Source organism: Podarcis filfolensis (genome assembly GCF_964270895.1).
Source record: "Podarcis filfolensis genome assembly, chromosome: 2".
Classification (NCBI taxonomy): Eukaryota; Metazoa; Chordata; class Lepidosauria; order Squamata; family Lacertidae; genus Podarcis; species Podarcis filfolensis.
Genome location: NC_139605.1, coordinates 109876587 through 109947686, shown reverse-complemented (window position 1 = coordinate 109947686; position 71100 = coordinate 109876587). Strand labels below are relative to the sequence as shown.

Below are 71100 nucleotides of genomic sequence, written 5' to 3'. Positions count from 1 at the left end.
CGAAAAACCTTTCAGGGGATCCTTTGCAACAGCTTGGCACCATTTTTGAGTGAAGTGCAGAACGTCAGATTTTTGCTGAAATTGTGACCGCGCGGCTTAGGGATTTTTTCAAAAAAAGTTGTTCAGATGTCGAGGGCTAATTCTCTTTCTGATGATAAAAACCCATCTGTTTCCACCGAAAAACCTTTCAGGGGATCGTTTGCAACAGCTTGGCACCATTTTTGAGTGAAGTGCAGAACGTCAGATTTTTCCTGAAATTGTGACCGCGCGGCTTAGGGATTTTTTCAAAAAAAGTTGTTCAGACGTCGCGGGCTAATTCTGTTTCCGATGATAAAAACCCATCTGTTTCCACCGAAAAACCTTTCAGGGGATCGTTTGCAACAGCTTGGCACCATTTTTGAGTGAAGTGCAGAACGTCAGATTTTTGCTGAAATTGTGACCGCGCGGCTTTGGGATTTTTTAAAAAAAAGTTGTTCAGACGTCGAGGGCTAATTCTGTTTCCGATGATAAAAACCCATCTGTTTCCACCGAAAAACCTTTCAGGGGATCGTTTGCAACAGCTTGGCACCATTTTTGAGTGAAGTGCAGAACGTCAGATTTTTCCTGAAATTGTGACCGCGTGGCTTAGGGATTTTTTCAAAAAAAGTTGTTCAGACGTCGAGGGCTAATTATGTTTCCGATGATAAAAACCCATCTGTTTCCTCCGAAAAACCTTTCAGGGGATCGTTTGCAACAGCTTGGCACCATTTTTGAGTGAAGTGCAGAACATCAGATTTTTAGGGTTAAGGTTAGGGTTAGGGCTAATTCTGTTTCCGATGATAAAAACCCATCTGTTTCCACCGAAAAACCTTTCAGGGGATCGTTTGCAACAGCTTGGCACCATTTTTGAGTGAAGTGCAGAACGTCAGATTTTTCCTGAAATTGTGACCGCGTGGCTTAGGGATTTTTTCAAAAAAAGTTGTTCACACGTCGAGGGCTAATTCTGTTTCCGATGATAAAAACCCATCTGTTTCCACCGAAAAACCTTTCAGGGGATTGTTTGCAACAGCTTGGCACCATTTTTGAGTAAAGTGCAGAACGTCAGATTTTTGCTGAAATTGTGACCGCGCGGCTTTGGGATTTTTTCAAAAAAAGGTGTGCAGACGTCGAGGGCTAATTATGTTTCCGATGATAAAAACCCATCTGCTTCCACCGAAAAACCTTTCAGGGGATATTTTGCAACAGCTTGGCACCATTTTTGAGTGAAGTGCAGAACGTCAGATTTTTGCTGAAATTGTGACCGCGCGGCTTAGGGATTTTTTCAAAAAAAGTTGTTCAGATGTCGAGGGCTAATTCTCTTTCTGATGATAAAAACCCATCTGTTTCCACCGAAAAACCTTTCAGGGGATCGTTTGCAACAGCTTGGCACCATTTTTGAGTGAAGTGCAGAACTTCAGATTTTTCCTGAAATTGTGACCGCGCGGCTTCGTGATTTTTTCAAAAAAAGTTTTGCAGACGTCGAGGGCTAATTCTGTTTCCGATGATAAAAACCCATCTGTTTCCTCCGAAAAACCTTTCAGGGGATCGTTTGCAACAGCTTGGCACCATTTTTGAGTGAAGTGCAGAACGTCAGATTTTTCCTGAAATTGTGACCGCGTGGCTTAGGGATTTTTTCAAAAAAAGTTGTTCAGACGTCGAGGGCTAATTATGTTTCCGATGATAAAAACCCATCTGTTTCCTCCGAAAAACCTTTCAGGGGATCGTTTGCAACAGCTTGGCACCATTTTTGAGTGAAGTGCAGAACATCAGATTTTTAGGGTTAGGGTTAGGGTTAGGGCTAATTCTGTTTCCGATGATAAAAACCCATCTGTTTCCACCGAAAAACCTTTCAGGGGATCGTTTGCAACAGCTTGGCACCATTTTTCAGTGAAGTGCAGAACGTCAGATTTTTCCTGAAATTGTGACCGCGTGGCTTAGGGATTTTTTCAAAAAAAGTTGTTCACACGTCGAGGGCTAATTCTGTTTCCGATGATAAAAACCCATCTGTTTCCACCGAAAAACCTTTCAGGGGATCCTTTGCAACAGCTTGGCACCATTTTTGAGTGAAGTGCATAACGTCAGATTTTTTTCTGAAATTGTGACCGCGCAGCTTAGGGATTTTTTCAAAAAAAGTTGTTCAGACATCGAGGGCTAATTCTGTTTCCGATGATAAAAACCCATCTGTTTCCACCGAAAAACCTTTCAGGGGATTGTTTGCAACAGCTTGGCACCATTTTTGAGTAAAGTGCAGAACGTCAGATTTTTGCTGAAATTGTGACCGCGCGGCTTTGGGATTTTTTCAAAAAAAGTTGTTCAGACGTCGCGGGCTAATTCTGTTTCCGATGATAAAAACCCATCTGTTTCCACCGAAAAACCTTTCAGGGGATCGTTTGCAACAGCTTGGCACCATTTTTGAGTGAAGTGCAGAACGTCAGATTTTTCCTGAAATTGTGACCGCGTGGCTTAGGGATTTTTTCAAAAAAAGTTGTGCAGACGTCGAGGGCTAATTATGTTTCCGATGATAAAAACCCATCTGCTTCCACCGAAAAACCTTTCAGGGGATATTTTGCAACAGCTTGGCACCATTTTTGAGTGAAGTGCAGAACGTCAGATTTTTGCTGAAATTGTGACCGCGCGGCTTAGGGATTTTTTCAAAAAAAGTTGTTCAGATATCGAGCGCTAATTCTGTTTCCGATGATAAAAACCCATCTGTTTCCACCAAAAAACCTTTCAGGGGATCGTTTGCAACAGCTTGGCACCATTTTTGAGTAAAGTGCAGAACGTCAGATTTTTGCTGAAATTGTGACCGCGCGGCTTATGGATTTTTTCAGAAAAAGTTTTTCAGACGTCGAGGGCTAATTCTGTTTCCGATGATGAAAACCCATCTGTTTCCACCGAAAAACCTTTCAGGGGATCGTTTGCAACAGCTTGGCACCATTTTTGAGTGAAGTGCAGAACGTCAGATTTTTGCTGAAATTGTGACCGCGCGGCTTAGGGATTTTTTCAAAAAAAGTTGTTCAGACATCGAGGGCTAATTCTGTTTATGATGATAAAAACCCATCTGTTTCCACCGAAAAACCTTTCAGGGGATTGTTTGCAACAGCTTGGCACCATTTTTGAGTGAAGTGCAGAACGTCAGATTTTTGCTGAAATTGTGACCGCGCGGCTTTGGGATTTTTTCAAAAAAAGTTGTTCAGACGTCGAGGGCTAATTCTGTTTCCGATGATAAAAACCCATCTGTTTCCACCGAAAAACCTTTCAGGGGATCGTTTGCAACAGCTTGGCACCATTTTTGAGTGAAGTGCAGAACGTCAGATTTTTCCTGAAATTGTGACCGCGTGGCTTAGGGATTTTTTCAAAAAAAGTTGTTCAGACGTCGAGGGCTAATTATGTTTCCGATGATAAAAACCCATCTGTTTCCTCCGAAAAACCTTTCAGGGGATCGTTTGCAACAGCTTGGCACCATTTTTGAGTGAAGTGCAGAACATCAGATTTTTAGGGTTAGGGTTAGGGTTAGGGCTAATTCTGTTTCCGATGATAAAAACCCATCTGTTTCCACCGAAAAACCTTTCAGGGGATCGTTTGCAACAGCTTGGCACCATTTTTGAGTGAAGTGCAGAACGTCAGATTTTTCCTGAAATTGTGACCGCGTGGCTTAGGGATTTTTTCAAAAAAAGTTGTTCACACGTCGAGGGCTAATTCTGTTTCCGATGATAAAAACCCATCTGTTTCCACCGAAAAACCTTTCAGGGGATTGTTTGCAACAGCTTGGCACCATTTTTGAGTAAAGTGCAGAACGTCAGATTTTTGCTGAAATTGTGACCGCGCGGCTTTGGGATTTTTTCAAAAAAAGTTGTGCAGACGTCGAGGGCTAATTATGTTTCCGATGATAAAAACCCATCTGCTTCCACCGAAAAACCTTTCAGGGGATATTTTGCAACAGCTTGGCACCATTTTTGAGTGAAGTGCAGAACGTCAGATTTTTGCTGAAATTGTGACCGCGCGGCTTAGGGATTTTTTCAAAAAAAGTTGTTCAGATGTCGAGGGCTAATTCTCTTTCTGATGATAAAAACCCATCTGTTTCCACCGAAAAACCTTTCAGGGGATCGTTTGCAACAGCTTGGCACCATTTTTGAGTGAAGTGCAGAACTTCAGATTTTTCCTGAAATTGTGACCGCGCGGCTTCGGGATTTTTTCAAAAAAAGTTGTGCAGACGTCGAGGGCTAATTCTGTTTCCGATGATAAAAACCCATCTGTTTCCTCCGAAAAACCTTTCAGGGGATCGTTTGCAACAGCTTGGCACCATTTTTGAGTGAAGTGCAGAACGTCAGATTTTTCCTGAAATTGTGACCGCGTGGCTTAGGGATTTTTTCAAAAAAAGTTGTTCAGACGTCGAGGGCTAATTCTGTTTCCGATGATAAAAACCCATCTGTTTCCTCCGAAAAACCTTTCAGGGGATCGTTTGCAACAGCTTGGCACCATTTTTGAGTGAAGTGCAGAACATCAGATTTTTAGGGTTAGGGTTAGGGTTAGGGTTAGGGTTAGGGTTAGGGTTAGGGTTAGGGCTAATTCTGTTTCCGATGATAAAAACCCATCTGTTTCCACCGAAAAACCTTTCAGGGAATCGTTTGCAACAGCTTGGCACCATTTTTGAGTAAAGTGCAGAACGTCAGATTTTTCCTGAAATTGTGACCGCGTGGCTTAGGGATTTTTTCAAAAAAAGTTATTCAGACGTCGAGGGCTAATTCTGTTTCCGATGATAAAAACCCATCTGTTTCCACCGAAAAACCTTTCAGGGGATCGTTTGCAACAGCTTGGCACCATTTTTGAGTGAAGTGCAGAACGTCAGATTTTTGCTGAAATTGTGACCGCGCGGCTTAGGGATTTTTTCAAAAAAAGTTGTTCAGACATCGAGCGCTAATTCTGTTTCCGATGATAAAAACCCATCTGTTTCCACCGAAAAACCTTTCAGGGGATCGTTTGCAACAGCTTGGCACCATTTTTGAGTGAAGTGCAGAACGTCAGATTTTTCCTGAAATTGTGACCGCGTGGCTTAGGGATTTTTTCAAAAAAAGTTGTTCAGACGTCGAGGGCTAATTATGTTTCCGATGATAAAAACCCATCTGTTTCCACCGAAAAACCTTTCAGGGGATCGTTTGCAACAGCTTGGCACCATTTTTGAGTGAATTGCAGAACGTCAGATTTTTGCTGAAATTGTGACCGCGCAGCTTAGGGATTTTTTCAAAAAAAGTTATTCAGACGTCGAGGGCTAATTCTGTTTCCGATGATAAAAACCCATCTGTTTCCACCGAAAAACCTTTCAGGGGATCGTTTGCAACAGCTTATCCCCATTTTTGAGTGAAGTGCAGAACGTCAGATTTTTGCTGAAATTGTGACCGCGCGGCTTAGGGATTTTTTCAAAAAAAGTTGTTCAGACATCGAGGGCTAATTCTGTTTCCGATGATAAAAACCCATCTGTTTCCACCGAAAAACCTTTCAGGGGATTGTGTGCAACAGCTTGGCACCATTTTTGAGTAAAGTGCAGAACGTCAGATTTTGGCTGAAATTGTGACCGCGCGGCTTCGGGATTTTTTCAAAAAAAGTTGTGCAGACGTCGAGGGCTAATTCTGTTTCCGATGATAAAAACCCATCTGTTTCCTCCGAAAAACCTTTCAGGGGATCGTTTGCAACAGCTTGGCACCATTTTTGAGTGAAGTGCAGAACATCAGATTTTTAGGGTTAGGGTTAGGGTTAGGGCTAATTCTGTTTCCGATGATAAAAACCCATCTGTTTCCTCCGAAAAACCTTTCAGGGGATCGTTTGCAACAGCTTGGCACCATTTTTGAGTGAATTGCAGAACGTCAGATTTTTGCTGAAATTGTGACCGCGCGGCTTAGGGATTTTTTCAAAAAAAGTTGTTCAGACGTCGAGGGCTAATTCTGTTTCCGATGATAAAAACCCATATGTTTCCACCGAAAAACCTTTCAGGGGATCGTTTGCAACAGCTTGGCACCATTTTTGAGTGAAGTGCAGAACGTCAGATTTTTGCTGAAATTGTGACCGCGCGGCTTAGGGATTTTTTCAAAAAAAGTTGTTCAGACATCGAGGGCTAATTCTGTTTCCGATGATAAAAACCCATCTGTTTCCACCGAAAAACCTTTCAGGGGATTGTTTGCAACAGCTTGGCACCATTTTTGAGTAAAGTGCAGAACGTCAGATTTTTGCTGAAATTGTGACCGCGCGGCTTTGGGATTTTTTCAAAAAAAGGTGTTCAGACGTCGAGGGCTAATTCTGTTTCCGATGATAAAAACCCATCTGTTTCCAACAAAAAACCTTTCAGGGGATCGTTTGCAACAGCTTGGCACCATTTTTGAGTGAATTGCAGAACGTCAGATTTTTAGGGTTAGCGTTAGGGTTAGGGTTAGGGTTAGGGCTAATTCTCTTTCTGATGATAAAAACCCATCTGTTTCCACCGAAAAACCTTTCAGGGGATCGTTTGCAACAGCTTGGCACCATTTTTGAGTGAAGTGCAGAACGTCAGATTTTTGCTGAAATTGTGACCGCGCGGCTTAGGGATTTTTTCAAAAAAAGTTGTTCAGATGTCGAGGGCTAATTCTCTTGTTGATGATAAAAACCCATCTGTTTCCACCGAAAAACCTTTCAGGGGATCGTTTGCAACAGCTTGGCACCATTTTTGAGTGAAGTGCAGAACGTCAGATTTTTGCTGAAATTGTGACCGCGCGGCTTTGGGATTTTTTCAAAAAAAGTTGTTCAGACGTCGAGGGCTAATTCTGTTTCCGATGATAAAAACCCATCTGTTTCCACCGAAAAACCTTTCAGGGGATCGTTTGCAACAGCTTGGCACCATTTTTGAGTGAATTGCAGAACGTCAGATTTTTCCTGAAATTGTGACCGCGCGGCTTATGGATTTTTTCAAAAAAAGTTGTTCAGACGTCGAGAGCTAATTGTTTTCCGATGATAAAAACCCATCGGTTTCCACCGAAAAACCTTTCAGGGGATTGTTTGCAACAGCTTGGCACCATTTTTGAGTGAAGTGCAGAACGTCAGATTTTTGCTGAAATTGTGACCGCGCGGCTTTGGGATTTTTTCAAAAAAAGTTGTTCAGACGTCGAGGGCTAATTCTGTTTCCGATGATAAAAACCCATCTGTTTCCACCGAAAAACCTTTCAGGGGATCGTTTGCAACAGCTTGGCACCATTTTTGAGTGAAGTGCAGAACATCAGATTTTTAGGGTTAGGGTTAGGGTTAGGGTTAGGGTTAGGGTTAGGGTTAGGGTTAGGGCTAATTCTGTTTCCGATGATAAAAACCCATCTGTTTCCACCGAAAAACCTTTCAGGGAATCGTTTGCAACAGCTTGGCACCATTTTTGAGTAAAGTGCAGAACGTCAGATTTTTCCTGAAATTGTGACCGCGTGGCTTAGGGATTTTTTCAAAAAAAGTTATTCAGACGTCGAGGGCTAATTCTGTTTCCGATGATAAAAACCCATCTGTTTCCACCGAAAAACCTTTCAGGGGATCGTTTGCAACAGCTTGGCACCATTTTTGAGTGAAGTGCAGAACGTCAGATTTTTGCTGAAATTGTGACCGCGCGGCTTAGGGATTTTTTCAAAAAAAGTTGTTCAGACATCGAGCGCTAATTCTGTTTCCGATGATAAAAACCCATCTGTTTCCACCGAAAAACCTTTCAGGGGATATTTTGCAACAGCTTGGCACCATTTTTGAGTGAAGTGCAGAACGTCAGATTTTTGCTGAAATTGTGACCGCGCGGCTTAGGGATTTTTTCAAAAAAAGTTGTTCAGATATCGAGCGCTAATTCTGTTTCCGATGATAAAAACCCATCTGTTTCCACCGAAAAACCTTTCAGGGGATCGTTTGCAACAGCTTGGCACCATTTTTGAGTGAATTGCAGAACGTCAGATTTTTGCTGAAATTGTGACCGCGCAGCTTAGGGATTTTTTCAAAAAAAGTTATTCAGACGTCGAGGGCTAATTCTGTTTCCGATGATAAAAACCCATCTGTTTCCACCGAAAAACCTTTCAGGCGATCGTTTGCAACAGCTTATCCCCATTTTTGAGTGAAGTGCAGAACGTCAGATTTTTGCTGAAATTGTGACCGCGCGGCTTAGGGATTTTTTCAAAAAAAGTTGTTCAGACATCGAGGGCTAATTCTGTTTCCGATGATAAAAACCCATCTGTTTCCACCGAAAAACCTTTCAGGGGATTGGGTGCAACAGCTTGGCACCATTTTTGAGTAAAGTTCAGAACGTCAGATTTTTGCTGAAATTGTGACCGCGCGGCTTCGGGATTTTTTCAAAAAAAGTTGTGCAGACGTCGAGGGCTAATTCTGTTTCCGATGATAAAAACCCATCTGTTTCCTCCGAAAAACCTTTCAGGGGATCGTTTGCAACAGCTTGGCACCATTTTTGAGTGAAGTGCAGAACATCAGATTTTTAGGGTTAGGGTTAGGGTTATGGCTAATTCTGTTTCCGATGATAAAAACCCATCTGTTTCCTCCGAAAAACCTTTCAGGGGATCGTTTGCAACAGCTTGGCACCATTTTTGAGTGAATTGCAGAACGTCAGATTTTTGCTGAAATTGTGACCGCGCGGCTTAGGGATTTTTTCAAAAAAAGTTGTTCAGACGTCGAGGGCTAATTCTGTTTCCGATGATAAAAACCCATATGTTTCCACCGAAAAACCTTTCAGGGGATCGTTTGCAACAGCTTGGCACCATTTTTGAGTGAAGTGCAGAACGTCAGATTTTTGCTGAAATTGTGACCGCGCGGCTTAGGGATTTCTTCAAAAAAAGTTGTTCAGACATCGAGGGCTAATTCTGTTTCCGATGATAAAAACCCATCTGTTTCCACCGAAAAACCTTTCAGGGGATTGTTTGCAACAGCTTGGCACCATTTTTGAGTAAAGTGCAGAACGTCAGATTTTTGCTGAAATTGTGACCGCGCGGCTTTGGGATTTTTTCAAAAAAAGGTGTTCAGACGTCGAGGGCTAATTCTGTTTCCGATGATAAAAACCCATCTGTTTCCACCGAAAAACCTTTCAGGGGATCGTTTGCAACAGCTTGGCACCATTTTTGAGTGAAGTGCAGAACGTCAGATTTTTCCTGAAATTGTGACCGCGTGGCTTAGGGATTTTTTCAAAAAAAGTTGTTCACACGTCGAGGGCTAATTCTGTTTCCGATGATAAAAACCCATCTGCTTCCACCGAAAAACCTTTCAGGGGATATTTTGCAACAGCTTGGCACCATTTTTGAGTGAAGTGCAGAACGTCAGATTTTTGCTGAAATTGTGACCGCGCGGCTTTGGGATTTTTTCAAAAAAAGTTGTTCAGACGTCGAGGGCTAATTCTGTTTCCGATGATAAAAACCCATCTGTTTCCACCGAAAAACCTTTCAGGGGATCGTTTGCAACAGCTTGGCACCATTTTTGAGTGAATTGCAGAACGTCAGATTTTTGCTGAAATTGTGACCGCGCGGCTTATGGATTTTTTCAAAAAAAGTTGTTCAGACGTCGAGAGCTAATTGTTTTCCGATGATAAAAACCCATCGGTTTCCACCGAAAAACCTTTCAGGGGATTGTTTGCAACAGCTTGGCACCATTTTTGAGTGAAGTGCAGAACGTCAGATTTTTGCTGAAATTGTGACCGCGCGGCTTTGGGATTTTTTCAAAAAAAGTTGTTCAGACGTCGAGGGCTAATTCTGTTTCCGATGATAAAAACCCATCTCTTTCCACCGAAAAACCTTTCAGGGGATCGTTTGCAACAGCTTGGCACCATTTTTGAGTGAATTGCAGAACGTCAGATTTTTGCTGAAATTGTGACCGTGCGGCTTAGGGATTTTTTCAAAAAAAGTTATTCAGACGTCGAGGGCTAATTCTGTTTCCGATGATAAAAACCCATCTGTTTCCACCGAAAAACCTTTCAGGGGATCCTTTGCAACAGCTTGGCACCATTTTTGAGTGAAGTGCAGAACGTCAGATTTTTGCTGAAATTGTGACCGCGCAGCTTAGGGATTTTTTCAAAAAAAGTTGTTCAGACATCGAGGGCTAATTCTGTTTCCGATGATAAAAACCCATCTGTTTCCACCGAAAAACCTTTCAGGGGATTGTTTGCAACAGCTTGGCACCATTTTTGAGTAAAGTGCAGAACGTCAGATTTTTGCTGAAATTGTGACCGCGCGGCTTTGGGATTTTTTCAAAAAAAGTTGTTCAGACGTCGAGGGCTAATTCTGTTTCCGATGATAAAAACCCATCTGTTTCCACCGAAAAACCTTTCAGGGGATCGTTTGCAACAGCTTGGCACCATTTTTGAGTGAAGTGCAGAACGTCAGATTTTTCCTGAAATTGTGACCGCGTGGCTTAGGGATTTTTTCAAAAAAAGTTGTGCAGACGTCGAGGGCTAATTATGTTTCCGATGATAAAAACCCATCTGCTTCCACCGAAAAACCTTTCAGGGGATATTTTGCAACAGCTTGGCACCATTTTTGAGTGAAGTGCAGAACGTCAGATTTTTGCTGAAATTGTGACCGCGCGGCTTAGGGATTTTTTCAAAAAAAGTTGTTCAGATGTCGAGGGCTAATTCTCTTTCTGATGATAAAAACCCATCTGTTTCCACCGAAAAACCTTTCAGGGGATCGTTTGCAACAGCTTGGCACCATTTTTGAGTGAAGTGCAGAACGTCAGATTTTTCCTGAAATTGTGACCGCGCGGCTTAGGGATTTTTTCAAAAAAAGTTGTTCAGACGTCGCGGGCTAATTTTGTTTCCGATGATAAAAACCCATCTGTTTCCACCGAAAAACCTTTCAGGGGATCGTTTGCAACAGCTTGGCACCATTTTTGAGTGAATTGCAGAACGTCAGATTTTTGCTGAAATTGTGACCGCGCGGCTTATGGATTTTTTCAAAAATAGTTGTTCAGACGTAGAGGGCTAATTGTTTTCCGATGATAAAAACCCATCGGTTTCCACCGAAAAACCTTTCAGGGGATTGTTTGCAACAGCTTGGCACCATTTTTGAGTGAAGTGCAGAACGTCAGATTTTTGCTGAAATTGTGACCGCGCGGCTTTGGGATTTTTTCAAAAAAAGTTGTTCAGACGTCGAGGGCTAATTCTGTTTCCGATGATAAAAACCCATCTGTTTCCACCGAAAAACCTTTCAGGGGATCGTTTGCAACAGCTTGGCACCATTTTTGAGTAAAGCGCAGAACGTCAGATTTTTGCTGAAATTGTGACCGCGCGGCTTAGGGATTTTTTCAAAAAAAGTTGTTCAGATATCGAGGGCTAATTCTGTTTCCGATGATAAAAACCCATCTGTTTCCACCAAAAAACCTTTCAGGGGATCGTTTGCAACAGCTTGGCACCATTTTTGAGTAAAGTGCAGAACGTCAGATTTTTGCTGAAATTGTGACCGCGCGGCTTATGGATTTTTTCAGAAAAAGTTTTTCAGACGTCGAGGGCTAATTCTGTTTCCGATGATAAAAACCCATCTGTTTCCACCGAAAAACCTTTCAGGGGATCGTTTGCAACAGCTTGGCCCCATTTTTGAGTGAAGTGCAGAACGTCAGATTTTTGCTGAAATTGTGACCGCGCGGCTTAGGGATTTTTTCAAAAAAAGTTGTTCAGACATCGAGGGCTAATTCTGTTTCCGATGATAAAAACCCATCTGTTTCCACCGAAAAACCTTTCAGGAGATTGTTTGCAAGAGCTTGGCACCATTTTTGAGTAAAGTGCAGAACGTCAGATTTTTGCTGAAATTGTGACCGCGCGGCTTAGGGATTTTTTCAAAAAAAGTTGTTCAGACATCGAGGGCTAATCCTGTTTCCGATGATAAAAACCCATCTGTTTCCACCGAAAAACCTTTCAGGGGATTGTGTGCAACAGCTTGGCACCATTTTTGAGTAAAGTGCAGAACGTCAGATTTTTGCTGAAATTGTGACCGCGCGGCTTCGGGATTTTTTCAAAAAAAGTTGTGCAGACGTCGAGGGCTAATTCTGTTTCCGATGATAAAAACCCATCTGTTTCCTCCGAAAAACCTTTCAGGGGATCGTTTGCAACAGCTTGGCACCATTTTTGAGTGAAGTGCAGAACATCAGATTTTTAGGGTTAGGGTTAGGGTTAGGGTTAGGGTTAGGGTTAGGGTTAGGGTTAGGGCTAATTCTGTTTCCGATGATAAAAACCCATCTGTTTCCACCGAAAAACCTTTCAGGGGATCGTTTGCAACAGCTTGGCACCATTTTTGAGTGAATTGCAGAACGTCAGATTTTTGCTGAAATTGTGACCGCGCGGCTTAGGGATTTTTTCAAAAAAAGTTGTTCAGACGTCGAGGGCTAATTCTGTTTCCGATGATAAAAACCCATCTGTTTCCACCGAAAAACCTTTCAGGGGATCGTTTGCAACAGCTTGGCACCATTTTTGAGTGAAGTGCAGAACGTCAGATTTTTGCTGAAATTGTGACCGCGCGGCTTAGGGATTTTTTCAAAAAAAGTTGTTCAGACATCGAGGGCTAATTCTGTTTCCGATGATAAAAACCCATCTGTTTCCACCGAAAAACCTTTCAGGGGATCGTTTGCAACAGCTTGGCACCATTTTTGAGTGAAGTGCAGAACGTCAGATTTTTGCTGAAATTGTGACCGCGTGGCTTAGGGATTTTTTCAAAAAAAGTTGTTCACACGTCGAGGGCTAATTCTGTTTCCGATGATAAAAACCCATCTGCTTCCACCGAAAAACCTTTCAGGGGATATTTTGCAACAGCTTGGCACCATTTTTGAGTGAAGTGCAGAACGTCAGATTTTTGCTGAAATTGTGACCGCGCGGCTTAGGGATTTTTTCAAAAAAAGTTGTTCAGATGTCGAGGGCTAATTCTCTTTCTGATGATAAAAACCCATCTGTTTCCACCGAAAAACCTTTCAGGGGATCGTTTGCAACAGCTTGGCACCATTTTTGAGTGAAGTGCAGAACGTCAGATTTTTGCTGAAATTGTGACCGCGCGGCTTAGGGATTTTTTCAAAAAAAGTTGTTCAGACGTCGAGGGCTAATTCTGTTTCCGATGATAAAAACCCATCTGTTTCCACAAAAAAACCTTTCAGGGGATCGTTTGCAACAGCTTGGCACCATTTTTGAGTGAATTGCAGAACGTCAGATTTTTGCTGAAATTGTGACCGCGCGGCTTATGGATTTTTTCAAAAAAAGTTGTTCAGACGTCGAGAGCTAATTGTTTTCCGATGATAAAAACCCATCGGTTTCCACCGAAAAACCTTTCAGGGGATTGTTTGCAACAGCTTGGCACCATTTTTGAGTGAAGTGCAGAACGTCAGATTTTTGCTGAAATTGTGACCGCGCGGCTTTGGGATTTTTTCAAAAAAAGTTGTTCAGACATCGAGGGCTAATTCTGTTTCCGATGATAAAAACCCATCTGTTTCCACCGAAAAACCTTTCAGGGGATCGTTTGCAACAGCTTGGCACCATTTTTGAGTGAATTGCAGAACGTCAGATTTTTGCTGAAATTGTGACCGCGCGGCTTAGGGATTTTGTCAAAAAAAGTTGTTCAGACGTCGAGGGCTAATTCTGTTTCCGATGATAAAAACCCATCTGTTTCCACCGAAAATTATTTCAGGGGATCGTTTGCAACAGCTTGGCACCATTTTAGAGTGAATTGCAGAACGTCAGATTTTTGCTGAAATTGTGACCGCGCGGCTTTGGGATTTTTTCAAAAAAAGTTGTTCAGACGTCGAGGGCTAATTCTGTTTCCGATGATAAAAACCCATCTGTTTCCACCAAAAAACCTTTCAGGGGATCGTTTGCAACAGCTTGGCACCATTTTTGAGTGAATTGCAGAACGTCAGATTTTTGCTGAAATTGTGACCGCGCGGCTTAGGGATTTTGTCAAAAAAAGTTGTTCAGACGTCGAGGGCTAATTCTGTTTCCGATGATAAAAACCCATCTGTTTCCACCGAAAATTATTTCAGGGGATCGTTTGCAACAGCTTGGCACCATTTTAGAGTGAATTGCAGAACGTCAGATTTTTGCTGAAATTGTGACCGCGCGGCTTTGGGATTTTTTCAAAAAAAGTTGTTCAGACGTCGAGGGCTAATTCTGTTTCCGATGATAAAAATGTAACAGTTTCCAGCGAAAAACCTTTCAGGGGATATTTTGCAACAGCTTGGCACCATTTTTGAGTGAATTGCAGAACGTCAGATTTTTGCTGAAATTGTGACCGCGCGGCTTATGGATTTTTTCAGAAAAAGTTGTTCAGACGTCGAGGGCTAATTCTGTTTCCGATGATAAAAACCCATCTGTTTCCACCGAAAAACCTTTCAGGGGATCGTTTGCAACAGCTTGGCACCATTTTTGAGTGAAGTGCAGAACGTCAGATTTTTGCTGAAATTGTGACCGCGCGGCTTAGGGATTTTTTCAAAAAAAGTTATTCAGACGTCTAGGGCTAATTCTCTTTCTGATGAAAAAAACCCATCTGTTTCCACCGAAAAACCTTTCAGGGGATCGTTTGCAACAGCTTGGCACCATTTTTGAGTGAAGTGCAGAACGTCAGATTTTTGCTGAAATTGTGACGGCGCGGCTTAGGGATTTTTTCAAAAAAAGTTGTTCAGACGTCGAGGGCTAATTCTGTTTCCGATGATAAAAACCCATCTGTTTCCACCGAAAAACCTTTCAGGGGATCGTTTGCAACAGGTTGGCATCATTTTTGAGTGAATTGCAGAACGTCAGATTTTTGCTGAAATTGTGACCGCGCGGCTTAGGGATTTTTTCAAAAAAAGTTGTTCAGACGTCGAGGGCTAATTCTGTTTCCGATGATAAAAACCCATCTGTTTCCACCGAAAGACCTTTCAGGGGATCGTTTGCAACAGCTTGGCACCATTTTTGAGTGAATTGCAGAATGTCAGATTTTTTGGGTTAGCGTTAGGGTTAGGGTTAGGGTTAGGGTTAGGGTTAGGGTTAGGGCTAATTCTGTTTCCGATGATAAAAACCCATCTGTTTCCACCGAAAAACCTTTCAGGGGATCGTTTGCAACAGCTTGGCATCATTTTTGAGTGAATTGCAGAACGTCAGATTTTTGCTGAAATTGTGACCGCGCGGCTTAGGGATTTTTTCAAAAAAAGTTGTTCAGACGTCGAGGGCTAATTCTGTTTCCGATGATAAAAACCCATCTGTTTCCACCGAAAAACCTTTCAGGGGATCGTTTGCAACAGCTTGGCACCATTTTTGAGTGAATTGCAGAACGTCAGATTTTTAGGGTTAGCGTTAGGGTTAAGGTTAGGGTTAGGGTTAGGGCTAATTCTCTTTCTGATGATAAAAACCCATCTGTTTCCACCGAAAAACCTTTCAGGGGATCGTTTCCAACAGCTTGGCACCATTTTTGAGTGAAGTGCAGAACGTCAGATTTTTCCTGAAATTGTGACCGCGCGGCTTAGGGATTTTTTCAAAAAAAGTTGTTCAGACATCGAGGGCTTATTCTGTTTCCGATGATAAAAACCCATCTGTTTCCACCGAAAAACCTTTCAGGGGATCGTTTGCAACAGCTTGGCACCATTTTTGAGTGAAGTGCAGAACGTCAGATTTTTCCTGAAATTGTGACCGCGCGGCTTAGGGATTTTTTCAAAAAAAGTTGTTCAGACGTCGAGGGCTAATTCTGTTTCCGATGATAAAAACCCATCTGTTTCCACCGAAAAACCTTTCAGGGGATCGTTTGCAACAGCTTGGCACCATTTTTGAGTGAATTGCAGAACGTCAGATTTTTAGGGTTAGCGTTAGGGTTAGGGTTAGGGTTAGGGTTAGGGTTAGGGCTAATTCTCTTTCTGATGATAAAATCCCATCTGTTTCCACCGAAAAACCTTTCAGGGGATCGTTTGCAACAGCTTGGCACCATTTTTGAGTGAAGTGCAGAACGTCAGATTTTTAGGGTTAGCGTTAGGGTTAGGGTTAGGGTTAGGGCTAATTCTGTTTCCGATGATAAAAACTCATCTGTTTCCACCAAAAAACCTTTCAGGGGATCGTTTGCAACAGCTTGGGACCATTTTAGAGTGAAGTGCAGAACGTCAGATTTTGCTGAAATTGTGACCGCGCGGCTTAGGGATTTTTTCAAAAAAAGTTGTTCAGACGTCGAGGGCTAATTCTGTTTCCGATGATAAAAACCCATCTGTTTCCACCGAAAAACCTTTCAGGGGATCGTTTGCAACAGCTTGGCACCATTTTTGAGTGAATTGCAGAACGTCAGATTTTTCCTGAAATTGTGACCGCGCGGCTTAGGGATTTTTTCAAAAAAAGTTGTTCAGACGTCGAGGGCTAATTCTGTTTCCGATGATAAAAACCCATCTGTTTCCACCGAAAAACCTTTCAGGGGATCGTTTGCAACAGCTTGGCACCATTTTTGAGTGAATTGCAGAACGTCAGATTTTTAGGGTTAGCGTTAGGGTTAGGGTTAGGGTTAGGGTTAGGGTTAGGGTTAGGGTTAGGGTTAGGGTTAGGGTTAGGGCTAATTCTGTTTCCGATGATAAAAACCCATCTGTTTCCACCGAAAAACCTTTCAGGGGATCGTTTGCAACAGCTTGGCAGCATTTTTGAGTGAATTGCAGAACGTCAGATTTTTAGGGTTAGCGTTAGGGTTAGGGTTAGGGTTAGGGTTAGGGCTAATTCTGTTTCCGATGATAAAAACCCATCTGTTTCCACCGAAAAACCTTTCAGGGGATCGTTTGCAACAGCTTGGCACCATTTTTGAGTGAAGTGCAGAACGTCAGATTTTGCTGAAATTGTGACCGCGCGGCTTAGGGATTTTTTCAAAAAAAGTTGTTCAGACGTCGAGGGCTAATTCTGTTTCCGATGATAAAAACCCATCTGTTTCCACCGTAAAACCTTTCAGGGGATCGTTTGCAACAGCTTGGCACCATTTTTGAGTGAAGTGCAGAACGTCAGATTTTTAGGGTTAGCGTTAGGGTTAGGGTTAGGGTTAGGGTTAGGGCTAATTCTCTTTCTGATGATAAAAACCCATCTGTTTCCACCGAAAAACCTTTCAGGGGATCGTTTGCAACAGCTTGGCACCATTTTTGAGTGAAGTGCAGAACGTCAGATTTTTCCTGAAATTGTGACCGCGCGGCTTAGGGATTTTTTCAAAAAAAGTTGTTCAGACATCGAGGGCTTATTCTGTTTCCGATGATAAAAACCCATCTGTTTCCACCGAAAAACCTTTCAGGGGATCGTTTGCAACAGCTTGGCACCATTTTTGAGTGAATTGCAGAACGTCAGATTTTTGCTGAAATTGTGACCGCGCGGCTTAGGGATTTTTTCAAAAAAAGTTGTTCAGACGTCGAGGGCTAATTCTGTTTCCGATGATAAAAACCCATCTGTTTCCACCGAAAAACCTTTCAGGGGATCGTTTGCAACAGCTTGGCACCATTTTTGAGTGAAGTGCAGAACGTCAGATTTTTGCTGAAATTGTGACCGCGCGGCTTAGGGATTTTTTCAAAAAAAGTTGTTCAGACGTCGAGGGCTAATTCTGTTTCCGATGATAAAAACCCATCTGTTTCCACCGAAAAACCTTTCAGGGGATCGTTTGCAACAGCTTGGCACCATTTTTGAGTGAATTGCAGAACGTCAGATTTTTTCTGAAATTGTGACCGCGCGGCTTAGGGATTTTTTCAAAAAAAGTTGTTCAGACGTCGAGGGCTAATTCTGTTTCCGATGATAAAAACCCATCTGTTTCCACCGAAAAACCTTTCAGGGGATCGTTTGCAACAGCTTGGCACCATTTTTGAGTGAATTGCAGAACGTCAGATTTTTAGGGTTAGCGTTAGGGTTAGGGTTAGGGTTAGGGTTAGGGTTAGGGTTAGGGTTAGGGTTAGGGCTAATTCTGTTTCCGATGATAAAAACCCATCTGTTTCCACCGAAAAACCTTTCAGGGGATCGTTTGCAACAGCTTGGCACCATTTTTGAGTGAAGGGCAGAACGTCAGATTTTTCCTGAAATTGTGACCGCGCGGCTTAGGGATTTTTTCAAAAAAAGTTGTTCAGATGTCGAGGGCTTATTCTGTTTCCGATGATAAAAACCCATCTGTTTCCACCGAAAAACCTTTCAGGGGATCGTTTGCAACAGCTTGGCACCATTTTTGAGTGAAGTGCAGAACGTCAGATTTTTGCTGAAATTGTGACCGCGCGGCTTAGGGATTTTTTCAAAAAAAGTTGTTCAGACGTCGAGAGCTAATTCTGTTTCCGATGATAAAAACCCATCTGTTTCCACCGAAAAACCTTTCAGGGGATCGTTTGCAACAGCTTGGCACCATTTTTGAGTGAATTGCAGAACGTCAGATTTTTGCTGAAATTGTGACCGCGCGGCTTAGGGATTTTCTCAAAAAAAGTTGTTCAGACGTCGTGGGCTAATTCTGTTTCCGATGATAAAAACCCATCTGTTTCGACCGAAAAACCTTTCAGGGGATCGTTTGCAACAGCTTGGCACCATTTTTGAGTGAATTGCAGAACGTCAGATTTTTAGGGTTAGCGTTAGGGTTAGGGTTAGGGTTAGGGTTAGGGTTAGGGCTAATTCTGTTTCCGATGATAAAAACCCATCTGTTTCCACCGAAAAACAATTCAGGGGATCGTTTGCAACAGCTTGGCAACATTTTTGAGTGAAGTGCAGAACGTCAGATTTTTCCTGAAATTGTGACCGCGCGGCTTCGGGATTTTTTCAAAAAAAGTTGTTCAGACGTCGAGGGCTTATTCTGTTTCCGATGATAAAAACCCATCTGTTTCCACCGAAAAACCTTTCAGGCGATCGTTTGCAACAGCTTGGCACCATTTTTGAGTGAATTGCAGAACGTCAGATTTTTGCTGAAATTGTGACCACGCGGCTTAGGGATTTTTTCAAAAAAAGTTGTTCAGACGTCGAGGGCTAATTCTGTTTCTGATGATAAAAACCCATCTGTTTCCACCGAAAAACCTTTCAGGGGATCGTTTGCAACAGCTTGGCACCATTTTTGAGTGAATTGCAGAACGTCAGATTTTTTGGGTTAGCGTTAGGGTTAGGGTTAGGGTTAGGGTTGTTAGGATATTTCCGTTCCACCTTAAAAGGCAGCAGGATGTTTGTGTCACAGCCTGCGTAAGTTCCTGTCTCACAGGATGTTTTATGCTATATGTTCCTTTCGTTTTCTGTCTGTTTTGCCTGAGCAGTCGGAGCAGACGGTCATGTTTTCTTTGTTCTGACCAACGCCAAATAAACTGTAAATATGCATGTTCTGCTCTCATGCTGTGCAACTTCTTGCTGTGTGAATTCTGCTGTTAAGAGTGTACACCAAGCCAGAGGCTTAGTGTCGCTAAATTGCTGATACTGCGTGACTACGGGAGGTCGATGGATCGTCCGGCACCGAGCTTGAGTCCTCAGATGGACGTTATCTCCCTGGCAGTATCCCAACAACAGGTTTCGGGCCCAGATTCACGGCACTTGCAGGAGAGTAAGACTGCGACAGACTGCTGAGGTATGTGTTGGAAAAGCGAAAGCAGAGGCTTTTCTGTTGCCGCGGCAGCCTCTTTGATGTCCGGCTGGCCTAATTGGCCTGGGAGCCGAGCCAAGCAGGCTTCGTGATTTATTGGTGCCAAGATAAGGAGTCTCTGAAGTGAAGAAGACTCACGGCTGGCGTTAAGAGGTGGAATGGAGTTTTTCCAAGCCTCTGAAGCTGCTGAGTGCCCAAAATTAAATCGGGACAATTATGAGACCTGGGCAAAATGGTGTGAGAGTTTGCTGCGTCAGTTTGGAGTCTGGCATACTATATCAGAAGCCACTCCAGTTCCTCGGACAGAGAAATGGCAGGGCCAGAATTTGAAGGCCGTGGATATTATAGTTTTATCCGTCTCTCTGGAGGAAATAAAGACGCTTGCTGGAAATCTCACGGCACGTGACATGTGGGATGCTTTGAAAAAGGCCCACCAGCCAATAATCCCAGCCCAGTGTTTGAATGCATCGGAGGTCCTCGCTGTTTCCCGGAATGCTAGTGAATGCAGGGATGCTGAGGGCACCGGTTGCAAGCTGCAGGGGGAGAAGACTGCCACGTCATCCCAGGCAGCATTCCAGCCTCCAGGGGGAGCCAAGGAGTCGGCAGCTGAGAGCTCTGTTTCCCGTGAGAACCAAGGTCAGAGCCTTTGCAGAGGCCGGAAGACCAGATGTAAACAGAGCAAGATGCTTGCAGGTGGCCAGGAGCAGGGGGGCAAGTTGCAAAAGCCCTCGCCAGTGGAAAACAAGGCTATGTATGCTGGCATAGCTTCACCAAAGGCTAAAGGCAAGTCTGATGGCCAGGAGCAGGGGGGCAAGCTGCAAAAGCCCACGCTGGTGGAAAACAAGGTTTTGTTTGCCAGCAAATCTGCTTCGAAGGGGAAGGCCAGGTTTATTGTTGACTCTGCGGCCACGCGCCATCTCACCAAAGACCGCCATCTGTTTGTCTCCTTCACACCTCAAGATGGAGAGGTCCAGCTGGCTGATGGAAGGACTTTGCAAGCTACAGGAGTTGGGACTGTGAAACTTGAAAGTCTGCATACTACAATTAGTAATGTTCTTTTTGTTCCAGGAGCTGTGGACAATTTGCTTAGTGTCCCACAGCTAAATCGGCGTGGTTTTGAGATTTCCTTCAAGAGGAATGTCTGTGTCATCAGAAAAGGCAAAGAGGACTTTTTGCATGCAAAGTTGATGGATGGTTTGTTCTGTCTAACTTATGATGACAATGCTGTTGTATCTAATGCTGATTCTTGTTGTGTTGCACAAACTAACAAGGTTCTTCATGCAGGATGCATTCATGATGCACATCGAAGATTTTGTCACCTCTCTTGGCAAGCGCTAGCCAAGATGCCTGAGTTGGTTGAAGGTTTGGACATCAAACCTTGTAAATTTCACATGAAGTGTGTATCTTGTGCAGAGAACAAGGTGAAGGTTGCTCCAAAAGGCAAGGAGTCTAGCAGGCAGGCTTCCAAACCCTACCAGCTAGTTCACGCAGACCTGGTAGGTCCTCTAGCGCCCTCTTTGGGAGGAGCAAGGTACTTCATGGTTCTAATTGATTCTTTTTCCAGGTACATTCATGTGTTTATGCTCGAGCAGAAATCGCAAGCATTTCCTAGGTTCAAGGCATTCTGTGCTTGGTTGGAGAATGCTCATGGTAAACGTATTGGCTGTCTGTTTACTGATCGGGGCGGGGAGTTCACTTCTCAGCAGTTTGAAGCTTTCCTGACTGAGAAGGGAATCCAGCATGACTTGTCAACGCCTAGATCGCCATGGATGAATGGGCTTGCGGAGAGAGCAAATCAAACGTTGCTGCAAGGAATAAAAACCTTGTTGCATGATGCCAACCTCCCTGAGAAGTTTTGGGGGGAGGCTCTCTCGAATTTTGTTTACACTTTTAATCGCAGACTGTCATCACCTATTGGCTGCACTCCCTATGAGAAAATGTTTGGTAAGAAACCTAACACCAAGCACTTGAGAATCTTTGGTTCTGACATGTGGGTACACACCCCACAAAGCAACAAGCTTGGGAAGCGTGGGGCACATGGTTTGTTCATGGGGTACGATAAAGGTGCATACAGAGTATGGATGACTAACTCAAAATCCATAAAGTTCACAAGGAGTGTTGAGTACAATCCTAAGTGGGGGGAAAATGTGGGAATTTTCCAGAGTTACCCAGAGGAGGATGAAGGTGATGTGAAGAAAGCAGATCATGCTGAGAAAGCTGAGGAAACTGAGGATGATGATGATGATGATGATCAGAGTTCGAATTCCAGTTCAGTGGGCGGCGCTGCTGCTGCTGTCAGTGACAGTGATGACACAGCAGACTACAAGAGCGCAAAGGCCTCAGTCAGACCATCTGATGCGTCTGACAATGAACTGGAAGAACCACTGTTCACCATTGGTCACTTTTCTCCTAAGAAGGAGGAGATGAGTCCAGAAGACTTGCGTCTAGTTCGCAGGTCTGAAAGGGCGACCAAAGGCAAACCTCCAAAGAGATTTGCTGATGAGTTTGCTAAGACGGCAACTGCTGTTCTTAGTAGCTCAGAGAAGGTGTGGGAACCTTCAAGCTTCAAAGAGGTCCAGGAGTTAACCTCTAAAGATGCTGAGCCTTGGCTTAATGCCATGAAGGCTGAAGTTGATTCCTTGAATAGGAACCAAACTTGGGAGCTGGTACCGGTAGTCCCAGGGATGAGACTGGTTGGCAGCAAATGGGTCTTCAAGGCCAAGACAGACCAGAATGGCAAGGTTGTCAGACACAAAGCCAGATTGGTTGCCAGAGGTTTTTCACAGGTACCAGGACAGGATTACCACGAGACCTACTCACCCACGGTCAAATATGAGAGCATTCGGCTGATGCTCAAGATCGCTGCGGAGGAGAAACTGCATGTTTCCCATCATGACATAAATACAGCTTTTTTGTACGGAATTTTGGGGGAGGAGCTGTACATGCTTCCACCTGACGGGATGCAGATACAGAAGGGAATGGTCTGTAAACTGCGGAAATCCTTATATGGTCTCAAGCAGAGTGCCAGGTGTTGGAACACAAAACTCACTGAAACGTTGCTTTCTCTAGGTTTTCACCAGGGTAAAGCTGATCCGTGTGTGTTTGTCAAGGAGGAGGGGCAAAACAAACTGTATTGTTTATGTTTTGTTGATGATCTTCTGATGTTTTGGAAGAATCAGGCTTTCTACCAAAGCACCCTAGCTCAACTGAAGGAGCACTTTGACATGAAGGATCTTGGTGAGGTATCCAACTATCTTTCTCTGCAGGTGGAGAGGGACCAAGCAGGTAATTTTCTGGTACACCAAACACAGAAAATTGCTGATGTATTAACCAGGTTGAATTTGGTTGATGCAAACCCAGCAGACACACCAATGGTGACAGGTTACCAGGTAGACAGTACTGCTGAAGCGTTTTCTGACACAACGCTGTACAGATGCATTCTGGGCAAGTTGAATTTCATTGCTAGATGTTCAAGACCTGACATTGCTGTAAGCACTAACCTGCTTAGCAGACATGCTAACAATCCTACTGTTCAGGATTGGAAAGCTCTGAAGCGCATAGCCCGGTATTTGAAAGGGACTATGCACTACAGGCTGAGGTTCACCAGTCAGAAGACTGGAGGTCTTGAAATCTTTGCAGATGCAAGTTTTGGAAGTGACACCACGGATGGTACAAGCACTTCTGGAGTATGCTACATGTACAACCACTGCCTGTTTGACTGGTTGTGCAAAAAGCAGACGACAGTTAGCCTAAGTTCCTGTGAAGCAGAACTCAATGCTCTGTCATTTTCACTCATGGATTGTGAATGGTTGATGCAACTGTTTAAGGACATTGGAGTTTCTGTGAAATGTCCTATACAAGTGTATCAAGACAATAGATCTTGTTTGGTTTTGCTGAACTCGGAGAGTTGCAAGCAAAGGACCAAGTACTTGCAGATTAAGCTACATCGAGCAAGAGAGTGTATTCAGAAAGGACTCATTCAAGTGTCCTACATGCCAGGAAATGAAATTCCTGCTGATCTGTTGTCTAAGGTTGTTAACAGAGAACAACTTAAGGTTTACGTACAAAGGTTGCAATTGGGTTGAACCACAGGTACTACAGGTTACACGGAAAGGGGGAGGATGTTAGGATATTTCCGTTCCACCTTAAAAGGCAGCAGGATGTTTGTGTCACAGCCTGCGTAAGTTCCTGTCTCACAGGATGTTTTATGCTATATGTTCCTTTCGTTTTCTGTCTGTTTTGCCTGAGCAGTCGGAGCAGACGGTCATGTTTTCTTTGTTCTGACCAACGCCAAATAAACTGTAAATATGCATGTTCTGCTCTCATGCTGTGCAACTTCTTGCTGTGTGAATTCTGCTGTTAAGAGTGTACACTAAGCCAGAGGCTTAGTGTCGCTAAATTGCTGATACTGCGTGACTACGGGAGGTCGATGGATCGTCCGGCACCGAGCTTGAGTCCTCAGATGGACGTTATCTCCCTGGCAGTATCCCAACAAGGGTTAGGGTTAGGGTTAGGGTTAGGGTTAGGGTTAGGGCTAATTCTGTTTCCGATGATAAAAACCCATCTGTTTCCACCGAAAAACCTTTCAGGGGATCGTTTGCAACAGCTTGGCACCATTTTTGAGTAAAGTGCAGAACGTCAGATTTTTGCTGAAATTGTGACCGCGCGGCTTAGGGATTTTTTCAAAAAAAGTTGATCAGACGTCGAGGGCTAATTCTGTTTCCGATGATAAAAACCCATCTGTTTCCACCGAAAAACCTTTCAGGGGATCGTTTGCAACAGCTTGGCACCATTTTTGAGTGAAGTGCAGAACGTCAGATTTTTCCTGAAATTGTGACCGCGCGGCTTAGGGATTTTTTCAAAAAAAGTTGTTCAGACGTCGAGGGCTAATTCTGTTTCCGATGATAAAAACCCACCTGTTTCCACCGAAAAACCTTTCAGGGGATCGTTTGCAACAGCTTGGCACCATTTTTGAGTGAATTGCAGAACGTCAGATTTTTAGGGTTAGGGTTAGGGTTAGGGTTAGGGTTAGGGTTAGGGTTAGGGTTAGGGTTAGGGTTAGGGCTAATTCTGTTTCCGATGATAAAAACCCATCTGTTTCCACCGAAAAACCTTTCAGGGGATCGTTTGCAACAGCTTGGCACCATTTTTGAGTGAATTGCAGAACGTCAGATTTTTAGGGTTAGCGTTAGGGTTAGGGTTAGGGTTAGGGTTAGGGTTAGGGCTAATTCTGTTTCCGATGATAAAAACCCATCTGTTTCCACCGAAAAACAATTCAGGGGATCGTTTGCAACAGCTTGGCAACATTTTTGAGTGAAGTGCAGAACGTCAGATTTTTCCTGAAATTGTGACCGCGCGGCTTAGGGATTTTTTCAAAAAAAGTTGTTCAGACGTCGAGGGCTTATTCTGTTTCCGATGATAAAAACCCATCTGTTTCCACCGAAAAACCTTTCAGGGGATCGTTTGCAACAGCTTGGCACCATTTTTGAGTGAATTGCAGAACGTCAGATTTTTTGGGTTAGCGTTAGGGTTAGGGTTAGGGTTAGGGTTAGGGTTAGGGTTAGGGTTAGGGTTAGGGTTAGGGTTAGGGTTAGGGTTAGGGTTAGGGCTAATTCTGTTTCCGATGATAAAAACCCATCTGTTTCCACCGAAAAACCTTTCAGGGGATCGTTTGCAACAGCTTGGCACCATTTTTGAGTGAAGTGCACAACGTCAGATTTTTGCTGAAATTGGGACCGCGCGGCTTTGGGATTTTTTCAAAAAAAGTTGATCAGACGTCGAGGGCTAATTCTGTTTCCGATGATAAAAACCCATCTGTTTCCACCGAAAAACCTTTCAGGGGATCGTTTGCAACAGCTTGGCACCATTTTTGAGTGAAGTGCAGAACGTCAGATTTTTGCTGAAATTGTGACCGCGCGGCTTAGGGATTTTTTCAAAAAAAGTTGTTCAGACGTTGTCAGGGAATCAGGAGCAGGAGCACTGGGGAGAGAGGATTGGGAGAGCGAAGGGGAAGAATCTGAGGGCAGCGTAGGGGAGTATGACAGTGGCCCGAGAGATTCCATGAGCTTCTCCAGCGAATCAGAAGATTCCCAGAAGGGGGCGCCGATGGTCAGGGCAAGGGGGGTCCCAGGGGGGACGCACCAGAAACAGGGAGCCAGAGGGGAACCCCAAAGCAGCAGTGGAGGATCGGGACCAGTTTCCCCACCAGAGCGTAGTGGGGGGGAAGAGTCACATGTGTCAGGGGCAGTGTCTCCTCCAGAGAGGGAGTCAGGGCTGACCACGCCTCCAACGGAGGGGAGGTCAGTTGCAGCTAGCCCCCCCCCCCGAAGGGGGAAGCAGTGACAGCAGCAGTGGAACGGTCAGGAGGAAAGCTGCTGGCTGGGCGCGCGCGCCAAGTTCAAATGTGCAGGCGCGCGGAACAGCAGGAGACCCGGATGGGGAACCAGCTCCTAAAGCCCGCCGGAGGGAGGGAGAAGGCTCAGGGGAATCAGCGGGAGAAGAGGCTAGAAAGGGCGGAACCCCGGCGGGCAGGCGGACCCAGAGGAGGAAGGAGCAGCGGAGAAGGTGGAGCAAGGCTAGAATCTTAAATTGGTGTCAAGGGGGAGGAGACTCAGACGGAGCATCAGCGGTCTGACACTTGAGACGTGGGGCTGCGCGCTGAGGCTCTGGAAGTGAAACTGAACTTCAATAAAGACTTTTATACTTAACAACGAAGCAGCGTTGGTCCTTTGTGAGCTGGGACCTAGGGTAGCTCTGACACATACTTTTACATCTTATTCAATTTTCTGACTTCCATCAATCCTGTCTGAAAATTTTCCAGTTTAATCTCTCAGTATGCATTTCTTATCTTCCCTATTACATTTCAAACTCATAACCAATATCTCTATCTTTTTCTACTTTGTAACACTTTGTATATTTCTCCTTACAAAACTTCTTGTAGTCCTACGTGTAGTCCTAGGACTACATACTGTTTTTTCTCATTCCGATCGTCACACTCTAAGTTCATCCTTTTACCCCTTCGGGGTCCATAAGGGGAGATTGGACCAGTCAGCTTCTTAATCTTGATGGGTCTCTAGGGCATGTCGGATGGGAATGCTTGGCCTCCCCCGCACTGCTAGAGCTGATTAATGCTGCCGCCTGAGGCAACACTTCAATCAGTTGCAAGCAGAATTAAAACATTGCATTCTCCGTATCAATATAGCTCTGTCCAGCCCAACACAACAAAGAAACCCGAAGTAAGCCTCTTCCATTGCAGTAGGACTAGTAAATCAGAGAAACTGGGAGGAGGGAAGGGAACTTTACAGTGGGCAGGTGGCTGTCATTTTCTCCTGAGTTTTTGATGTCAAAAATAGTCTCCGGACATCAAGTGCTGCTGCTTTGGTTAATTTAGTGATATGTTGCAGTGATGTTATGCATTTTTAGTGATATGTTGCAGTGATGTTATACATTATATTCTATCGTGTGTGTGTGTGTGTGTGTGTGTGTGTACACGCACACACAGTGGTACCTCAGGTTACAGACAGTTCAGGTTACATACGCTTCAGGTTACAGACTCCGCTAACCCAGAAATATTACCTCGGGTTAATAACTTTGCTTCAGGATGAGAACAGAAATCATGCTCCGGTGGCGCGGCAGCAGCAGGAGGCCCCATTAGCTAAAGTGGTACCTCAGGTTAAGAACAGTTTCAGGTTAAGAACAGACCTTCGGAACAAATTAAGTACTTAACCCGAGGTACCACTGTATATATAAAATCTTTACTATACTTGGGCTCTGATTTTTGTGTGAACCACTTTGAGCACAGAACTGCTTGTGGCATATCAATAAATTGACTGTGAAATTGACAACTGACCGTTTTCACAGCAATGCATAGCTTGCTTGGGAGAAGACATCATCAGAACTCCAAGGAACTCATAACACATATGACATGTGTTCTTCTTATGCACACTGTGCAACCCCAAATTGTGAATTAAATCTTCAAAAAATATTTAAGTACATCTTTCCAGTAAGTGGAGACTTTGGGTACTCCCAGGGCTCAGTCACAGCTGGGGAAAGAACCCTGAGCTGTTGATTCAACTTCTTTCCCTTAGTGCTGGCTCCTTCCTCCCTTCCTCCCCTACTACAGTGGTACGTTGAGTTACAAACGCCTCAGGTTACAAACGCTTCAGGTTACAAACTCCACTAACCTGGAAGAGTTACCTCGAGTTGAGAACTTTGCCCCTGGATGAGAACAGAAATTGTGTGCCGCCGGCGTAGCGGCAGCAAGAGGCCCCATTAGCGAAAGCACACCTCAAGTTAAGAACAGTTTCAGGTTAAGTATGGACCTCTGGAACGAATTAAGTTTGCAACTAGAGGTACCACTGCTGGTCTTGGTGTAGCCTCTGCATGCAGAGATTTCCTCATTTAATTTTGTCTTTAATGACACACTTCTTTCCTTTGTTGCAGGATTATGTGATATATTGGGTCCTCCCTTAAAGAGGGCACGTATTGCGGTGAGACCTGGACAACCAACACCCTGTGTTGTGGATGGGTACATTGGTCAGGCACAACACCCAATTGGTAGGTCCCTCGAAGCTGGGAGCAATCTGGCCAATGGGACGCAGTCTAAACAGTTTGAGGGACCTATTTATGCCCATGCAAGTGACCCAGAGCTTCCTCTTTCGGCGCGTGCATTCGGAACACCCGCCCACCTCTCCCTACTTTTAGGGCTTTGCGCTTGACCTTGCTATGCCGTCGTCTGTCGTTGGCACAGGGGCACGGCAGGAATTTCCCCCCTTTGGCTGATTGGCTGTTGCCATTTGGGTTTCGCCTGCCGCATAGCAAATCGTCACAACTTGTAAGGTTGTGGATAGGCTCTGGTTCAGGTGATAGGGATGGGAGAACGCTCTCGCCATCCCTATGTGAAGGGTATTCCGTTAAAGGAATCCAGGGACTCGATGGTTTGGTCAACCCCTGAGAGGGAGTTGTGCCTGTGCCTGAGTCCAGGGGGGACATTTGGGTGGCGGAGATAGCCTGTTCCCGGCTTTCCACTTATCCAGGTGTTCACCCTTGGCTGACGTATGCTGGAACCCTGGGTCAGTGCTCCCTGCATGGCAGGGAGCTAGTCGAACCAGAGTCCATGCAACCAGTCACTTTCTGTAATCAGTAAAGTTGTGGCCTAAATTCTGCCAAAAACCAAACCAAAAATTTGAGTCAAGTGTGAATTTATTTAGGGGGGAGGTTTCTGGGTCTGAACACACAAAATATTACACCTATGCAGTGGTGCATTCACCTCACCAGCCCCATCAGTGGAATCTCTGTGCAAGGACACAGAATATGTGCAGCCGGACTTCTCCACTGGTTGCCACATGTCCTCTTTTTCCAGGACACATCCTCTTTTTCATGGGGACAGTCGCCCTAGCGATCCATAGTTAAAAGCAAAAGTCGGCAAATATGTCCTGTCTTTTGCTCTTCAAAATATGGCAACCCTCCCTGTGTGCCCCCAGCAGGAAGAGGGGGTGTTGTTCCGTCTGGCAAGTTGGAATGCTTGTGCAGACGGAATGCTTGGAAGTGGACATCACTGAATTCTAACCCTCGTCTTTTACATACACACCTGAGCAAAGTTGTATTGGAGCTAGGGATGGGCAGACCTGCAAATGTCATTTTCTACTCATGCAATGTTTTAAGCATGCAAGATTAATTCCATTGACATTTGAACCTGTTTGCAATTTATAATTCCCAGTATCCTTAGAGGGAAGTCGTCATAATCATTCATCTGGTACAAAATGGATATAATTGGGTGGTTGTATATGCTCTGCGGGTGGCGCTGTGGTTTGAATCACTGAGCCTCTTGGGCTTGCCGATCAGGAGGTCGGCGGTTTGAATCCCCGCGATGGGGTGAGCTCCCGTTGCTCGGTCCCAGCTCCTGCCAACCTAGCAGTTCGAAAGCACGCAAGTGCCAGTAGATAAATAGGTACTGCTGTGGCAGGAAGGTAAATGGCGTTTCACTGCGCTGCTCTGATTTCCAGAAGCGGCTTAGTCATGCTGGCCACATGACCTGGAAAAACTGTCTGTGGACAAACGCTGGCTCCCTTGGCCAGTAAAGCAAGATGAGCGCTGCAACCCCAGAGTTGTCTGCGACTGGACTTAACTGTCAGGGGTCCTTTACCTTTATATGCTCTGTAGGGGCTGCAGGTGGCGCTGTGGTCTAAATGACAGAGCCTAGGGCTTGCCAATCGGAAGGTCGGTGGTTCGAATCCCTGCGACAGGGTGAGCTCCCATTGCTCAGTCCCTGCTCCTGCCAACCTAGCAGTTCGAAAGCACATCAGAGTGCAAGTACAGTGGTACCTCGGGCTAAGTACTTAATTCATTCCGGAGGTCAGTTCTTAACCTGAAACTGTTCTTAACCTGAAGCACCGCTTTAGCTAATGGGGCCTCCTGCTGCTGCCGCACCGCCGGAGCACGATTTCAGTTCTCACCCTGAAGCAAAGTTCTTAAGCTAAAGTACTATTTCTGGGTTAGCGGAGTCTGTAACCTGAAGCGTATGTAACCTGAAGTGTATGTAACCTGAGGTACCACTGTAGATAAATAGGTACTGCTCTGGCTGGAAGGTAAACGGTGTTTCCGTGCGCTGCTCTGGTTCGCCAAAAGCGGCTTAGTCATGCTGGCCACATGACCCGGAAAGCTGTCTGCAGACTAACGTAAACTCCCTCGGCCAGTAAAGCGAATGAGCGCCGCAACCCCAGAGTCTGGACTTAACTGCCAGGGGTCTTTACATTTTCTTTTAAATGCTCTGTACCTATTGTACAAATGTTTCAGCAGCTGGGTTACACACAGCTATTTTACTATCACATTTGCCTCTAAGGCAACAAATAATTCTGCATGATTCTCAAATACTCGTGGGTGTCTTTTGCGGTTTTAACTGTTTATGATATACAGCACTAATGCTGCAGAATTCTGTACAGGTTCAAAAACATCTCAGGAGACTGACAATTGCTTCATTTGTCCCTTTGAGAGCTTTCCTGACTGTTTTCATAGCAATGTTAACAGTTGCTTGGAGATATTTTGGAAATGCTAGGTTAGAAAAAATGAAAATACAGAAGCTTGGCACATATAACAGGTTTGGGAATTTGTATTCATTTGCTATTTCAGCATATTGTGTAATGCCGCTACAGAACATTCCCACTGAGCCATGTTGCTGGGATTGGGAGGAGCAGAAAACATCTTTTTTTTTTGGTTATTGTTTGGTTGCCTCTAAAAAAATAACCTTAAAGCGCTTTATAAGAGCATCTGTGGCGAGAGAGGTCCTGATCAGCATCATGGTACATGATGTAGTGTTTTGTTTTCTACCTGTGCTGCAGTCCAGTAGAGACCGTCCCCCCAGCAGCTATTTGCCTCAGGCCTGGTAATAATAATAATAATAATAATAATAATAATAATAATAATTAATAAATAAATAAATAATTTTATATATACCCTCCCCTCCCCAGCCAAGACCGGGCTCAGGGCAGCTAACACCTGATATAAAAACAAATTGATTGAAATACAACTTAAAAACAAGATTAAAATACAACATTAAAACATTAAAATACAGCCTCATTTCAATGGAAACTCAAATCAAAAACGTTTTGGGGGATGAAAACGTCAAGTCTTCACCAAGGCTAACTTTCCAGACTGGTCCTACGTGGGCCAGAAAAAAGCCAGGGAAGTCCCCAAATAGGAGCTCCATCACAGGAGGAGAAAGAAAAAAAGAAGAGGGGGAGGGAATCAAATTGATTCCAAGCCGAAGGCCAGGCGGAACAACTCTGTCTTACAGGCCCTGCGGAAAGAAATCAGATCCTGCAGTGCTCTGGTCTCATGAGACAGATCGTTCCACCAGGCCGGAGCCAGTGTTGAGAAGGCCCTGGCTCTGGTTGAGGATAATCTGACTTCCTTAGGGCCCAGGACCTCTAGGGTGTTGCTATTTATGGACCTTAAGGTCCTCCGTGGGGCATACTGGGAAGCTACCATTGGCTTCCTTGGTGGTGACTGCAGTTCTAAGGAGTCCCTGCCCTGCTATGAATATGATCAACTTGCTCATCTCTTCTCTGTCCAAGGTAAGTGACTTTAGTGGCCTCATGGATTTTTATTTTGTTTAACACAAAGGTATCAGCACAGAACTATTTTGTAAGCTTCCTCTAATCTAATCCGGTCCTGTTGGCGGTGATGGGAACAGCAACAACCAAGCGGACACAGCTCTGAGGTTTTGTTTATTAATAAACACACATACAGCAATCACTTTCAGTTTTATTAAGGGTTTCCTAAAATCAAGAAGACGTAAAGGGCCCCTTCTCCTTTTGCCCTGGCCCACCCTACACACCCAGTAATATAGGGCGGGCGCTTAATCATTGCAAAAAGAAGAAGAGGAGGAGGAGGACATGCATCACCAACAAAAGAGGATAAACAAGGGCAGATTTGCATGGAATGTGCGTATCATATATACCAGGCATGGGCAAACTGGGCCCTCCAGATGTTTTGGGACTACAACTCCCATCATCCCTGACCACTGGTCCTGTTAGCTAGGGATGATGGGAGTTGTAGTCCCAAAACATCTGGAGGGTCGAGTTTGCCTATGCCTGATCTATACAGGTGCAAATTTAGAAATAATTACTATAGTTCACATAGAAATACAGTACACCTCATCATAGCAGGGAGGACTGGAACCAGGTGACATCACAGCCTGCTGCCCGGGTGCTAACTGTTGACGTGCACCTGTGCTATTTACCTCTTAAACTGGACTGGCACCAGAGAGCTCTTTGAATGGAGCAGGGACAGCCAACATAGTGCCTAATCATAGGCCATGGGAGTTGTAGCTCACAACATCTGGAGGGCCTCCTGTATTCTTGGAATACAGCACTTTTGTAAAGTAGGACACAGAGCCACTAGCAGCAAAATAAGCTCTCCCTGGACAAGGCATCAGGAATGGCAAGAACTGGGCTCCTGTTGCGCTGTGTGCAGCTGCCCCAAGTGAAGTACGTCTCTGGGAATTAAAGGATTCCCAGCTGCTGGGGTGACTCTGCTCACCAGGCTGTCCTTACTGAGAAGGTCTATAAAGGCCTCCTGGCTCCCTCTTGGAAGATCCCCTTAGGTCAGCCCGGACAACCTATGTGCACAAAAGCAGAGCTAGGATGGCCTGCCCTGTCCAAATTATCCAAGATATGTCACCATCATGGGGTTTTGCGGCACCATTTTCTGAAGTGAACTTTAGGTCCTAAAAGCACCATACCGCAAGCAGGAGAAGTCCACTTGCAGATGTATCCCTGGGGTGGAAGAAGGAACCCATCGACATTTGCAAACTCCTCTCAGCATTAAATTTGCTGCTGGTTGTGTAGCTCCTGTTCCCCGGAGCTGTTTATTTCTGAAATTTGTGATCCTTTGTGCTTTTTCGGCCAGAGGGCTGAATTTCCTCAAGGCCAACCTTTTGGAGGCCACATGGTAGTGGTGGGTGGGATCAAACCAAAAGTGGGTGTGGACACAGTGGGAGTGGCTAAAGCTGGCAGTGGGCAGGGCCACCTCACCCTCTCTCTAGTGCCCCAACACATGTGCATACACATCCCATGCATCCATGCATACACATGTACAGCACACGCCATACACACACACAAGCAAAACAAACATACTTTAGTCATCTAGTCAGTCATTCCTTCTCTGTCTCTTTCTCTCTCACACACTGGTTTGGAGGGGATCCAAAATTTCCGCGGTTAAATAATGAACCTGCCCTCTCAGGCTCTCTCTCTCTCTCTCTCTCTCTCTGTATGTGTGTGTCCCTTTCCTCTCCCTGCAAACAATAAGCCTTGGAAAAAAGCATTGCGGAGAAATTTTGACAAATCCCAACTTTACTGTAAGGCTTACGGTACAGATGGGATTTGTCAGGAACTTTTTGCCAAGTCAGCAAAATGCAAAACGGTTGTGAGACAGGGGTATAGTTGACAGGGCTATGGCAAAATCTGAGTCTCTTTGCATCTGTATGAGAACTGTGAATATTTTGAGAAGAGCACATTGGGGTCTTGCTAAGGGTGAAGACGGAAGTAATATTTAAAGAGAAGTCACTGGGGATTCTATACTTATAGAGACTGCGCTCATCTTCCTCCCAGCTGCACAGTTTTCAGGACAGGTGTTAAAAACGAGGACAAAACCGCTTTGGAGATATGGGAGGTGACATCACATGTGCTATTGTGCTATCTGGATGACATCACAAGTGCTAGCCACAGTCCACTTCTGCTGCCCACCATCCCAGAGCTTGAAATCTGGTGCAAGAGAATGGTAAAGGTAAAGGTAAAGGTAAAGGTAAAGGGACCCCTGACCATTAGGTCCAGTCGTGACTGACTCTGGGGTTGCGCCGCTCATCTCGCTTTACTGGCCAAGGGAGCCGGCGTACAGCTTCCGGGTCATGTGGCCAGCATGACTAAGCCACTTCTGGCGAACCAGAGCAGCGCACGGAAACGCCGTTTACCTTCCCACCAGAGTGGTACCTATTGATCTACTTGCACTTTGACGTGCTTTCAAACTGCTAGGTTTGTAGGAGCGGGGACCGAGCAACGGGAGCTCACCCCGTCGCAGGGATTCGAACCACCGACCTTCTGATCATCGGCAAGTCCTAGGCTCTGTGGTTTAACCCACAGTGCCACCTGCGTCCCAATAGAATGGTATATACCGGTAATTTGCACTAAAGGTGGAAAGGGCATTTCCAACCCAGCCCTGCTTATCTACCAATGTAACTTCCATCTTCACCTTAACGTAGAAAGAGTTTCCTTGGAAGCAACAAGGGCTTGGTGAGATTGAAGTCTTAGGGGTGAACTATATGTCACACCATCAGTGTGAAAAGGGGTGGATTTTGGTAATATGGTGCCCTGAGCAAGGATTTTTTTTTTTGCTCCCTTTCTAATAATTCCTTTTGCCTCCTTTCACAATAATTCCTTTTGGTACGGTTGCATTTTTATGGAACATCTCAGTAGGTACCTGTATAAATATAGGTTGTTGTTATTTTGCACCCCTTCAGCTTGGTGCCCTGAGTGGGAGAACTCCCCACACCATCCTAAATCCAGCGCTGATGTGAATGTATGTGGCCGTTCCGATTCCTTTTTAAACAGAACTGCTTTGAGAGAAGGGAAATTAGAGCGGAGAAGTGTGTGTTTGTGTGCATTGGGGTGTGTGTGTTCCAAATCCTCTCCAAATTCCCCTCTGCCCTAGAGCTCTGTACATAAGGGCAAACACACATCTGAAACCTGGGAGAATGGGAAATGGGGGTTGATGAGAATGGGTAATTTGGAGCTGAGAAATGGCAGGCAGGATGGGGATTAAACACTTTCCACTTCCACTGCTCTACTCTGCGTTCCCTTCTGCAAGAAGCACCCAAGTCCTGTTCCACGCATCCCATTTGTTAGTCCCTTAGCCTGGCAAAAGCTGGTCAAGAATGATGAGTGGGCAATAATGTTATCTAAAACCACTGGAGTAGAGACTTCCGGGGAGAGGAAGATGGCGGACTAGTCATCTACTGTCTACACTCCATTGACAGAGATAATTATGTGGTGATTAATGACAGCCAAGCCATAAATCTTGGTTATTATCACATTCTCTCTTGGGAAACAGGGAGAACAGGGATTAAGTTCTGATGCTCTGAAAAAGCTGCTTTCCACACTGGGAGATCGAGATGTTTTGGGGGATCTGGATAGGGGTGAGTGACTTAAAGCAAGGAACCTCGATTGTGCTCAAACACTACATAATAGTCCTTAGGGTCAGTCATCAGGGAATAAGGTAAACAAAACATCCCTTTTAAAAATTACTTTTGAGACTGATGAATTATGACGGAAGTGATCTATCTGCGAGTTGAAATTTACACTTGGAATGTGAGCTGACTGCAGTTTCTTTTCCCAATCTGTCCAGCTCCCCTCCCTCAAGCTGTTATGACTTTTTGCCTTTGCCTTTGCCTTTCCCCTTTCCCTTCCCTTTCTTCTTGGGTTTCCCTTCCTCCTCCTCTTTCTTCTTCTTCGCTTCTTTCAGCTCCTTATAGCGCCACTTTGGCAGCTCCAGCATGTGCTTGTCCTGAGAACGTGGCGGCACGTTCTCCTTGGGTGGCGACTGAGCAGGCGACTTGGTGAGTTCAATTTTCGGGACCGGGTAGATGCTGTTATGGCGCATGCGCAAGGGGAACGACAGCAGCTTGACGATGGTGCTGGGGGGCCGGTAGGGCACCAGAATCCGGGCGGGTGTCATGATCTGGCCATTGCAGGCCGACGCACTAACCATGGATTTGGCATCAGGATCCGGCGTGTACTCCTTCAGGATCTCGGGCACCGAGAGTCTCTGCTTCCCCACTTCCGGCGGGCTGTCTGGGCAGACGGTTTGGCAAGCAGTGCCCACGAACGGGCTGGCCAAGCAAGTGGTCATGCGCACCATGTGGTCCATCACGCCATCCGGCTCAGGGTCGTGTGGGAAATTTATGGTGAAGGTGGAGCATATCGTCTCCGACAGCCGCTTGGCTCTGGATTTTGTGGCCATTGCTTGCGCCACCAGCTCGGGCAGAGCGGGCCACTGCGGCATGTACTTGCTGCAAAACTGCTCGGCGCATGGGCGCTGCAGAAGGGTTCGGATCCGGACAATTGTTTCAAAGCGCCCCGTCAGGGCTGCCCATTCCCGCGCTGTCTTTCCTTTCACCGGGTCCACAGCTGCGAGGTCGGCTCCTAGGAGAAATCGCAAGGTTTTAGGGAGCCTGCTGTGGTCCATTCCCTTTCATTATATAGTGCAGAATGAACGGGGCAGGGGATGGGGGTAGTTCAGTACTGAGACTCCGTACCCCCCAGGGAGAGCTTGGACTGGCTAGATGAACAAGAGTGCCTCCCAAGAGCCCCCCAGGGATGACACCTTAGAGCCCGGAGCCTGGTGGTGGGAAACTGAGGAGCAATCAATGGAAAGGATGATTTGGAAGCTGATAAAAACAGGGCACTTGAGCAATCAAGGGGCACCAGGAGAAGGAGGGCCCGGCAGGTCAGGATTAAAAGCTGAGAGCCAGTGGGTGTGCGGACAGTCCCAGTCCTGCTGACTTTCCACCCCTTGTGACTCCCTGCTTGTGGAGGATTCTGCATGTTGCTGAGCAATGCATCAGACTGGCCCTGAGCAGGAGGCCATCCCCTTGAAGCAGCCTTCGTCTGCCAGGGAGGGATCCAAGATGAGTGGCTAGAGGGGAAGGGCATACCTAGGGCTTACTTTCAGCAACGCCTTCATTGAGTTAAGACAAACCAGGGACATTGCTTTATTGCTGTTTTTTTCTGCTAATAAAAAGCTAATTGCATTCCGTGGCTTTTGTGTGTGCGCCTGCTCTGTGCCTGCCCTGGCTCGTTGACAGCACCTTGACACCTGAGCTCCTCCTCAGTATTTGACCATTCCCGCCATGACACCTCCATGGGGCTCATTGCACATGGTACTGGCCATATAACTTTTGCATGCCTTAATTGCACAAGTCCTTTGGGCAGGAAAAGATCTCCCTAGTTCTCCTGCGCTGGAACCAATGGGAAGAGTCCTTCTGTGGGGTGAGAGCAGCGATATTTTTGGGAGGGGGGTGACTTTCATCTGGTTCATGGTGAGTAAGGAAGTGGTTAAAAACCCCTAACTTGTAGTCTTGATCCTGAATCAGCACACACACACACACAAACACACACACACACCTCTTTCCTATTTGGACTAAATAGAAAAAAAGGCACAAAACCTGCGTGTTTAATTTGGCCCACAGGTTGCCATTAGATGGCACTGGGGCACTCATGAACCGGTCACATGTTGTCCTTTGCAAGGGCCTGCAGATGGCAGTAGGTACAAAGTGAAAAGGCATCTACAGAGTTAGATAGAGAACGTGAGCAGACAGAGCTTCTGGTTTCCATCACTGGCACAGGAGTGGAAATATTGGAGTACAGTACTAGGATTGCAAATACTAAGGGGGCTTATCAGAAGTTACGCCTAATGTGAGTTATTCAGTGTTGACAAGAGGTGAGTGAAGAGTCACTAGCTATCGAGAGACTCTTTGGGAACTCAGTCTTGAATGAAACCTCTGCTTTGTGTTTTTGAACAATTCAGCCTTTTTCAAACACAGTCGTACATTGGTTCTCAAGTGGAATCCATTCCGGAAGTCCGTCCGGCTTCCGAAAACGTTTGAAAACCAAGGCACGACTTCCAATTGGCTGCAGGAGCTTCTTGCACTCCATTGAAGCCATTGAAGTTGGATGTTCGGCTTCCAAAAAAAGTTCGCAAACCGGAACACTAACTTCCAGGTTTGCGGTGTTTGGGAGCCAAAACATTGAAGTCGCAAGACGTTCAAAAACCAAGGTACGACTGTAGATCAAACAGGAGAACTGTATTTGCTTTGGAGGCTGAATAGTAAAGGAAAAACATCCTTCCCTTGGATTTGTTTCCATAGGTAAGGCATGCCAGGGTGTTTGAGCCATCTGTCTCTCCTCACACTCAGGGCATTCTCAGACAGCTGGCAGGGCCCATTGCTGATGTGTTGTTTATACCCTCCAACATTTCTCTGATGAAAATAGGGACGTCCTACTCAACAACAACAACAACGACAACAACAACATTTATACCCTGCCCATCTGACTGGGTTGCCCCAGCCACTCTGGGTGGCTTCCAACATATATTAAAACATTAAAGATTAAAAAACTTCCCTATACAGGACTGCCTTCAGATGTCTTCTAAAGGTTGTACAGTTGCTTATCTCCTTGGCTCAGGGGCCAGATAACTCCATACCCTCCAGCATTTCTCTGATGAAAACAGGGAGGTCCTTACGAAAAGCGGGACATTCCGGGATCCAATCAGAAACTGGGATGGCTTCTGTAAATCCAGGAGTGCTCCTGGAAAATAGGGACACTTGGAGGGCCAGGCTGCTGGTGCTTGGCTCTCTAAGCAGCACCAAGTGGCTGGATCTAGCTGCCACCTTAATTTCCCACAATGCTACTGACACAGCCTCATTATTGGGGCATTGTAGGAAACGGCAATGGCAGCTAGATGCAGCAGCCACTGCTGAACACTCGAAGGATGAGCAGCAGCTGTTAAAAAAAGGATTTAAAAATCCTTTCCTCCTGAACTGGCTAATGAGGAGTGACATACCTGCCATGAGCAAAGCTGCAACACAGTCGTTTCTCCCCTGTACTGCAGCCTTCATGAGTGCAGTCAGACCCCGCAAGTCTCGCACCTCCAGCTCCAGTGTTGGATAGTAGTTCAGAAGATAGTTGAGAATAGTGATGTGTCCTTCATGGAGAGAGAGAGATTAAGGAAACGGCGTTAGGCACTGAAATGTTTCTCAGAGCTTTAGCGTGCACTGAAGACCACAAGAGTTAACACACAATGGATTATTTTCCCGTCCATGTAGACTTTCCTTTCCTCTGGGAATTGAGTGGCCAGGGCTGTCTTAAGCATATGGGGTGCCAGGGTGCAAAGATCTGCCCAGTGCACCCCCCCCAGTTGCCCAGTCCCAGGTGCACAGGATGGCAGACCCGGCCGGCCACCTCAGCGTCTTGCTGGCTCGGTCACCCCTGAACTCACGGCACAGAACCGCCCGCAACAGAACAGCCCACTGTGGTGCTCTGACCGATGGGTGGGCTCTTCCCCAAACTCAACTCTCGGGGCCCAGACTCTCGGCCTGGCGCCCCTGAGAGCCTGGCGCCCGGGTGTCCAGCACCCCTAGTACCTATGGGTAAGACGGCCCTGTGCATGGCTGATGTCTACCAGCCTGACACAAGCCCAAATCACCATTGTGTCGCTGTGAAGCCCTCCAAAAGACTAGGTTCATGGCTTGGGGGTTGCTCCTTGATTCTAAATTACTGCCAGTGGCTCAAGTGTCTTCGGTGGCGAGTAATGCCCAGGCTCAGGTGTGACTGATCCATCCATCAGCTGTGGCCATTTCTGGACTAGGACAGCTTGGCCTCAGTTAACCAGTGTTAATAACTTCCAAAATAGATTACTACAATGGGGGTGGGGCTGCACTTAAAGATGTTATAGAAGCTGCAGCTGATGCAGAATGCCAGCGCCTGACTGTTACCTAGCGAATTGCGGCGGATCACATTACCCAGATCCTCAAAGCCCTACAATGATTGCCAGTAAAGCTCCACTGAGCTTCAGAATTTGAATGATAGATGTAAATACCAGCCAATCAAACAGTGGTTCAGCTGTCAGTCTTGGCCTTCTCTCCATGCTGCAGAAAGACAGTTTATTTCCCACCCCCTATTTTTAAAAGTGCTTTCCATTAAAATAAAATAAGGAAAAAGGAAACATTATTTTAAAAGGTGTGTTTGGGAGAAGAACGCTAGAGGATATTTCATGGTAAAGTCACAGGCACCAGCCAATCAGTGCTATGCACAGCTAACTGCTTCTGCAAAAAGCACTGCCATATTCTGCTTCTTTCTTGCAGAGTTCAATCCTGGAGAAAGAAAAATGCATTCGGATTGAACACAGTGGATACACTTCCAAACACACTCTTCTAGTTTAAATACAGATCAGCTGGATAGCTCAGTTGATTAGAGTTTCGTGCTGATAACGCCAGGGTTACAAGTTTGATCCCCATAAGGGATTGCTGAATATTCCTGCATTGCAGTAGGTTGGAGTAGATCATCCTCAGGATTCCTTCTAACTCTATGATGCTATGATTCGTGACCATTATTATTATATTATATCTATCTCCTCCATTGTTTCATATCCCCTCCATTTCACTTTTGGTGAATTTAACCGTCTTGAGTTGTTTTTTAATTGGGTCTGTTTTTGTGGTTCAGCCATCTATCAATCACAGGCATTGTTCACACATAATACTCAGCCAAACCATGGCAGGATGAGGGTGCAAGACCAAGAGTGGTTGCTTTGCAGAGTTAAGTCATGGTTTAGCTTAGCATTACGTCCAAACCTGAGAGTTTGGAAGAGGTCTGCCAAGAACAAACTGCAGTAACAGCTTGTGGTTTGTTGGGAGCGAGACAAACCATTAGCCTGGATTTCCATAGAGCCAAGCTATAGCTTAGCTCCAGGTAGCATGTCGGCAGCAGGACTGGGGGAAGAAAGAACCGGCAACCTTTCTTGCTCTGGGAAACTGCACCCTTGCCTGTTCGCACTTAGCCATAGTTTGGCTTTGTGTTACATGCAGTCTGGGCTACAGTCTGCACAAACTAATCACAGGGTGCTAAACAGACAAATAAATTAGGAAGGGAAGGAAGTGTGAAACAGTAACTCCTCTGCAAATCTGGAATGCCAACAGAGGCCTGAATTCAAATGTGCACATCTTGCCTTCAGAATATTCATCAAATTTGATCTTTATTGAGATGATACAATTTGGCTCCAATTTTCACAGAGGAATGGCCATCTCCAACCTGAGCTCATTGTCACCTTTCAGTAAACCCCTTTTACTTCTCATTGCCAGAACGCTAATTCGAAAAAATCATAAGATATCTATCTATCTATCTATCTATCTATCTATCTATCTATCTATCTATCATCTATCTCTATCTATCTATCTATCTATCTATCTATCTATCTATCTATCTATCATCTATCTATCTATCTATCTATCTATCATCTATCTATCTATATCTATCTATCATCTGCTCGCTCGTAATTAAGCATATAATTAAGCACCTTGCTAGATCAGGCCAACAGCCCATCTAGTCTAGCATCCTGTTCCTAATGTGGCCAAAATGATGCCTATGGAAGCCCAAAAGGAGGATCTTTGTGCAAGAGTGCTTTCCCACCCTGAAGAAGAGTAGAAGAGTTTGGATTTGATATCCCGCTTTATCACTACCCGAAGGAGTCTCAAAGCGGCTAACATTCTCCTTTCCCTTCCTCCCCCACAACAAACACTCTGTGAGGCGAGTGGGGCTGAGAGACTTCAGAGAAGTGTGACTAGCCCAAGGTCACCCAGCAGCTGCATGTGGAGGAGAGGGGAATCGAACCCGGTTCCCCAGATTACGAGTCCACTGCTCTTAACCACTACACCACACTGGCCCTGCAGTTTCCAGCAACCGGTACCCAGAAGCGGAGGAAGAACGCAGCCTGTCATCAGGGTTAGTAGCCTCTGAAGTCATTATTGGAAGTAGAGCAATCCTGGCCAGATGCCCAACCTCCCTTGTCTCTGTCTGCCACCCCTGCTCAACTGTATAAAAGCAGGACACTTCCTACCTGCCTGAGCTGCTATCATGAGTGCTGTGTTTCCATCATTGTCCTGATGATTGATATCTATGTAGGGACATTTGCTGAGAATGGTGACAATGTCTACGAAGCCTTTGAAACATGACACCAATAGGCCGTTCTGTGGAGGAAAAGGGAACAGGTGTTAAGGTTCAGCCACTTGAGCAAGAGATGCTACCTCTTGTATATCTTTCCTGCCTATCTTGCCCGTTCCAGAAACACAGTCCTTTGGTCCCAACAAGATGGCACTTCCTGCCCCAGGGGTGACTCCGATGCTCTCCCAGCAGCTACACAAAGCCTGAGCTCCAGTCACTGATTGTTTCCAGCACCTCAGCGATAACAGCCACTCCTATTGCATTCCTGCCACTGCTACCTATCCGTCAGGACGTAGCACAAATGTTGTGGTTGTGGCTTTTTTTAAAAAAAACACACACCCTAAATTACTTTTTTTTAATGCTTTAAATACTTGTTTTTAATTGTTAATTTTATTGTTCATTCCTTTTGCCAACTGCTCTGGGGTTTTATTACAATCAAGCAGTATATAAATTGTTATGAAATACAGCGGCACCTCAGTTTTTGAACATAATCCGTTCCAGAAGACCGCTGGAGTTCCGAAACATTTGAAAACCGAGGCGTAAAGGGCGGCCTGCAGATTTAATAGAGAAAATTGAGAAAAATGACATATACACTCAGTGGAAGCCATTCGACTTCTGAGGCGTGTTTGAAAACGGAAGCGTTTACTTCTGGGTTTACGGCGTTCAAAAACCGAAACGTTTGTCAACGGAGACGTTCGAAAACCGAGGTACCACTGTAAATACAAAATGCGGCTGATACTGTTCCTCTGTTTACTGTGCGTGGAAAGAAAGTACAACTGAACACACGAGGATGGCTAGAACGCCATGATAACACATTTCATTTTTTTCCATTCTTTTGCGATATTTATAAACCACTCAGGAACAAAGTCCTTTGTTTGCGTTATCGATAGCAGGGCATCAGTGCTGCCAGTGCAGGGGAGGGGCTGTGGCTCAGTAAGCATGATTTGCATGGAACAGTTCCCAGGAGCAATCCCTGGCATTTCTGTGTATGCAGTTATGGGAAAGACTCTTGGTTTGAAACCTGAAAAGGGCCACTGCCAGTCAGTGTGGACAGTAATGAGTTAGATGAACTGATGGTCTAACTCAGTCCTAATTTCAATCCTGGGATAAAGGGCTGGGGAGAAGCAGTGCATAAGCATGGGATTCTAGAACTTACATGTGGAATCTGCATAACTAAGCACCCCTCCCCTGGAAAGGCACAGAGGAAGAGGATTTCGAGCCTGGGGACTGGTGGTGGGACATTGGCCACACCTCAGAGGAGAGGATGGGCTGGGAACTGTTAGAAGCAGGGCTCTTGAGGGATAGCGAAGAGACAGAACAGGCCGAGTAGGTTTCCAGTTTGGATACAGGTGCCGACGGACAGCAAGGACACAGGAGATGTAGACCGTGCAGTTCTCCCTCAGACCTACCCTGACAGCTTCTCTGATGATAGCTTTCCAGCCCCCAACCCATGCCTAGAACGACTGTTGTGTGTTGCCAAGAAGCGAGCCAGGCAGACACAGAGGGTGTCCCTTGGAGCTCGCTGTAGCAGAAGATCACAGAGGAAAGGGCCTGACAACAGAGGGCACAGGAGTGAAGGAGGCGCTACAAGCCGGTTCGAACAACTGGCTTTCCCTTTAGATATATCTCTCTGTGTTTTGCTTTCCTTAATAAAGAAACTAACTGCAACTTTGCCAAGCGTCTCTCTCTCTCTCACACACACACACACCTGTGAATGACCTGCTCTGCCTGTTGGCTCCCGGACATTACCAGATCGGTTGTAGTGTGGACAAATGGCCTTCCTCAGGTAACTCTCTAATTCATTCATGCCTTTGACTGCTTTTTGTTTCACACACCCCACTTGGTGCCACCCCGCCAAACACGTAGTCAGTGAAAATTGATGGAGCTAGCCACCAACACACAGTGGAGCGGTACAATGACCACTTTGCTGTGCAGTCGCCACCCCACAAGGCATGTCGAATTCACTGCATGGCTGGGATGGTTTACCATAGCTTCCTGTTAGGGACAGCAATGCTAGGGATGGTTTCTTGGACTAGAGAATGGCCATGTTTGGGCTATGGCTCTGTTCTAAGGAATGGCTAAGAGTCATGGCCTTCTATTCACCCCTAGGCCATTTTATTGCTAGCTGTTAGGTGCTGCTGTGAGAAGTCCAGTTACCCGTCCGTTGATGTCCAGCTCCATGACTTCCTCCCTGGTCACCCCTCCGTCAATTTTCTCCTGCAATAGCTTTGCATCGTTCTTGAGACAGATCTGGTAGAACGTGAGCGTCGTGCCATCACCACTGGCAGACGGAGCTGATTCATAGACGGGGTACACAGAGTCATCAGAAAGGATGCTGCAGGTGTCCGATTCTCCCCTCTCACCCTCCCTCCCTTCGTCCTCCTCATCTTCTTCATAGTCTAGATCGGGGTCTGACTCATCTAGGGCGGGCGATGTGTCTGGCTCTCCTTTCCTGCTGGCATCGGTCATCCAGCCCACTCAACGCAAGCGGTGTTTGTTGTCGTTTTGGTTGCCCATGCTTGTTTCAGTCTCGATGACCTTTTCTCTTGGGCTTGACTGCCCTCCTCAGTTACACGCTGGGGATCTGTGAAGCAAAGATGATGCAGAGACAAAGATTAGCTGCTCTCAATGAACAAATACAACTCCCTGAACATTTCATGGGTTTGAGAGATCATTTGATAATCCCTTAATTGTACTGAGCACTGAGCCATCTGTTCAGAAGCTACTGAAATAGTCGTTTTCAAACTCCGTTCCTGGAAACACCAAGGTTCCATAGGAGATTATAATTGGGGGATAATCAGCGAGATGATCAGTAATGGCGGCAAGTTTTCTCAAGGATGCCTCTAAACTCTCAGTATTTGGTGAGAGGGATTCCAACACATACCAGATCTTTAGGTTTTTGCACAATTAAAGTGGGTTAACAACAACAGCAACAATAACAACAACAATTTTATCATTTATATGCCCCCCATCTGACTGAGTTGACCCAGCCACTCTGGGTGACCCCAGCCACTAAGGAAGGAAGATAACAACATGATAAAGTTCAAAATGGTAACAATTAATTGCACATTTATTCAAAATCCAGTGAACACTTTTTGGATCCACTTTAAAATAGGAAAACGAAAACGCGTTTGTGGCTTGGAAAGTGGCAGGAAAATGCACTGGAAATTCAGTTTCAGGGACATCCCAAGAAAAAGTGGGACATTCCAGGATCAAATCAGAAACTGGGATTGCTTCTGTAAATCTCTGGAAAATAGGGACACTTGGAGGGTCTGTCTTGGCTTTCTGTGACAGGCCTAGTGCTAGCGCTAGCCATCGCTGTGGTGTTTCAGTCAGGTCTGAGACTGCACCAAGAAGGCAAGAACATTGCTGCAGGAACCGTGCCTTTGGGCAAGCATTAGAGCAGCACACAAATCTCCATGAATGATGGGTAAGGCATTTTCAACTTCCCCAAGTGTTCAGTGGAGCATAGGCTGTTTTGCTGCCATTGACGGCTTTCCCAGTGTTTTCAAACGGGCACTGAAAGCACCTGCTGAAACCTGGGTCCTCCAGCACCATCAATCTGTCAGTTTGCATTTCTTAGTGCAGAAAGTATTGATCTGATGTGTAGAGATCTTTCCTGTTCTACTTAATTCAAGAAGGTTCTGGAAGCTTCTCTGTGTGAAAGAAGATTCCTGATGTTTGGGTTATTTCTTCAGAGAAGCTGAGTACAGCTGGTTTAAACTGGTTCTGTTATGTCTTTCTTTCAAGGTCATGCTGATTATACAGTGGTACCTCGGGTTACATACGCTTCAGGTTACATACACTTCAGGTTACACACTCTGCTAACCCAGAAATAGTGCTTCAGGCTAAGAACTTTGCTTCAGGATAAGAACAGAAATCGGGCTCCGGCAGCCCGGCAGCAGCGGGAGGCCCCATTAGCTAAAGTGGTGCTTCAGGTTAAGAACAGTTTCAGGTTCAGAACGGACCTCCGGAAGGAATTAAGTACTTAACCTGAGGTACCACTGTAATAGTGAGGCCAGAAGGAGCCTGGGTTTCACTCTTTTTTTCTGGTGTGGTGTTCCGTATGTAGTGTTAAGTTGCTGTAAGTTTAAGTTAAGTCTGCTGTAACTGGATTTCTTATGGACAGTGCCAATCCTGCGTGTATTGTGACCATTATGCTCATTTGCCTTCAGTAGCAGTACAGTGGTACCTCTGGTTACGAACTTAATTTGTTCTGGAGGTCTGTTCTTAACCTGAAACCGTTCTTAACCTGAGGTACCACTTTAGCTAATGGGGCCTCCCACGGCGGCAGCGCCATTTCTGTTCTCATCCTGAGGTAAAGTTCTTAACCTGAGGTACTACTTCCGGGTTAGCGGACTCTATAACCCAAAGTGTTTGTAACCAGAGGTACCACTTCAGAGGTATCTGAAGAAGTGTGCATGCACACGAAAGCTCATACCAAGAACTAACTTAGTTGGTCTTTAAGGTGCTACTGGAAGGAAAAAAATTTTTTTGTTTTGACTATGGCAGACCAACACGGCTACCTATCTGTAAGAGGTACCACTGTAAAGCTCTGCTGCATGAAACACAATTGCCTCTTGTGTATTTTTGGGGGGAATCCTGCAAAGTGTTTAAGTTGTTACTCTGCTAACTATACATTGGAATCTACAGTCATACCTTGGGTTACAGACGCTTCAGGTTGCGTTTTTTGGGGTTACGGACTGCCGAAACCTGGAAGTACCAGAACGTTCATATATGATTATATGCACTCCTTTTTGGCTCATTGAGCCTTACCTGTTTAACACTGTTGTCATTTTAATTATTTGCAAATCGATAAAATATGGTTTGCTGTCATGACCGCAAGGCAAGCTCTTTCCTCCTCCCAACCCCCAAAAGTCTCAGACAAATAAACGTCCAAAGTGTCAGGAAAGAGTTCATGCCACCGCCCGGCACCTCTGAGAGTCCAGTCCACACTTTAAGAATAGCAGGCCTGGTGGGTCCCTATAAAAAGAAATGACCCAGCACTGACATTCCTCCAAAAGACCCCTAGTCAGCAGCTGGTACGACTGCATGAGCCTTTGTTCCAGTTTGTTCTTTGGGTCCCGCAGGTCATTGTGTATCAGGATGGAGCTGGCCTACTGCACTTAAGAATAAGAATAAGAATAAGAATAAGAATAATATTTATATCCCGCCCATCTGGCTGGGTTTCCCCAGCCACTTTGGGCGGCTCCCAACAGAATAATAAAAACACGGTAAAACATCAGACATTAACAACTTCCCTTAACAGGGCTGCCTTCAGATGTCTTCGAAAAGTCAGATACAGTGGTACCTTGGTTTACGAACTTAATCCTTTCCGGAAGTCCGTTCTTAAACCAAAGCGTTCTTAAACCAAGGCGTGCTTTCCCATAGCAGCGGGGGACTCAATTTCCAATTGGAACACACTCAACAGGAAGCGGAACATGTTCTGCTTCCAAGGCAAAGTTCACAAACCTAAACACCTACTTCCAGGTTTGCAGCGTTCTTAATACAAGTTGTTCATAAACTAAGCTGTTCTTAAACCAAGGTACCACTGTAGTTGTTTATTTCCTTGACATCTGATGGGAGGGCGTTCCGCAGGGCGGGTGCCACCACCGAGAAGGCCTTCTGCCTGGTTCCCTGTAGCTTCACTTCTCGCAGTGAGGGAACTGCCAGAAGGTCTTCAGCGCTGGACCTCAGTGTCCTGGCTGAATAATGGGGATGGAGACGCTCCTTCAGGTATACTGGGCCGAGGCCGTTTAGGGCTTTAAAGGCCAGCACCAACACTTTGAATTGTGGTCGGAAACATACTGGGAGCCAATATAGGTTTTTCAGGACCGGTGTTATATGGTCTCAGCGGCCACTTCCAGTCACTAGTCTAGCTGCCGCATTCTGGATTAGTTGTAGTTTCTGGGTCACCTTTAAAGGTGGCCCCATGTAGAGCGCATTGCAGTAGTCCAAGCGGGAAATAACCAGAGCATGCACCACTCTGGTGAGACAAATTGTGGGCAGGTAGGGTCTCAGCCTGCGTACCAGATGGAGCTGGTAGACAGCTGCCCTGGACACAGAATTGATCTGTGCCTCCATGGACAGCTATAAGTCCAAAATGACTCCCAGGCTGCACACCTGGTCCTTCAGGTGCACAGTTACCCCCAGCCCTGTCTTTAGCATATGTGCCGCCAGGGTGCAAAGATCCACCCAGCACCCCCAAATTTAGGTTAGCCCCCAAATTAACATAATTTATGCTTATGTCAGACACCACGCTTATGCCTTATCTCTTGTTGTGAATGACAAGCGCCATCGCTGAGTTTGACAAGCGCCGCCGTTGTGAATGACAAGCACGGTGTGTCTTTGGTAAATGAGCGCAAGTCGAAAGTCCTTTAGTGAAACAGTAGGTATATATTTCAGCAATACCTAGGTATATATGTATTTTGTTTTTCTAGCTTGATCAAAATTATTTATTATTTCATAACGGGTAGATAGTTAAGAGTTTAGGCGGCTTCAGCGGCGGGCTCCAGGCGCCCCCCCAGAATTCAGCACCTAAGTGCCCCACACCCCTTCCACCCCTGGATATGGACGGCCCTGGTTACCTCATTCAGGACTACACCTGACTGCCCCCTGTCTCCCAAGAACAGAACTTCTGTCTTGTCAGGATTCAACCTCAATCTGTTAGCCGCCATCCATTCTCCAACCACCACCAGACACAGGATCGGTTTCTAGAGCCACAACGGGCGCAGGAACTCTCCAATGGTTTGACTTCTCGCCCCCCTCTTTTTTTTTGCTTTAAACAAGTACATATAAATATAGACAACCAAAATTACAAAGGAAAATTCCTTAATAGTAATGAAAAAAACTAAAAGAACTACAAAAAATATCGAAGCACATGACACAGAACATAAGCAACTATGGGAAAGATAAAAGATAAGAAAAAAGAAAAATAGAAAAAAAAAGAAAGAGAAAAAGAAAAAGGAAGATGAGCCAAAGCAGGAAAGCTCATCGATTGTACACTTCTGTCAAGCTCACAACAGATCATTATTCTTATCAATTCTCTCTATCTGCATTCCAAAGGAATCCCTCATCTTGGTATCAGGGAGCATTCAAGGGTCACCAGCAAGGGTTATAGTGGCAAAACACTGGTAAGATAAAAATACACCCACTAAAGAGGAATGGGTAGTCAAATTGTGCGAGTACTTGGAGCTCGCAAAGCTGACAGATGCAATTAGAGATAAACCTAAAAATTGGTGAAAGAAGAATGGGAATGTTTAAATAATTATTTAGGGGACAAGGGCTCTAGTGGTTTGACTTTACTCCTGAAGGCACACCCTTCGATTGTCTTCCGAGACAGACAGATGCCAACTAATCATTACTCAGAGAAGAACTGTTGAAATTAGTGGAACTAACTTCATCTGCATAGCTCAGTTGGTTAAAGCGTGGTGTTGATCATGCCAAGGTAGCAGGCTGAATCCCTGTATGGGACAACTGCACATACCTGCAGGGCGCCTTCCAACTATGATTCTACAATTCTAGTCATGTTCATTAATTTCAACAAGTTTACTCTGAGTAAAACTTAGTTGACTATCACCCAATATAAATTGTTAATGGAAGGTGAAGAGAATTAACATGAAAATCAGGACGAATCGCATTCCTTGATTTTCCTCCTGTGAGAAATAAATGCTGTTGGAGAAACTCAACTCAGCACCTCCCCATAGTTTTTCATGGAAGAATTACATGTGAGACCTTGGAGAGCATAGTACTGTACTGTATTATGTTCTACGCTAAGTGGATCAAGGATTTGACTTGGCATAAGGCAGATTTAAATGCACGGGTCAAGACATCCATTCCTTCACACACTTTTCAAGGTATGAAATTTGTTTCCTGATGTTCTGGCAGATTGTCAGTTCTTTAACATTGGTAGGCTGCAAGCGATTCAACAATTTGCGCGGGATGTGGTAGGGGCCCTGAAAACGCCCCTGAGCTCTGGGTCGAGAACGCAAAGTTGAAAGGCTTACTTAACACTCCCGGGAGAAAGAACTGCCTACTAATAGCATGGACCTTATTGAACCGACCAAGCAATCTCTGCAAATTTCAGTCAATGAAACCCTTTCGTTAGTCTCAAAATGCATTTAGGGTTTAAAACCCTATTTCCTGATTGTCGGCTCTTCCTTGCATAGTTTTACTGTAGCTAAACCCAGTGCTTTATTTTTTCTAAAAAAAATTTTTTTAGGGGTACTCTCATTTTGACTCAAGAAAGCCACCATTTTATAGTTCAAATTGGGAAAAACAAATACAGTGGTACCTCGGGTTACAGACGCTTCAGGTTACAGATTCCGCTAACCCAGAAATAGTACTTTGGGTTAAGAACTTTGCTTCAGGATGAGAACAGAAATCGCGTGGCAGCAGCAGCGGGAGGCCCCATTAGCTAAAGTGGTATCTCAGGTTAAGAACAGTTTCAGGTTAAGAACAGACCTCTGGAACAAATTAAGTTCTTAACCCAAGGTAGCACTGTACACTAAATGGACAAAAGTACAAAGATTCACAAAATGTTTAGGGGTATGCGTACCCCTGCACCCCCCCAAAAAAGCACTGGCTAAATCTACACACTTTCAGAACGAAATGCAACATCAAACAATTGAGGCCTCACAGATAAGGCAGAAATTCTGGTCGTGGTAATAGAGTGGTTGGGGCAACCCAGTTGGATGAGTGGGGTATAAGCAAATAATAGTAGTAATAATAATAATAATAATAATAATAATAATAATAATAATAATGGCAGCAAAAGGAATGAACCATTGGAAAACCATACCTGAGGTCGCTGTAGATTCTCCATTGCTTGTGGTCTTTAGAGAAAACTGGAATCTGTCCTCAGAGTTTGCCAGAAAGCTCAGTTTGATTCATTAACAGCGATCTCTGGGGAATATACACTGATCCAGTTCCTGCTTTGAGATCTAGTCCTTCAGAAGGTGGTCTTTGCACCACCGCTGCCTATCTCCTTGCCAAGACTTACCCTGAAGTACTCCAATCTTCAGCCCTTGTTCCTCCCTTTGGTTTTCATTACCGCATTCACTGGGTGGAGCATCATCCTGAGATGCGAAGACATGTGGAAGTTTTCGGACACAGCCTCCTACCGCCCCCAGGGATGAAAGGAGCTTCGGCCTTGGGCCCAAGATGGGGATTTAGACTCCGGAGCTGTGACAGCTTGCACGTTGCCGTAAGCTTAGCTAGGGAAGACATCTTAATTTGCAATGTTGCTTAAAACGGCTCTGAGCAGGATTTGGAAAGTATTTAAGTCAAGGGTTAAATTTAGCCTCCCGACTCTCATTTGCCTATTTATACATGGGGTTCCTGGACCTAACAAGTGGCAATGAAGCAGCTTGGAAGAAGGAAGCCCTTGGATCCAAGAGATGGAGAGCACTTCATGCTTTCTGATCTCCTACAGTTGGTGTTGACTTTGCACATGTGGTGTGTATTCTGGCAGCTGGGAAAGCAAAGCTCAGCTGACACTGAGCTGCAGAACTTGCCAGTTGATAAGGGCGCATAATAGGCTGCTGGTTCGTAAGTTAGTTGTCGGAACTGACCTAGAGGTAGATAAAAGCAGCAGGTTTCTGGAAATCCTGACCCCAGGCCTCCGTATTCAGTGTCGGATTTACGTATCAGCTAAACAAGCTATAGCTTAGGGCCCCACTTTCTTGGGGCCCCCCAAAATATTTAAAGGAAAAAACCCCTGGATGTACATTTCCAAAAATATAAGATAAAAAACAAATAAAATAAAACCTACATACAGAAACAGTGTTTTGTGTTGTGTAGGCTTCTATGATGTAATAATAATAATAATAATTTTTATTTATACCCCGCCCTCCCCAGCCAAGGCCGGGCTCAGGGCGGCTAACAAGCAATAATAAAAACAAGTTGAATGAGTACAACTTAAAAACAAGATTAAAACACAACATTAAAATATTGAAACATTAAAATATTAAAATGCAGCCTCATCACAGGAGGAGAAAGGAAAAAGGAAAAAGAAAGAGGGGGAGGGAATCAAACTGATTCTAAGCCAAAGGCCAGGCGGAACAACTCTGTCTTACAGGCCTGCAGAAAGAAATCAGATCCTGCAGGGCCCTGGTCTCATGAGGCAGAGCGTTCCACCAGGCTAGAGCCAGAGTTGAAAAGGCCCTGGCTCTGGTTGAGGTTAATCTAACTTCCTTAGGGCCCGGGACGACTAGGGTGTTGCTATTTATGGACCTTGAGGCTCTCCGTGGGGCATACCGGGAGAGGCGGTCCCATAGGTACGAGGGTCCTAGGCCGTGAAGGGCTTTAAAGGTCAAAACCAGCACCTTAAATCCAACCCTGTACTCCACCGGGAGCCAGTGCAGCTGGAAAAGCACTGGATGAATATGCTTCCATGGCAGAGACCCCGTGAGGAGCCTCGCTGCAGCATTCTGCACCCGCTGGAGTTTCTGGGACAGCTTCAAGGGCAGCCCCGCATAGAGCGAATTACAGTAGTCAAGCCTGGAGGTGACCGTCGCATGGATCACTGTGGCCGGGGCGGGGCGGGAAAGGTAAGAGACCAACTGCTTGATGCGGCGAAGGTGGAAAAATGTCGCCTTGGCTGTTGCTGTAACCTGCACCTCCATGGAAAGGGAGGCGTCAAGGATTACACCCAAACTCTTAACGGAAGGCAATGGCAAGTAATAAGTAATTACTGATGTAAGTAATGGGCCCTGCCTGCTAGTCTGCCTCCAACAATTTTAAAAGGGTTTTGGCTCTTGTTTGGCTTGATGCTCCCTATCACAACCACCAAGCAAGATTTTTTAACAAACTTTGCATAGCATCCAGGTAAAGAGCAACCTGCAGTGTCAATTGCCATCCCATCTTCTTTTTATCATATGTGGTGGTCTTGTAGTAAGGTTAAAGCTTACTGGGAAATGATATATAATGAAATGAAAAGGATGTTTAAAATAACCTTTGTAAAAAGAAAAGAAAAGAAAAACAAAACAAAACAAAACAAAACAAAAAACAAAACAAAACAAAACAAAACAAAACAAAACAAAACAAAACAAAACAAAACAAAACCAGAAGCTTTTCTTTTGGGAATTATAGGGACAGAACTACCTAAAATGTATAGAAACTTATTCATGTAAGCTACCACAGCAGCAAGAATGTTACTCGCCCCAAAATGGAAAGAAGCAGATGTCCCAGCAAAGGAAGAATGGATACAAAAACTCATGGAATATGCAGAAATGGCGAAATTTACCGGAAGAATAAGGAATCGAGATAACAAATCTTTTATAAAAGAATGGAAATGGTTTGCTGAACATTTACAGATGAATTGCAAACAGATAAAAACATTGGCAGGATTATTGTGGCAACCTGCAGTTTTGTAAGAGTATATATTTAAAGATGAATAAATGAGCAAACGAAGTTAATTTGGAGATGGAGAAGATATTGGAAACAAGTTTAAGGAAGCGCAGAAAGGCCGGGTAGGAAGTCAAGTGCTGAAATGCCAAAACGATTGTAAAATCAGTGAGATGTATAAACTTGAAAAGTATAAAAATAAAAAAATAAAGTCAATTTCTATCCCTTGCTCATCAAGCCAATCCCTTTCTGGGAGCTGTGGATGAAAGCAAAATGCAGAGGTGATATCCGCCCTTGTGACTCTGACATGCAGTCCACGTGCTTCTGAGATAGACAATTAGCTAACCTTCTCCTCCTGCCTTAATGCAAGGAAAGGACCTGGAGCGGCTTAAGGGCTCACGGAGGTTATCTTAGGGAGCCGTGCATTATAATCCCCTCCCTATGAGCTCAGCAAGTTCTGAGCGGGTTATGTCACTTCTGGAACCTTAGCAGGCTGGAGGTTAGGCGTACTGTTTGCTCTTTTTCTCTTCCTGCGCTTGCAAGTGTGCTTCCTGCAACATCTCTGCACCATGTATATTTAGCATTGAGAGCTGCAATAAAGTGTTGCAGCGTGGAGTGTTCCTGTGCAGCATTCCTTAGGGAATACGCCCAATCCACATTGAGCTGTTTTAGGGTCATTTCCCCTTGGGGTTTATTTTCGAAAGGTTGTGTGTGCGTATAATTTTGCAAATCGCAAGAGTCCCCCCCCCGCCCCCCCCCCCAGGCTGCTGAAAATAAGTTTGCTCTTGGTATACAGGATGCTGGTTAACATCTTGGGAGAACATTTGCATCGTGTTATTTAAATACAGTGGTACCTTGGTTTATAACCACAATCCGTTCTGGAGGTCCGTTTGTAAACCAAAACAGGTTGTAACCCAAGGCGCGCTTTCGTCAATGGGGCCTCCCCAAAAAAATGGTTCATAATAAAAAAAAATTGGCTTGTAATCCAAAAAAAGGTTGCAAACTGGGACACACACTTCTGGGTTTGACGTGTTTGTAATCCAAAACGTATGCAAACCAAGGTACCACTGTATGGCCTAGGACCCTCGTACCCACGGGACCGCCTCTCCCGGTATGCCCCACGGAGAGCCTCAAGGTCCATAAATAGCAACACCCTAGTTGTCCCGGGCCCTAAGGAAGTTAGATTAGCTTCAACCAGAGCCAGGGCCTTTTCAACTCTGGCTCCGGCCTGGTGGAACGCTCTGCCTCATGAGACCAGGGCCCTGCAGGATCTGATTTCTTTCCGCAGGGCCTGTAAGACAGAGTTGTTCCGCCTGGCCTTTGGCTTGGAGCCAATTTGATTCCCTCCCTCCCTCTCTTTCTTTTTTCTTTTCCTTCTCCTCCTGTGATGAGGCTGCATTTTAATATTTTAATGTTTCAATATTTTAATGTTGTGTTTTAATCTTGTTTTTAAGTTGTATTCATTCAACTTGTTTTTATTATTGCTTGTTAGCTGCCCTGAGCCCGGCCTTGGCTGGGGAGGGCGGGGTATAAATAAAAATTATTATTATTATTATTATTATTATTATTATTATTATTATTACAGTTATTAGACTATGGCAGCCAAACATCACCCTAAATCTGACAAACACATCTTAAACAGCTCAGTTTCAGATTCAGGTAGGTAGCTGTGTTGGTCTGACGCAGTCGAAATAAATAAATTAATTAAAAAATTGTCCTTAGAGACCTACTAAGTTTGTTCTGAGTATAAGCTTTTGTGTGCGTTTTTTATTTAGCTCAGTTTCACGGTCTGTTCTGATCTGCTTTCTGCTTCTCCAATGGCGCCCCCTTCTGGTCCCTCCTTCAACAACAACAATACCCTCCCTCAGAGGAGAGGAACTAGGGGAATATTAGGGTAATTACATACCCTCCAACATTTCTTTGATGAAAATAGGGATGTCCTATTCCATAAAAATAATTGAAAAAAATATTATTTATACCTGGCCTATCTGATTGGGTTGCCCCAGCCACTCTGGGAGGCTTCCAACATATATAACAACATAATAAAGCATTAAATTTTTTTTTAAAAAAACCTTCCCTATACAGGGCTACCTTCAGATGTTTTCTAAAGGTTGCATAGTTACTTATCTCCTTGGCTCAGAGGCGTCACAAAACTCCATTCCCCTCCAACATTTATTCAATGAAAATAGGGCCGTTCTAAGAAAAACTGTGACATTTCGGGATCAGGACGGCTTTGGTAAGTCCAGGACTGTCATTGGAAAATATGGACACTTGGAGGGTGTGCAATTACTGGTGGCATCACATGCTGAGGTTAGCCTGCATAAAGGTAAAGAGGCCCCTGACCAGTAGGTCCAGTCGTGGCCGACTCTGGGGTTGTGGCGCTCATCTCACTTTATTGACCGAGGGAGCCGGCGTACAGCTTCCGGGTCATGTGGCCAGCATGACTAAGCCGCTTCTGGCGAACCAGAGCAGCGCACGGAAACACCGTTTACCTTCCCGCCAGAGCGGTACCTATTTATCTACTTGCACTTTGACATTCGAACCACCGACCTTCTGATCGGCAAGTCCTAGGCTCTGTGGTTTAACCCACAGCGCCACCCGTGTCCCATTAGCCTGCATATTGAAGTCCAAATACACATCAGAGTTACTAGAGATCAAGGAGCCTAACACAAAACTGGCCAGACCTGCATAAAGGCCATCAAGAAACTGGCAAATCGGGTCCTCCCTTAAAGAGGGCACGTATTGTGGTGAGACCTGGAAAACCGACACCCTGTGTTGTGGGTGGGTATGATTGGTCAGCCACAACACCCGACTGGTAGGTCCCTCGTAGCTGGGAGCAATCCGGCCAATGGAATGCAGTCTAAACTGTTAAGTTGTGGGTGAACATATCAGACGACACAGCGATTCTTCAAACAGCTCTTGTTTATTCACAGACCCAGAACAGAACTGAACTGAAGGGTTCAGCCAACCTGCTTATATAGAGCTCCACTACAGCGCAACAGTAACAACTTTCTGTAACTATCCAATCACTGAATGTCACTTTCAATTCCTTATTTGCATATGTGGACCTGGGTGAAAACTATCTACATTTTCCCTTCTGGCCCAGGGTGAGAACTTCAGTACATACCATAAACGGTTTGAGGGACCTATTTATGCCCATGCAAGTGACCCAGAGCTTCCTCTTTCGGCGCGTGCATTTGGAACACCCGCCCACCTCTCCCTACTTTTAGGGCTTTGCGCTTGACCTTGCTATGCTGTTGTGTGTCGTCTGTCGTTGGCACAGGGGCACGGCAGGAATTTCCCCTACTTGGCTGGTTGGCTGTTGCCATTTGGGTTTCGCCTGCCGCGTAGGAAATCGTCACAACTTGTAAGGTTGCGGATAGGCTCCGGTTCAGGTGATAGGGATGGGAGAATGCTCTTGCCATCCCTATGTGAAGGGTATTCCGTTAAAGGAATCCAGGGACTCAATGGTTTGGTCAACCCGTGAGAGGGGGTTGTGGCCGTGCCTGAGTCCAGGGGGACATTTGGGTGGCAGAGATAGCCTGTTCCCGGCTTTCCACTTATCCGGGTGTTCACCCTTGGCTGACGTATGCTGGAACCCTGGGTCAGTGCTCCCTGCATGGCAGGGAGCTAGTCGAACCAGAGTCTATGCAACCAGTCACTTGCTGTAATCAATAAAGTTGTGGCCTAAATTCTGCCAAAAACCAAAACCAAAATTTGAGTCAAGTGTGAATTTATTTAGGGGGGAGGTTTCTGGGTCTGAACACGCAAAAAAGTGATCAGTGGCAAGACTAGCTATGGGTTAGATCTTTCTCTCCATTCTGTTGGGTTGATTGTTTGAGTCTTTTTCATACCACTGTCAGTCATGTTCTCGTAGGGTTTTGCAAGAAAGAATAAAACAATTAGAACGACTGGCAGGGTCTCTCTAGAGAGTTTCAGACAGGAGGGACTCTCAGCCGTACCTGGAGATGCCAGGGACTGACCCTTGAATCCACAACCCCTCTTCAGATGTGTTTAATACATCTGTTTATTTAATATGTATTTTGGTAATTTATATATGGCTTCAATACTTCAAAAAAGTCTCTCAGCGATTTGCCACAAATTGCCACAAATAAGTACCAAAAAGTAAAAAAACATTCTGAATTTTAAAGCAGCACGGAACAAAATATCACAAATAAGTGCAAGCAGTACAGTTAAAATTCCACATTTTAGAGCAGGGCAGAGCAATGAGAAACATCAATATACAAACATCAGTACCCAGAATTTGAATTGTCAGTGCAGCTCTCAAGCAGGTTATGTACAGCTTCCAGGAAAATGCTTAATGTGAACCACTGTCTGTGCCCAGCAAATACTAAGTGGATCTTGCATCTGGCAGATGAACTCAAAACTACGTCTTGGCAGCTCCTGTCTATTCAGTGGGATGGTTTTGTCTGTCACGGCCCACCATTCCCTCACTTCTGGCATCAGCTGCAGCAAAAGTCTAAAGGCACCACAAGGTGGAGTTGGTTGACTGCAAATCTGAAGGCAGCCCTATGCCGTGGAGAGTACAAAGCAGTATTTAGGACACACGTGAAGTCCACTAGCAGGAGAAGCATGGCTGAAGGAGTGACAACAGAAACACTGTGATTGGTTGCTGCTGCTACCCTTTTCCTTCCATTTTCCAGCCAGCAACTCAATGCAAAATCATAAATATATGAGGCAGTTTTGCACCCCCCCGAGGCAAAGAGACATCTGAAGGCCGTCCTGTACAGGGAAGTTTTTTTAAAAAATGTTTAATGTTTATTATTGTTATTATTATTATTATTATTATTATTATTATTATTAATGTTGGAAGCTGCCCTGAGTGGCTGGAGCAGACCAGTCAGATGGGCAGGGTATTAATAATAATAATAATAATAATAATAATAATAATAATAATAATAATAATTGAATAAAAAGGTAAAGGGACCCCTGACCATTAGGTCCAGTCGCAGATGACTCTGGGGTCTAGCTACTGCTACTCAGGCCTCTCATTGCATTTGAGCAGCGACAGGAACTGGCACTGGGGTGAATTAAAGATCGTTGTGGACCTTTAAAGGCACTATTGCCAAACTTCAAAATTCTGATTACTCTGATGGTCTGCCCCTTCTTAGAAGTCTCTCTCTCTCTCTCTCCCCCCTCCCTCTCCCCTCCCTCTCTCTCTGTGTACCAGCTGACAATCTTCATCCAATATCACATCTCTCTTACCTCTGCCACGTGTGCTTAATGTTTGGATGCACTTTACTGTGTTAGGCTGCAGTCACAGGGTCAACGAGAATAGGGCAAGGTAAAGGTAAAGAACCCCTGGACGGTTAAGTCCAGTCAAAGGCTACTGTAGGGTTGCGGCGTTCATCTCGCTTTCAGGCCAAGGGAGCTGGCTTTGTCCACAGACAGCTTTCCGGGTCATGTGGCCTGCATGACTAAAACACTTCTGAAGCAACGGGACACCGTGACGGAAACCACAGCGCACGGAAACGCCATTTACCTTCCCGCCGCAGTGGTACCTATTTATCTACTTGCACTGGCGTGCTTTCGAACTGCTAGGTTGGCAGGAGCTGCGCCTCAGTACCACTCTGTCTAGCCCTAAACCTCTCAGACGTTTGCCATCTAACATCTTAAATGAGCACGTTTCGCTATTCCACAGACTGAAAAGAAAACATAGCAGCGTAATTAAACATTTTAATAACCTTCATTCTATTAGATCATTCTCAATGGGCCCAGGGCATACGTCCTCCCACTTTTTGCTCTGTGACATTCCTTCACCTACTGTCACCGCACAACAGGAGATTGTACCGTGCGCCCTGAGTCGGCGAGGTGTTCAACTGAGTCAAGCCTGAGGTAGGTAACGGGCTCAAAACAAAAGATCCGCAAGTGAATTTATTTAATGAGATCAACTTCCCTGCAGAATTCACCCGGAGCTGCTGGGGTCACTGTTCATCCTCTGTAGCATCCTCTTCTAAGGAACTGTCCGGGTCCTCCTCGTCATCTATAGAGTCTTCAACGGCTTGGTTGTTCCAAATCACCGTCAAGTTCATGTTCTGCCGAGCCGGGGTCGCACCGTAGCGAAGGCCGCTGGCAAAGAGGCATTGCCCCAGATTCCAGCAAATGGCATAATACACGGAAATCAGCCAGAGGACCAGCCCCGCCAGGAAGCTCACAACAAGCAGCCGGGCGGCCGGTACGATGCACTGCTGCAGGGTCAGGTTCTGCAAAGCGACCGGGAACAACTGGAGGAGGAAAGCCTTGAGATCCCAGCTGCCCTCCTTCACAAAGGTCTTGGGGTGTTTGTGGATGGGCCCATAACGGCTCCTGCGGGTGGGTGCCTTGTTTTCAACGAGGAGGGCCGACGGCTGAGCGCCCATCACCACCGTCCGATTTCCCTCTGCGTCCCACTTGGGCTCCAAGCTCCTGTTCTTATTGAGGCTCTTCTTCAGCTCCCTGGAGACATCGGGGCGCCCGATCTGCCGCAGAGCTCGCGCCAGGCGGTCCCAGTCGATGGCGCCTCTCTGCAACTGCAGCCACTGCTTTAGGCCTTCTTTGCACTGGTCCATGTCGGATATGCCTTCCCATTGGCCGGCAGGGTAGAGGTCCCCCTCTTCTGACGGCTGCTGGGCATCCTTCTGAGGGGTGGCAAGCCGGATGTAGAGCTCATGGCATTCTTCCGGGTTCAGGAGCTCTGAGACGCATCCTAGCACGGTGGCCTCGGGGTCATTAGCTGCCATCTTAACGTAGGTCATGTGTGTTGCCAGCAAGAAGAGAGGGAGTCCAGTTAATGCCAACATGGTAGAGGAGATGGGAGTTATAGCCTAGGGTCAAGATCAGCTCTGGTCTCCTACATTTAGCACGGGGTGTGTGTGGCTGCTGGACTTATCATGTTGCCCAGTGTCTCTGTGCCTTGCACACCCCTGTTCCTGCAGCCTCTCTGGGCCCCTATGAGGTCAGTGAAACCTCATAACCTGAGCTCACAGCTCCTGCTCAGAGATTACTGAAGCTTTTGCTAGGTGGGCTGCTGAGGATTGTATAGACTCCAAAGGATCACATCTGTTAAGTTGTGGGTGAGCATATCAGACGACACAGCAATTCTTCAAACAGTTCTTGTTTATTCACAGGCCAGAACAGAACTGAACTGAAGGGTCCAGCCAGCCTGCTTATATAGAGCTCCACTACAACGCAACAGTAACCACTTTCTGTAACTATCCAATCACAGAACGTCACTTTCAATCCCTTATTTGCATATGTGGACCTGAGTGAAAACTATCTACAGTATCCCCCTGCTGGCCCAGGGTGAGAACTTCAATACATAACAACATCTGCCCGGATGTTTATGATCAGGAGCTGTGTTTACCTTGGTCAAACACCCACGGGTGATACTCATACTGACTGAGCTGTGATGCCTGGCACGCAATTCTCACAGGACCACCAGGAATAACTTTGTGGCGAGGTATGTTCAGTGGGTGGCTGGGTTCTAACAGCAGGGAGAGCCAACATGGTGCCCTTCAGATGTTGTTGGACTACAACTCCCATCAGCCCCAGCGAAGGAGGCCAATGATCAGGGATGATGGGGGCTGTAGTCCAATATCGCCCAGAGGGTGTCCCATTGGCTACCCTTGTTGCAAAGCACACACAGTAGGAAATTGTTATGGGGAATGGAAAAGATGGAATCTGGGAGTTTAATACAAGCAGGGGACTCTGCTACATCAGTGAAGAAACAGTGATTTGAATGCAACACCAGATGGCGCCAGAGAGCAGGAAATTTTAAAACACGATTTTCCATATAGATTTTTTTTTCTTTTGTTATAATGATCTAAATTCTGGCTTATTTATAGTGGGGGTTTTCCTGTGTCTAGATCCACCCCAGGACTGTGTGGCTGATGGAAAAGATATGATGTGTATAAGGCCATTCTCGTACCTACGGGACCGCATCTCCTGGTATGCCCCATGGAGAGCCTCAAGTTCCATAAATAGCAACACCCTAGTGGTCCCAGGCCCTAAGGAAGTTAGATTAGCTTCAACCAGAGCCAGGGCCTTCTCAACACTGGCTCCGGCCTGGTGGAACGCTCTGTCTCATGAGACCAGGGCCCTGCGGGATCTGATTTCTTTCCACAGGGCCTGTAAGACAGAGTTGTTCCGCCTGGCCTTTGGCTTGGAGTCAATTTGATTCCCTCCCCCTCTTTCTTTTTTCTTTTTCCTTTCTCCTCCTATGAAGAGGCTGCATCCTAATGTTTTAATGTTGTATTTTAATCTTTTTAAATTGTATTTTAATCAACTTGTTTTTATTATTGGTTGTTAGCCACCCTGAGCCAGGTCTTGGCTGGGGAGGGTGGGGTATAAATAAATTATTATTATTATTATTATTATTATTATTATTATTATTATTAAGATCATAGGAAGGGTCTCTTGAAGCCACTCCCCTGCCAGGAATCTAGCTGCTCCCTCTTCACTTTCTCCCTCCTTTGTTCACATTCCATTCTTCAAGCTAAATGCCACGCTAAGGCTGGAGCTGCCATTATCCACATTTCTAACCGTTTATCGTTGTTTCTTGGATTTTGTTTGGTTTGTTGACTGCTTCTCTCTCTCTCTCTCTCTCTCTCTCTCTCTCTCTCTCTCTCTCTCTCTCCATCAGTGTTAAACAACAGGAGTCCTGATCACAGATCCCATATAAAAGCAAAGGTAAAGGGACCCCTGACCATTAGGTCCAGTTGTGGCCGACTCTGGGGTTGTGGCGCTCATCTCGCTTTACTGGCTGAGGGAGCCGGCGTACAGCTTCCGGGTCATGTGGCCAGCATGACTAAGCTGCCTCTGGCGAACCAGAGCAGGGCACGGAAATGCCGTCTACCTTCCCGCCGGAGCGGTACCTATTTATCTACTTGCACTCTGACGTGCTTTCGAGCTGCTAGGTTGGCAGGAGCAGGGACCGAGCAATGGGAGCTCACCCCGTCGCGGGGATTCGAACCGTCGACCTTCTGATCGGCAAGTCCTAGGCTCCGTGGTGGCCCTAAATTGCATATGTTTCTTTGTCATTGCACTTTTATTACGGAGAGGCAAAATACGTCAATTTCAGTTTCTATTTTTTTCTGTCTTAAGTTCACTTGTTCACACTCAGTTTGCTTCTTCTTCTTCTTTTTAAAGAAGTCCCCATGAAAGTTCAGCACTGTAGTGCGAATTACTTCTAAAACACATCTCTTTGTCTGCAATTTCCCCTAACGTACACATTTTCGCAAAGCCACTTTCCTTTCTGTAATGCATTCTCGAATGTTGCTTTCACCAACGTTCATTTACGATCACATTTCTAATCATTGCCGGTGTTTCACGCTTGGGTTTCTTTGCACCGTAGAGCAAAGTTGCGCGTGCTACACTAAGAAAGGGACGGATCTTTAGCGCAGAAGGAACAAAAGTCATCAGAGGGTTGTGTGAATGACCATGGATGGTGTGTGTGTGTGTGTGTGTGTGTGTGTGTGTGTGTATGTTTGGGACCTTTCTAGGTCCCAAATTCCACCCTACCCCCCCCCCACTTGCAAGATGAAGCCATTCTTTGGATATGGGAGCATGGGACTTGGGCACTAAATCATAGCCAACCTTCTGTAGGAATTAAAGACCTGATCTTTCACCTTTCTGATCAGGGTGTGGTGGAAACAGCGAATCTGGTGGTCTGATTTGAGGTCAGCTGCCCTTCAGTGCTTGGTCATCACCATCACAAAAAGGGCACTATAATTTAGCCAGGAAGGGAAGTTGGCCGATTGATTTAGATCCCTGGAGGTGTCTCCTCTAACCTCACCCCTCTCAGAACCGGGTCAGGGCTGGGTTATGGGCAAAGTGCAGCAAGCTGGAAGGGGGTCTGATATCCACCTTCCTGCAGCTGGTGTATGAACACCATAGCTCCTGTGTCTTTTCTGTGGACAAGTAACCAAGCCTCCTCCGAACAGATTTGACCTACTCAGTGGCCATTGGAACAAGTTAGGAAGGGATTAGCAGGGAATTGTCCTCCTTGGTATCATTCCCACCCCCCTTTTGATTACTCATATATTTATTACCTCTGCCCTTTGCCTTTTGGTACCCAAAGGCAGTTTGCATATTGCATTAGGAGCTTGAACTGAAAAGATATTTGAGTACCGGGGTAAGTGTAATGCAACAAGAAATTAAAATGTGGTTCAAGTAAACAGCAGAGGGGCTTGATTTGTGCTGGAGAGTTGTGTTGCTCTGGAAAATTCATTTTATCAGATGTTATTCCATCGGTTCTACACCCCAGTCAAGAGGAAGCTTAGAGGTGGAGATGTAATAAAAGCACTTTAAACATATTTGGAAGTGGGGTTTTTTTTTGAAATAAAAACAATCAAATGCTTGATGAACTTAAAGAGGTGAGCGATGGGAATAAATAGTATTGATGCAAGGTGATTAGTGCAATGATTTGGGTTGCTACAAGCCACTGGGAACAACGAGGTCTTCCTTCAAACTAAGAAATGCCCAAGAAAATTGTGACAGGCAGCAGTGATGTATAAGCAAATTGACATATTATAAAACATTGTGGGTTGGTTAAGAAACAATAAAAGAAACTTTTGGCAATTGGCGGCCTTTTCTTAGATATTGTAGCATAGCAAATCTATTGGAAAATGCGAGGCAAGAAGTGTTGAATGTGATATAGAAGTATTATTGAACACGCCAAACAGAATATAGATTTTTGAGTTAATTTTTATGAGCTCCCCTTTAATTTACTAAATTGGATCCCTTATTTTATTGCTTTTTTCCTCTAGTGGTCCTTCGCTAGAAGGAATAATTTGTAGAATGTGTACTCCTTGTATGGACGTCCTAAATGTTTTAGTGGCGTAATGCAAATGTAAATAAAAATCTATGAAACTGCATTCTAGCAGTTAAAGGAGCTACTTAGGGTGTTTCCCAACAGGGGCTCAATATTACAAATGGGTCATTGAGATATCGCAAATGTTGGGAGCAGGTTTTTTTATTTAGGTGTCACATTTTCCCCAGAAAGGGAAAATCCAAAGTAAATAGTGTGTTAAGTTGTGGGTGAACATATCAGACGACACAGCGATTCTTCAAACAGCTCTTGTTTATTCACAGGCCCAGAACAGAACTGGGCTGAAGGGTTCAGCCAACCTGCTTATATAGAGCTCAACTACAAAGCAACAGTAACAACTTTCTGTAACTATCCAATCGCTGAACGTCACTTTCAATTCCTTATTTGCATATGTGGACCTGAGTAAAAACTATCTACAGTATCCCCCTGCTGGCCCAGGGTGAGAACTTCAGTACATAACAGCAGGGGTTGGGAGAGGGCTGGCCTTTTGATGCCAACAACATTGTGTTGGAGTTGCAAAATAAATGATGCCGCATCAAATACTCATCTGGAAGTACCTTATAATAATAATAATAATAAATTTTTATTTGTATCCCGCTCTCCCCAGCCAAAGCCAGGCTCAGAGCGGCTAACATCATCTAAATAAGACAATATGCATAATACAATATACAATATGCAAATAAAATAACGTTCAACATTCATTAAAACAATATAGAATAATATTAAATATCAGCATTTCAAAATTAAACAGAAATCCACTCAACAGTTACAACAAGTAATTTCTAAACTCCAATCAATAAAACAACAGCAAACCACAGTGCACAACATAATACAATACAAAATGAGAAGCAGAGACTGGAGGGTGGGGCAAGGCAGGTGGAAGGAGGCCTTGCCTGATGGAGTCTCTCCCCTCACAGTTCTTCCTCCAGGCATAGCTTCCTTATGAAGAATCCCAGGGCCGGAGGGTAGGGCAAGGCAGGTGGAAGGAGGCCTTGCCTGATGGAGTCTCTCCCCTCACAGTTCTTCCTCCAGGCATAGCTTCCTTATGAAGAATCCCAGGGCCAGGGGGTGGGGCAAGGCAGGTGGAAGGAGGCCTTGCCTGATGGAGTCTCTCCCCTCACCTTGACAAAAGCACCCTTGTGTTAGGGGACCAGCCAGCAATAAATCACACCGTGTATGTAAAGTTAACTCTATATGAGCAGAAACAAGGCCTGCTCAGGGGAGTCATTCCTAATGAGCACAGCAACTCTTCTCAGTAGCTCTTGAGCCAGTGAGGTCCCCTGGATCCTTCCCAAGAAATCTGAGACTCCATTGATGTGCCTATCTTCGCCACTCCCTCTCCATCCTATTTCTGGTCCTGGAAGACCAGGAAGGAGGGAAGCTTGTCACAGCATGACACCCAACTTGGGGTGAATATGCACAAATGCAGCTACACAAACAAGTCGGGCACAAGCTAATGTGGAAATGAATTAGACCTTATGTGCTGGAGAAGCTGTTTATTGGTTGGGAATGCGCTTCCAAACTGAAGACCTAGTAGAATCATGTCCCAGATGACTTCAGAAATAAAACCCTGAAACAGCTGATGGTGCGTCATGAAATTCTGAAAAGACATTTGGTAGAAGCAGGGCACGGTTTTGAAGGAATCTTCTTCAGGCTGGTTACTATTCCAGACAAATGGATGTATGTTTTCTTGAGGACATCGCAAGTAAATCAGTAATCAAACATTCCATGTCTCTGTTGACAAGCCATAGTAGACCACAAGCAATCAGAAGTGGCTTCACACTTGGATTTTGATCCAGAAATTTTCAGCATATTTGCCAAAGAAAAGAGGAGGACGTCCGTTATTTTCAGTCCAAACCAGGCCTTCTCAGGGTCCTGGAGAGTCCACTTCCAGCTTTCAAGGCCCCAAATCAGTGGGGGCTGGTGCCCTCTGGAGCCAGAGGGATTTCTAGGAGGTCAAGGGGCCATTGCCAATGAGGTCACAGGGCTTCCGGTTTTCTCCCCATCCTCCTCCCTTGTAAAGATACTTAAGCGCTGCAATTTTACAAACACTTAGGACCTAACGCAACTGAGAAGTTTGGTTCAGACACGCTCCCTGCTGACAAAGCTGCTTCTGCAGTAAGAGGAAAATTATGTGGTCTCCATCTGTTCACTGAATCGTAGCATTGTAGAGTTTTTCTGCCTAGGTGCAGATGGGTCTAACAATACTTTTGGACTGAGATTGGCTGAGTGGCGCAGAAAACTCATTGATCAGAGAATGAGAGAGTTCCATAAATTTATCCAGGGGGAGCATCTCTTAAGTACAAATGGATTACAGAAGGATGTGTCGAACAGGAAGAATGTAAAATGGAGTAATTTCTAATGTGGCTATTATGATAAAATGATTTATTTATTTTTAAGGAGGGTGCCAATACCATTTCCAAGGGCGCAAGGGACCCTCTGGCAGCAGAACTCCCTACAGTGCCAGGCAATTGGTCCTAGACATCATTTTAATTTTTTACAATGGAAAATTAAAATGGAAGCTAGACCTGTTCAAACCCAGACATGTCCAGGCAAGACACCGCTGCCTGAAATCCCAGGCAGCCACTGCCAGTCACTGTAGACAGGTGTAGCCAACCTAGTGCATTCGAGATGTTGTTGAACTACAACTCCCATCATCCCTGGCCATTGGCCTTGCTGGCTAGGGCCATTGGGAATTGTAGTTGAAGACCTCTTGAGCACACCAGGTTAGCTACCCATGGTGTTTCCCAAACTTGGGCATCCAGCTGTTCTTAGACTACAGTTCCCATCATCCCTGACCATTGGTCCTGCTAGCTAGGGATGATGGAAGTTGTAGTCCCAAAACAACTGGAGACCCAAGTTTAGGAAATACTGGTAGGCAAAACTGAACTAAATGCACCAGTGGCCTGAGTCTGTGTAAGGGAGTCCCCAGTGTCCTTACGAGACAGAGGAGATGTCAGCTTCTGAAGAGCCAAGAAGCCAGTGAATATAACACTTGTTTACTTATTTGAAATATGTAGAAACTTCTAAATATTTAGGAACAGCATGGCAGCATATAGTTTATTATAGGTGTTCTATTAAAATGTTTGTTCAATAGGATGCATCAAGCCACGCCCAAACGGTATTGTAACATTATGAATCTCTATTGTGTGCCCCCACAGGGTGTTTCCAGACAGAGGGTTTAATTTTGCAAATATTAATCCATTGCAAGCAGGTCATTGGCAACATTTTTTGAAAGGGTAAATCTGGAAGGGGGCAAATATGGGTTGGCATTTTGATGATGCGGATGCGGCAAAAAACCTATCTGGGTTAAAAATCATAGAATCATAGAGATGGAATGGACCACGAGGGTTGTCTCATCCAACCTCCTCCAATGCAGCAATCTTTGGCCCAACATGGGGCTCGAACCCATGAATCTCATGCTCTACCAGCTGAGCTATCCCACAGGCTATGGAAGACTTCCCTTTTCCCCGTCAGCCGCTGTTCGATGTGTCTGTTTGTAGGTACCAAATAAATCCCAACTTCAGGGCCGAGCCTCTCTCTCTGAATCACCCCTCATGCCCCTCAAAGCCAGGAGAGCGAAGGCTGGAAGGGGCGCCTCTCTCTCTCTCTGTCTCTCTCTCTCTGTCTCTCTCATCCCCAAACACACATGCACATGCATAAATGCTCTGGTGGGATCTCTGAGCCTCATGAATAAGCAAACAAAAGTGGCTGACTCTGGCCTCCCTCTGTTACGATGAATCAAAGCCCCACGGCCCAGAGTCGCTTCGAGAGGAGGGAAGGGGTGTGACGCCGCGAGCGACCCAGGGGCTGCAGGCATTTAGCGTGACTAACAGATTTACGAGGGGGAGGGAGCCCAGTGGCCGCATCGCATTGCCTTTTTAATGAGCTCTCCAGCCCATACAGTAGCCTCTTTGTAGCGGACAATGTAGCAGACATAAATTTTTGAGGGATGAAGGGGGTGGGTTGGGGGCACTTCTGAAAGATTGCTAGGCCAATCTCTGAGCCTACATTGTCCACCCGAGAGCACCCTCGGTCGGGCCGCCAGGAGAGAGAGATCAAGGCCTTGCCCCCCATCAATATCCCCCCATTTTCCTTCGGGGAAGTTGTGTGGGATGCTGTGTCAGGTCTTCCTGGAAGGAGCCACACGCTTACAGGTGTTGATTTGTGGCCTCTGATGGAGCGGCCTCTGGGGAAGAAGGACGACACTGTTGTTGAAGGGGCATTTCCTAGTCAGAGATCATGGTGAAGAGGGAAAGGCCACGGGCCCAAGGGACAGGACAGCGCGGGGCAGTCCAAGGGCAGAGGGAGATTAAAGGTTATGGGGCTGGCGCTTGTTGGAGACAAAAGGCAAGGCTCGGTGGATCACAGGGCTAATCAAATCTGGAAGTGTTTTATATCCTCGCACACATGCATGCACAGACATAAGAGGCGGCAACCTCAGGACAACCCCGCCAAATCTGGCATGGGAGTCCGCTCCCTCCGGCGTCCTATTTCCAGTGGTAGCCAGCCCGCCCGACGTTTCAGGGAAGCCTACAAGCTGGGAGCGACGGCAACGGACGTCCTCCATGGTTTGTTCCCCCAGCAACTGGTCTTTGCAGATAAAAAGGTAAAGGGACCCCTGACCACTAGGTCCAGTCGTGGCCGACTCTGGGGTTGTGGCGCTCATCTCGCTTTATTGGCCAAGGGAGCCGGTGTGCAGCTTCTGGGTCATGTGGCCAGCATGACTAAGCCGCTTCTGGCGAACCAGAGCAGCGCACGGAAACGCCGTTTACCTTCCTGCCGGAGCGGTTCCTATTTATCTACTTGCACTTTGAGGTGCTTTCGAACTGCTAGGTTGGCAGGAGCAGGGACCGAGCAACGGGAGCTCACCCCGTCGCGGGGATTCGAACCGCCAACCTTCTGAACAGCAAGTCCTAGGCTGTGGTTTAACCCACAGCGCCACCCGCATCCCTGTCTTTGCAGATACACTGCCTGTGAAGTTGGAGGTTCCATTTGCCAGCTGTAGCTGTAGCAGCTCTGGACAAGTGCCAGGAGTGGCTCACTGCCACAGACCGGGCTCCCTGGGCGTGGCATCGCCGCCATGCACTTGGTACAGCGCAGGGGAGAGGTGGAATGGTGAGGTCAAGGCAGGGCAGGTGCCCTGGCAGAGCCAAACCGGTGCCCCCTCCAGTTGTGACCTCAGAGTCCAGCAGCACTCAAGACTTGGAACCTGAGGCTGCAGAGTCTCCAGCTGAGGAGCTGAATTCAGAGCCCGAACTGGTCCAGGACCTCGAGCCTGCTGCTTGTATGAATTTTTAAAAAAGCTTTAATGAAAACTGAGCACACAGCACAAAACTCTCAATTTCAGGGTTGTGGGTTTGAGCCCCACACTGGGCGAAAGATTTCTGCATTGCATAGATGACCCTTGTGGTCCCTCCCAGTTCGAAGATTCTTCTATGAAAGCATGGGTTTACATACAAATTTGAACCTGCACATAAAAAATACAGTGTGTGTGCTCCTTAGTATTTGTATTACCTGTATACTGGAGGGGGGAATGTGTTGCTCTCTAGATGTTGTTGAACTCCAGACAGTCAACATAGCCAATAACCAGAGATGATGGGAGTTGTAGACTGGCAACATCTGCAAGATCACCAGTTTCCCATCCCTGTTGTATATAGTCATTTGTTGTAGTTGTTTAGTCATTTAGTCGTGTCCGACTCTTCGTGACCCCATGGACCATAGCACGCCAGGCACTTCTGTCCTCCACTGCCTCCTGCAGTTTGGTCAAACTCATGCTGGTAGCTTCGAGAACACCATCCAACCATCTCGTCCTCTGTCATCCCCTTCTCCTTGTGCCCTCAATCTTTCCCAACACCATGGAGTCTTCTCTTCTCATGAGGTGGCCAAAGTATTGGAGCCTCAACTTCACGATCTTTCCTTCCAGTGAGCACTCAGGGCTGATTTCCTTCAGAATGGAGAGGTTTGATCTTCTTGCAGTCCATGGGACTCTCAAGAGTCTCCTCCAGCACCATAATTCAAAAGCATCAATTCTTCGGCGATCAGCCTTCTTTATGGTCCAGCTCTCACTTCCATACATCACTACTGGGAAAACCATAGCTTTAACTATACGGACCTTTGTTGGCAGTATATAGTCACACACACACATATGTATGCACATTTCCTCCCTCCCTTCCTGGTCACTGAATCAAATTTCCCCCCATCCCCACCTAATCTTAAACTGTCAAGCATATATCTATCTGTGTGTGTCTGTTTTGGGAAACTGGGATGGGCAGATGTGGACGAGTTGGGTCAGAGGGAAATTACGTGCAAAAAAGAACCGACAGTGATGGTTACCTGGAAGCTTAGACGAGTGGGGCAATTTTGCAGACCTGCCAAAAAAAGAAGAAGAAATCTTTAGGGGGAAGAAAGATGGGATTCCAAAACCCATCATTGTTCCCATTACCCTCCATGGGCAACTAAGCAAAGAAGGGAGCAGCCTGACTTTGCTGGGATGTAACCGAAAAAAAGTGAGAGTTTCGGAGTGTCCCTAGAATATGGTAGCCGTTCTCTTGGCAAACCCCAAATCACTGCCTTTGTCTAAATCTGCAGATCTGATTTTTCTTTTCCTGTCTCCCGAAAACCTCTTTGAATTTCTGGCACGAAGTGATTGTGGGATGTGATCCATGAGAGGCAGCCAAGTACAACATTCCTTGTAATTGCTAGAGAAGACATGTGAGGGAATGTTTGGTCCAGCCAGTCGAAACTTCCTGTTCCTCCTGGCTGGAGCATCCTTCCTTTTGCATGTGATAGAAGGTGGGCGTGACCTAACCTGTCCAGGTAACAAAAGGATGAGTCACGCAGCACACCCTCTCTTTTTGACTTCCTTCTGTGTTTGACCAGCTTCTAGCTAGGACTGCTCTGCTAGCTCTCAGCTGGCAGAAGCACTTAGATTATTTCCCCATATGGGGGAGAGCCACATGTACATATTTGTAACTAAGTCTGCCTTCAGGGATCCAACTGTGAACTGATGTAAGTAAACTTCTTTTACTGACTTTGAAAAAGATTGTCACATCTCTTTATTCTTTTAAGAGGGATTCAAGGGAACTTACCAGGAACGTACAATTCAATATGAGACAGACTGGAT

General features: G+C 45.6%; 2 protein-coding genes across 3 annotated transcripts; both read right to left on the bottom strand.

The window, feature by feature from the left end:
* Nucleotides 1-34121: 34121 nt before the first annotated feature.
* On the bottom strand, nucleotides 34122-50659 carry LOC310755625 (photoreceptor ankyrin repeat protein-like). 2 transcript variants are annotated; one of them, XM_083598843.1, is made up of 5 exons: nucleotides 50601-50659; nucleotides 43958-44384; nucleotides 41697-41826; nucleotides 38649-38789; nucleotides 34122-36229 (listed from the first exon to the last, which is right to left on the bottom strand). In XM_083598843.1, the coding sequence occupies exons 2-5, from the start codon at nucleotides 44267-44269 to the stop codon at nucleotides 35451-35453; spliced, it is 1362 nt and encodes a 453-aa protein (XP_083454969.1). In that variant the 5' UTR covers nucleotides 44270-44384; nucleotides 50601-50659; the 3' UTR covers nucleotides 34122-35450. The 2 variants fall into 2 exon arrangements, with proteins under 2 accessions (XP_083454969.1, XP_083454970.1); XM_083598844.1 differs by lacking the exon at nucleotides 50601-50659 and having other exon boundaries at nucleotides 43958-44407.
* An 8364-nt stretch (nucleotides 50660-59023) lies between these two features.
* LOC310756252 (uncharacterized protein) lies at nucleotides 59024-60083 on the bottom strand. The gene has a single exon (XM_083599965.1). The coding sequence runs from the start codon at nucleotides 59944-59946 to the stop codon at nucleotides 59092-59094; it is 855 nt and encodes a 284-aa protein (XP_083456091.1). The 5' UTR covers nucleotides 59947-60083; the 3' UTR covers nucleotides 59024-59091.
* Nucleotides 60084-71100: the final 11017 nt, after the last annotated feature.

Coding starts and splice junctions, on each gene's coding strand:
- LOC310755625 (XM_083598843.1), bottom strand. CDS start 44,269: ATGACCGATGCCAGCAGGAAAGGAGAGCCAGACACATCGCCCGCCCTA. Junction 41,827..43,957: donor AGCTGGACATCAACGGACGG/GTAACTGGACTT, acceptor TTTCCTCCACAG/AACGGCCTATTGGTGTCATG. Junction 36,230..38,648: donor TGCAGCTTTGCTCATGGCAG/GTATGTCACTCC, acceptor GATTTCTCCTAG/GAGCCGACCTCGCAGCTGTG.
- LOC310756252 (XM_083599965.1), bottom strand. CDS start 59,946: ATGTTGGCATTAACTGGACTCCCTCTCTTCTTGCTGGCAACACACATG.